Raw genomic sequence first — 72,089 nt, 5'->3', positions numbered from 1 at the left:
ATCTGGTAAAGAAGGGGGTAATAGTTTTGAGTTTTAGGATATTCATATTATTTCTCATTTTATTATAGATAATTTTTAAAATTTTGATTTAATTCTTCTATAGGGTCAGATTCTGTTAAGAACATTAATATTTGATTTAGAGGATGATAATTCACTAATTTTTTTACTATATTTTCTAAATAGTGTTGTAATTATTGAATTAACAATTTCTTCTTTTCAAATGTCAAGGGTTCAAAAATGGTTTAACATTTTTTGTGAATAAAGGGTGTGTGAATTAAATGTTAAAGTTGTTGTTGAATTTCCTAAAGTTGATGTTGAATTTCTACTTATCCTTTGACTGAGTCGTCACAAGACTCTGATGATTGTGATTGCATGGGTTCTTGCTACTGTGCAAGAATCAATAAATATTATATCAACATCTAGACCTAATCAACAAGTATTATCAAATCAAAAGAATTTCTATTAGATATATTGACAAAATTCAAGATGAAGACATTAAAGAAATATTTATTAAAACTTAAGAATTAATTATATCTGAAGAAACAACAAAAGATGTAGATCTTATAACTTAAAGACTATAAAAAGATTTGACAAACTCACACAAGTTACTTTAAGTGATTTACAAGAAGAAATCAATATTTTGAAAAATCAAGTTAAAAATTACAAAAAGTAATTTTGAAATCAAGAAGGTTTATTATGTCTAAAAGCTTCTAAAGAAACTTTAAGATAACCATCAACCTCAAAATACAGATTAAAATTATAGAAGAAACGGAGGAAGCGAATCTCTATAATTCAATTTCAAAAATGACATGTATACATTAGGATCAATATCAATCATGAATTAGATATTATTACACAAGTCTTAGTAGACATTGCACCAGATCAAAATTGCATAAGAGAATGATTAATTTCGACAAAATTTATGAAAAAACAAAAGAAAGATTATATAGAGCTAACGGTCAACAATTAAATATTAATTATAAATTATTTTGCACATGTTTTATACAAAATTTTGTATTAAAACACTTGTATTCTAGCAAAAGATTTAGATTAAGATGCTATTTAGGTGCTCCTTTTTCACTCAAATTTACCCTTTAACGTAATCAATAAAGGAATTACACCATTTTTAGGACAAGATGTAACATTTGAATTTGTTAATCCTCCATTATAAAAGATATTAGTAATTTAAATTATTTCAATATCTAAGATAAATACTATTACCAAATTAGAGAGTCTAGAAATTGTCTCTACCAAAGAATGGCTGATTACCACAAAATTTGGATGCTTGCATTCAAAAACTGTTTTCAACTTTTTGAATTAAGATTTAAAAAGTTTCAATTATGTTTTCAACAAATGCAAGAGTAAAAATTTTTTTACTCTATAGTCTCTCGTAATACTTTCAAGACAGGACTTTTTTGGAGAGTGAGGAAAAGATGGGCACTCCCATCAAATCCCAATAAATCCAAAATCAAAGCATCGTATGCGATGCTACCACCTCAACAACCGATTATCTCACAAACAAAACATTCACAATCAAAATCTTCAAAACCCATAAACAAAAAAACATTATCACCCAACCAAACCAATTCACTCTTCTAGATGAAGAATCGGTTTCTTCATCTCCACCAAGAAATTACCAACAAGCCCTTACAATACCACCACCTACACCTTCTCCATCAAACCTATACATTAATCCCACTTCTCAATACATTGAGAAAGATATAACCCAATCAATTTGCATTGTTGAACCCGATATTGGAGACACTATGCAAGAAACCTTATAAAAAAATTTCCTCCAGATTTTTTATTTTATTCCTGATGATTTATTAAAACAAGAACATTTTATATTTTTTAGTTATACTGATTTAATAGAATTACCCATAATCCTGATAGAAATGATCCAAATATAATTGCTTTTTCAAAATGCAAATCAAAAATGGTCAATTTTTTTTAAAGAGCATTAAATGTCTCTTTTTGTAGGGAATCTCTAACTCTTCAATATTATGCCAGATATTCTCTTAATCGGATGTCGGTTCTTTGGCCAGTCTTCTTTTTGGGAGAAGAGATAATTTTGAACTGTTTGGAATAACTTAGATGATTTCATAACAGTCATCTTCATTGCTTTGGGCGAGATTGACCAAGGCACTGGAGCTTCGATAAGATTCTTCTTCTTCATCTTGGAGTTGTGAAAGAATAATCTTGAGGTGGTCTTTAAGTTCTTGTTTGTCTTGGCTCCTGCTAAGGATACTGATGTCATAGTCTTTTTCTATAAAAAAAATTGGTGATTTCAGGGGTAATTGCCTGAGTTTGATGAGGTGAACTTGAGAGGCACAGTTGAATTTTTTCTATGGACATGTGGGATGCATCAAATTTATCCCACCACTTGACTTTAAATTTCTAGATCAAATTAGGGAGATTGCTAATATTTTGGACAATTTTATATTCCCATTGTAAAATCCATGAGATGTGGAACTTTGCTGAGAAATGAAGTCATGGAGGGAAGTTTGAATCTGCTTCGGAAACTTTGAACTTGAGCTTGAACTCATTGAATCCTTCATGGACAGTTGGGGGTAGGATTTCGAGAATTAATCCAAAATGATCCCACCATTGGGAAAACCAATTGGGAAATTTGAATAAAGTATTCCTTTTGAAGTAAATCATCCAAGAGTGCCTGTGATGACTATTTTGGAGAAAGAGTGATCTGTTACAAGCCCTTTCATAGTCCCAATAATTATATCCAGGCGAAATAAAATTTTGGGAAATTTTTTTGAATCGGTTTGGGTTGGATCTCCAATCAGAAGGACTAAAGATTTTCAGGATATGAAAAGTTGAATGAGTGATAAATCATGGTTTGTTTTTATCCTAACAGTGTTTAAACTCACAAGAGTCAGAATCAACAAGAATAAATTCATAAAAATTTTAGAGTTTTCCTTAAATCTTCAGGGATAAAATGAATTTTTTTTGGAAAAATTTGTTGAACTAATTGTTTAGGGTTTTCAAATCATATCCTTCTTTGAAAACCAAAAGATTCATAGCAATTCATTTTTTGAATTATATTTTGTCCTAGTTTAAGGGCTTTTAATGATATAGCTGCAAGAACAAGTTCTTTGTTTTTTGAAAGAGCGATTAAGCTGCCTTTTGCAGTTTGCTTAGTGAGATTTTTTCACATTGGGAAAATCTTAGGAACTTTTGGGCTTAGTGAGATTTTTTCACATTGGGAAATTCTTAGGAACTTTTTGGAAGAGTTTGAGGGTTCTTAAATTTCAAAATCTCATTTTTTGGCAATTTGGTGTTAAGGTTGCTTTGGATTTTTCTGAAAAGAGCTAATCCAATTCTGGATTTGCTTTATATTTTGGGCTCTAAGAAGAGCTTGTTGAGGCTATGCCTTTTCCTTTTGATTATTGGGTCTTTTCTTGGGTTTTTTCACATACGAGTTATACCATGATGGGTGTTGTGGGCTTTTGGGCATAAGAAGCCTTTGATTGTTTTTGAGTGATTGGAGGGTTGGTCTTTTGGGGAGGCATGATGGTTATCCCCTGAAGGAATTCCTGGTAAGGAAGTCAGGCAAGGAATTAGCTTCTCCTTAATGATTCAATGTCAAAATCAAACACACATAAAATTTGTTTGATGCAATATTTTGAACATCCTTTTGTAAAACATGTTTAGCAGTTTTGCAATCAATACGAAGTAGAAATTTTTAATTAAGTAAATCACTTGAAATTAGAAATGCATAAGACAATGAATAAAATCTCTTTTTTGATAGTGGAGTATTTTGTTGAGTTTCATTCCAAAATTTGGAAGTAAATTGGAAACTTGTTCTTGTATCTTGTACTTGTTTGAGAATACCTCCAATCCCAAATTTGAGGCATCTGTTTCAACTATTTTGGAGGCTAATGGGTCTGCTAAATGCAAACATGGCAAATGGGTGATTTGGGCTTTAATTTGTCGGATTGTATTAGTGGTGTTGGCTTGTCCACGGTGTTGGATTCTTCTTCAACCTTTCATATAAAGGTTTGCAAATTGACTAAGTTTAGGATAAAAATCATTATATAATTAAGACTTCCTACGAATCTTTGTAACTGGGTTTATCAGTGATGACGTCAGGGAATTTTTTACAATTCAATGGCTTTGAATAGGTATAATTGTACCATTGTAGATTATTGTCCTAAAAATCGGTTCCTTGTTTGGAAAAGTTTATTTTTGTTTGATACAACTAAACCATTTGTTTTGACAATATGAATAAATGTTTTTAAACGTTTAAAGTGTTGATCTATACTAGATGAAAATATAAGAACATCATCAATTAGACAATAAGGAATTGAGGTATGGATTGAATATATCATCATATTCTTGGAATTTGATGGGAGATTTTTTAACCCAAAGGGCATTAACATCCATTCATATTAACCAAATGGTACAGTAAATGCGGTTTTATACAGTCTTTTGGTTGAATTTGGATTTGCCAAAATCAGATTTCATGTTGAATTGGAAAAGATTTCAATTGGATAGTTTTTGTAATAATCTTTTTTGTTTGGGATTGAGTATCTATCCCTTTAAGGTTGTTTCGAGGTTTATAATTTATGACAGTCTTAGAAACTCCTCTTTCAAGTTCAACATTTTTCTGAACATAGAAGGTCGAGCAACTCCAAGGAGACTTGCTTTTCATATTAATTTTTTGTAGAAGATCATTGATTTCCTTTTACAATGTTCTTCTAATTCTTTATGCATTTGTTTGGTCTGGCTTTTATAGATATTTCTTTTTCATCAAAATATTTTTCATAAAGGGACTGACCATTGTTTTTTTTTCTATCCCAAAAAGCATTAGGTAGGTCAGAACAAATTTGAGTTTAAATAGTTTTGGATTTTTTTTTTATCTTGTACGGATATCATTATGTTGGAGTTGAGATCGATTATTTAGTTTTAACTTCTTCTTGAGGAAGTGGTATATGTTTTGTTTACGTAGGATAAGGTGATTAATTTCTTTCTTGACGTTAAGTATTCTGGAGAATATTAAGGTTTTTTGGAGATTTTGTGTATAATTTGAAGACAAGACTCACATATTTTTGTGGATATCCCCTAATATCAACACTAAAGGTTTGTATTAAATTATGAAGGGTGTTCCTAATATCATACTTCTTCTCAAATTTTTTACTAATAAAAAGAGGTGTTTAAACAAATATTTTGATTACAAACTTTAACATCTGATAATTTGTAATGATAAAAAGTGTTGAGCGATTGGCTGACTTAGAAGATTCTAGTGTTTTTATAATATTTGTAGGAACTAATCCTTCTTGGATACAATTGAAGTCTACTCCAGAATCAAATAGAGCAATTGTTTATAGGATAAATTCATCGTGATAAGAGTTTTATCTTAATATGCCATTTTTTATAAGTTATTTGGGTTAGCATATTTATGAAATCTTCATTATGATCTTCATCATCTTCAGATTTATCTATTTCTTTGGCAACAAGTAATTTCAAATGTGTTTTTGTTGTTCTTTTAAACTTTAACTTCAATTTTTAGTTGTTGGATTTCTTTTGTTAAATCAGGAAGTGTATTTTTTTTTCCTGTTTTTCGAATTTGTCAATAATATTTGAAAACTATAAGCCTTATGGGTTTCTATTTTCCTATCGTTTTTTCAAAGGTATTCTTGGAGGCCTACTAAACTTAATCCGAACACTTTCATCAGAATTTTCAGTTATATTTCAATCTCTGTATTTTGGATTGGCTAGGTTAAAGGTTTAGAATTCTCATTTTTAAAGGTGTGACGCGTTAGCTAATCCCCAATCCTCTGGTAAGTTTTTGGTCCCAATTGATTGTTTTTGGAACTATTATGTTTGATCTTGTTAAATCAGTTTGAAATAATATTGTGTGACCTTTTTGGTCATGATTAATGACTCTAGTTTTAAAAGCAGATTGCATACTTTATATTGGATCTTATAAATGATTGTTAGGGATGGTTCCTGGTTTTAAGTCAATTAAAAAGTTTTAATATTTACAGTTAAAACATTAGTAATTTTGGTTATTTAAACAGACTGTGGAATCAGGATACATGTGAGCTATAGTAGGATAAGATTCTATAAATTGGAAAGACTCGTGCAAGTGTAACCAAGCTTGGAAAGCCGATTCTAAAACTTTCTCCTTCCTCACTCTTTTTTCATGTAACCTCTGAAAGCTCTCCAAAAAGAAGGCTTTTATTGTAAGTCAATTTCCTTAAATCTTCAATAATCTTTGAGACAATTTCAAACATTATATATTAGGTCACGAGAGATTAATATATAATTATATATATAATATATATATAATATATTATATATATATATCAGAGTCTTGTGACGACTCACTCATTATTCAGAAGATTTTCTTGAATTTGTAAATCATATCTTATTATCTATGTTGTAACTAGATTCTTTTTCAGAGTCTGTTTGAATTTTTAATAATTGTTGTTTAAATTCTGAATTTATTTCTAATTTTTGATTTGATTTCAAAGAAACTTAGTTGCATAATGACCTTGTTGTTTACATTTCCAACATATGATAGGTTTTTTGGATATTTTTTATTAGAGGATTTTTTCTTTTTATAAGGTTTATCATAAGATTTTTGTTTGTATTTATAATCTCTTTGTAATAAGGTTTTTCTATATTGTTTTGTTTTTTTATCTTTTTTGTACCTAACAGAGGGAGGTGATATTTTTTCATAACCATATGACTACAAAATCCACTTAATTCTATTTTCTTATGTTTTAATCATTTTTAATTTAGCTTTTAATTTTAAATCAGTGCATATTATAAAACTTGTTGTAAAAACTAATTAAATCTCCATATGTTAATTCTTCATAGTATATTTCATCATATTTTATATAATGCATTCTTGACAGTTTGACTAAATAATCTAGGTAGACCGTTAAGAACCTTTCTTTCAATAGGGTTTCCTACAGTCGTTCTTGTGAATAATTTTTGTAAAACATATCCTTATACCATCTAAAACTGTCATGGTTGGACATCTAAGTTTGATAATATTCTTGTGATTTTTTCTGAAAGCTGTTGGGTCTCCTACAAAGTTTTTGGTTATCACATAAATTAATGTAGTACAACGTCTCCTTCGTGTTCATATTCTATTTGACTAGTCCTTCTATTTTGACTTTCCTAGTCTTTTTTGTTGCGTGTATATGTGATATTTATGTGATTCTGGTAAATCATTATCTCACCAATTTTTTAACATTCCCGTAAATCCTGAAACTAATATTTTTGCATTTGATGATCAATGTGTCATGTGATTTATGAGCTAGTGCTGACATAGCATTTCTTGTAAAATATTTTATATTTGGTGTTCAACTAATCCATCTATATTCCATTCATCTATTCCTGTTACAGTATAGGAAGATATTCCATTCATCATTTATATTTGGTGTTCAACTAATTCATCTATATTCCATTCATCTATCCTGTTCCAGTATAGGAAGATCTATCATTTATGGACATCCTCAATTGCATATCTGGTAAAAAGAGGGGTAATAGTTTTGAGTTTAGGATATTTCATATTTCTCATTTTATATAGATAAGTTTTAAAATTTTGATTTAATTCTTCTATAGGGTCAGATTCTGTAAGAACATTAATATTTGATTTAGAGGATGATAATTCACTAAGTTTTTTTACTAATATTTTCTAAATAGTGTTGTAATTATGAATTTAACAATTTCTTCTTTTCAAATGTCAAAGGGTTCAAAAATGGTTTAACATTTTTTGTGAATAAAGGGGTGTGTTGAATTAAATGTTAAAGTTGTTGTTGAATTTCCTAAAGTTGATGTTGAATTTTTCTACTATCCTTGACTGAGTCGTCACAAGACTCTGATGATTGTGATTGCATGGGGTCTTGCTACTGTGCAATGAAATCAATAAATATTATATCAACATCTAGACCTAAGTCAACAAGTATTACAAATCAAAAGAATTTCTATAGATATTATTGACAAAATTCAAGAGAAGAATTAAAGAGAATATTTATTAAAACTTAAAGAATTAATATATCTGAAGAAAAACAAAAAGATGTAGATTCTTATAACTTAAAAGACATATTAAAAAGATTTGACAAACTCACACAAGTTACTTTAAGTGATTTACAAGAAGAAATCAATATTTGAAAAAACAAGTTAAAGAATTACAAAAAGATAATTTTGAAATCAAGAAGGATTTATTATGTCTGTCTACTTCTAAAGAAACTTAAGATAACCATCAACCTCAAAATCAGAATTAAAATTATAGAAGAAACGGAGGAAGCGAAATCTTTATAATTCAATTTCAAAAATGACGTATACATTAGGATCAATATCAATCATGAATTAGATATATTTACACAAGTCTAGTAGACATTGCAGAGATCAAATTGCAAAGAGAATGATTAATTCGACAAAATATTATGAAAAAACAAAAGAAAGATTATTAGAGCTAACGGTCAACAATTAAATATTAATTATAAATTATTTAATGCCTGTTGTATACAAAATTTTGTATTAAAAACTGTATTCTAGCAAAAGATTGTAGTTAAGATGCTATATTAGTGCTCCTTTTATCACTCAAATTTACCCTTTTAACGTAATCAATAAAGGAATACAACCAATATTTTAGGACAAGATGTAACATTTGAATTGTTAATCCTCCCTTAATAAAGATATTAGTAATTTAAATAATATTTCAATATCAAGATAAATACTATTACCAAATTAGAGAGTCTAGAAATTGTCTCTACAAAGAATGGCTTGATTACCACAAAATTTGGATGTTGGATTCAAAAAACTTGTTTTCAACTTTTTATTAAGATTTAAAAAGTTTCATTATGTTTTCAACAAAATGCAAGAGTAAAATATTTTTACTCTAATAGTCTCTCGTAATAACTTTCAAGACAGGACTTTTGAGAGAGTGAGGAAAAGATGGGCACCACAAATCCCAAAATAATCCAAATCAAAGCATCGTATGCGATGCTACCACCTCAACAACCGATTATCTCACAAACAAAACATTCACAATCAAAACTTCAAAACCCAATAAACAAAAAAACCTTATACCACCCAAACCAATTCACTCTTCGGAAGAATCTGTTTCTTCATCCACCAAGAAAATTACCAACAGCCCTTACAATAAACATCCTATTCACCTTCTCCATCAAACCATATAACATAATCACTTCTCAAACATGAAAGATATAACCCAATCATTTGCATGTTGAACCGAATATTGGAGACAAACTATGCAAGAAACCTTATAAAAAAATTTCCTCCAGATTTTTTTATTCCTGATGATTTATAAAACAAGAACATTTTATGAATTATTTTAGTTGATACTGATTTAATAGAAATTACCCATAATCCTGATAGAAAAGATCCAAATATAATTGCTTTTTCAAAATGCAAAATCAAAAGCTTAAGACCTCAAGATTGGCGCATGGAATTTCAAAAACGCCAATTTCTCAAAACTTTATTCCAAGATTTTTCTTATAAAGATTATCAAAAACCCAGGTTTTATACTTTCTGTTAATACATACAACACACTCTTTGTTTTATATGACAAAACTTGTCCCAAAACTTTCCAAATAGCTTCAACATGGTTTAATTTTTTCGATTTAAATGAAAAAAAAATCCTCTCACCTTTGGTTGGAAGGATACCAATTATTTGTCAAAATTTTAACAACAATGAAATCCTTTGTTGCATTTTCCACAATTTCTTAATTGCTTGGATAATGAGTTGGCAATTTCTAACTACATATCCTCCTCCAAAATTCAGAGAATTATAAAGAAATTTCCTTATTAAATGATGGCCTAGTTTTTCCATCCAAAATGTTTGTCCACCAACTATGCAGATATGGATTTCTCAACACACACTCAGTTATGTCAGCTCAACAATAAATCAACATTTCTAACAAAAAAATCAAACTTCAGGCCGAGCTGGCTCAATGCCAAACCCCTCAAGATAGGACAAAATTATTATGGCATGGACCTTCCTCTTCTCAAAGGCAGATTCGAACAACACCAAATCACTAAGTGATCAAGATGAGGATGATTATTTTGTAATGTTCCAAAACCAAATCAATTATGATTTTATAAAGGACAATGATCAACACACATTATTCGATTTTCAAAGTTTGCAGTTAATGATTAAGACTTTTCAAAGTCTCTTCATCAACAACACTTTTCAGAGAGAAGATTTTCCGTGACCTCTTTTATCATGTGCCTGCAACAATGAAGACTTTTCAAAGATCTCTTTCAAGACTGTCAAGTTTCTCTGCAAGATTTGAAGATTTTCAAGATATCAAGTCTTTTAATATGTTGCTTTAGACTTTTCGAGATATCCTTTTAGGTCCATATCTTTTTTGTCGATCAAATCAGAACAGTCCTATAATTCAAGACACGTTTCAAAGACAGCTCATCACCTTATCAACAACTTTTCTTTTATTTTGTATGTAATAATGTTACGGATTCAAATATTTTGAAACGCGTCTTTGTAGTGTAATCTGTATCACATCCTTTGTAAATGGTAGAATTTAGAATAGAGTTGAGAAAAAAAGAGTTTAGAGTTTTAAAGGCTCGTTTGGTTTATTATTCTAATAGTTTTAGAATAATCTTTTGAAAAAAATTAAATTGGGCGGGTATTACAATGTAGATTTGAAAATTACACAAAATATCCCTATGTTTGTTTATATTAAACCCCCTTAATAAAATATTAAAAGTTAACAAAAACACCCCCAACCCAACCATTAAATACGGACAGAGGCCCCACCATCGCCGGAGGGTGACGGAGTGTTTTTGTAATTTCTAAAAATATTATTTAGAGGTGTGTTTAGTAATAATAAATTTAAGAGGTTTAAAAGGAACTGAAAAATATAGAATAATATTTTAAAAATAATGACATTTTACTGTTTAGCTTTTTTAGAATACTATAATGTATTCCCAAAGCGAAACAAACAAAGCCAAAGAGTTTAGAATTAGAGTCTTAGAAAGAAAGTTTCAAAAGTTTAATACTTTGAGAGAAAAATTTAGTGTCATTTGTAAAGTCCTCAAGCAATAAACGATTACTTCAAACTTGTAAGTTTTCTTTATCACATTAATTATACTATTTGACTTTGATTTTTACATTGAATAATTTACAATATTTTTGCTTTAATTTCCAATATTGACTTGATCTTATTTTATTATTTACTATTTACTCGATTTTTAACTTATATTACTCGATTTTTAACGATCCACATTATAGAATCTAAAGTTGATGTTGAATTTTACTATCTCCTTCCCAGGGGCTTGAAATCTTAGTGATTATGTGGAGTAGTCTTATCTTCTATCCTATTCATTTGTTGACTAATAAGTGGAGAATTTGATTAGAGTAATTTTTGATGTTGAATATTTTAATATCTCGTAAAGTTGGTTGCCTTTGATCATAATCTATTTTCTTAATTTTTTTAAATGGTGTGATGTTATATTCTGCTTGTTGATGTTCTATTTAATTTTCTAAAGGTGGATGGACAGATGTAATGTTTATTTGTTGATGTTTGCCAATTTTGTGCATTAGTAATTACAAAAAATGTTTATTTTCGATTAAATTTAGTAATGTTTTCTGTTTTCTAACTAATAAATAAATAAATATATTTGTTTTAATTTTTCGTGTGTATTGTACATTCAGACCTAGGGATTGTTGTTCTGGATAAATTTTGTAAAGAAATATTATCGTTTTTCTTTATATAGTTTGTAAGAATTCTTGTTTAATAAATCTTTGTTAATTCAAAGGATTTTGTTATTGTGTTAATTTGCTTTAATTTCCTAATACTTCTGATTGTGTTGGTGAACATGTGGATTTGATGTGTTTTCATTTGCAGGTTTGGTCAAGGAGGGAATAATTTACCCCTACTAATTTACTTGTTGAAGTGATGATGAAGGCCTGGGTGTAGTAATTTCTTCAATCCTAGAGTTATTATGTTTTTGTAGTAATAATGGGTTGATTTTGTTCTAAGGGAGTTCTCTAAATTTTAATTTATTGTACCATCTGGTTCTTGTATTATTTGTAGTATTTCAGATTCATTTTGATCCTGTAAAGGTTTAGAGAGCTAATTTTTCTAATTTCCAATCTGTTTGTTAATAATTTATCCCAAACTAATCTTTTTGGTGTAAAGGTTATGTTTTGTTTTATCGGCTTCCATAAAAACTGTAGTCCTGGTGGGACATCCTAATGGCTCTTGGACTAATTATTCGTATTCATAACTTTGTAATAATCCTATATATTAATGCTACTGGTTGGGCTTTATCTGATAAGTAAGATTAGAAGCTTTTAAATTAATAGTTAATACAGATAGTATTACTGGATCATGTAAACCTACTGTAAAGTTTGTGATAACAATCAAAATACTGGACCGCTTTCTAAATTAGAATGTATATTGCTAATAAGAGTTATTGAAGTTTAAATTTCTTGCATCTTAACATCACTATATTGGATGTTTTGTCCTAATCTATATAACGGTTTTACTGCGACTTGAAATACTCATATGTGTAAAAATTTAAATTGTTTTGGTGTGTCTGTGTATTGCTCCTTCAAAAAGAAGTGAATTTCTTCAACCCTTTCTTCGGTTATCATATTGTGTCTTCTGTTGTTTATACAGTAATATGACATAAATTCAAAACTACCTATTGATATATTGTCTTTTTTAACGGTGGTATGTTCCAATTATGTAAGTGTGAGCGATTTTTATATATTAATTCTTGAGTATTAAAGATTAATTCTTGATTATTGTTTGTACTTTGTGTTGATTATTAATTCTAACAGTGTTACTGCTATATTATCACGTCGCCTACTACTACTTCTTATTTCCTTAGAAATTAGAATCTTAAAATAATTAACCTAAAAGTTCCAGTTTCTCCTAGTCACAGGACCACCAAGGTACAGGACCACCTAACACGATGACTAACGATTACAGGCTGACCAACGCACCCTCCGAAGACAAATGGTAAACCTGAACAATTCTAGAGTTCTTCTAGATTAAAACTTTCTAGATGTGATAACCCTTAATTCAATCAAGGAATGAGCAGTGCTACGGATGAACAATATCTACAGTAAACCGCTTACAGAAATAAACAGTAACATGTACAATAATTGCTACAGTACTACGGTAATGGACGTTAATTGTGTAGTTTTTTATTGCTAATCCTTTACTTCTATTGACACTACTGGCTCTGATATCATATAATGCACGGATCGTAAAAATCAAGTAAATAGTAAATAAATAAAAATAAAAGTCAAGTCAATATTGGAAAAAATTAAAAAACAAAAAATATTGTAAATTAATCAAGTGTAAAAGAAGTCAAATAGTAGAATGAAGTGAGGAAGAAAACTACAAGTGATAAAGTAATTGGTTTATGCTGATAAACAATGTACACGAAAGTTTTGCTCTCATAAGTTTCGACTTTTGAAACTCCTTTCTAAATTCAAACTCTTTAAAACTCTAACTTTTTTTCTCAACTCTTTAAAACTATAAACTCTTTTTTCGAACTCTAATTCTAAATTCTACCGCTTACAAAGGAGTAATACAAATTTATACTACAATAAACAGGATTTCAAAAACATTGAATTCGTACATTATACAATACAGAATAAAAGATAAAAGTTGTTGATGAGTGATGAGCTGTATTGAAACGGTGTCTGAATATTGAGGATCTGTTTGATATTGACCGACAAAAGATAATGGACCTAAAAGGTATCTCGAAAAGTCTAAGCAAATCTTGAAATACTTGATGTCTTGAAAATCTTCAAATCTTGCAGAGAAACTCGGTAGTTGAAAAGAGATCTTTGAAAAATATTTATGTTGCTGCATGTTGATAAAAGAGGTCGTGAAAAATCTTCTTTGAAAAGTTGTATGTATAGGAGAAGCTTGAAAAGTCTTGATCATTAATCGCAAACTTTGAAAATCGGGATAAAGGTGATCTGAGTCATTGTCCTTTATTGAAATCATAATTGATTAGTTTTGGAACATTACAAAAAATCATCCTCATCTTGATCACTTAGTGATTGTGTGTTGTCCGAATTCTATCTTTTGAAAAGAAGAATATCCCATGACCATATAATTTTGGCCATATCTTAAGGGGTTGGCATTGAGACAGCTGGCTAGAAGTTTTAATTTTGTGTTAGAAATATTGATTGTTGTTGATTGCTGACATAACTGAGGGTGTTGAGAAATTCATATCTGAATGTTGGGGACAAACATTTAGATGGGAAAACTAGGCTACATTAATAAGATTTTCTTTGTAATTATTCGGAATTTTGAGAAGGAGAAGGTTATAGTGATATGAAATTGCCAACATTATCCAACATTAAAAACAAAAAATTGCTGAAAAATGCCAGCAAAAGATCTTCATTGTTGTTGAAATTTTTGGCAAATAATTGGTATCTTCCCAACCGAAGGTGAGAGGATTTTTCATTTAAACCAAAAATTAAACCATTATTGAAACCATTTTAAAAAGTTTTGGGACAAGTTTTGTTCAATATAAAAACCAAGAGTGTGTTGTATGTGTTAACAGAAGCATAAAACCAGGCTTTTTAACAACATCAAATCACCAAGTGATCAAGATAATGATGATTATTTTGTAATGTTCCCAAAACCAAATCATTTGATTTCAATAAGGACAATGACTCAACATCACCTCATTATGTTTCAAGGTTTGCGGTAATGACAAAACTTTTCAAGCTTCTCCTTATAAATACCACACTTTCAAGAGACAGATTTTCCCTGACCTTTTATCATAATCTGCTACAATGAGATTTCAAACGATCTCTTTTCAAGAACTGCAAGTTTCTCTGTAAGATTTGAAGATTTTCAAGAAATCAAGTCCTTTCAAGATTTGCTTTAGACTTTCAAGATATTTTTAAGTCCATTATCTTTCGTCAGTCAATATCAAACAAGTCCTCAATAATTCAAGACACGTTTTCAACGATAGCTCATCACTTATCAACAACTATTTACACCCACATAATATTTGTAATACCTAGTCTTACAAATATATTACAATTAATTACTAAACACCCAGTAAATTAATTGGAGGAAAAATCATAGATTAGTTTCAACAGATAATTCATACCTGGAATAGTCGATCGTCTGAATGGATCCTTTTTTGTTCAAGTAACAATCAAAAGTAAACAGAGATCGAGAGAATTTTTCAAAACTGAAAAAATATATAATTTTTTTGAAATAAATGTTCACGCATTTTCTCTTATATAGAGAAGTTTGGATTTACAAATTTTTGAATTGTGAAAAAGATAAACTTTACAAAAACAATGTCAAAACATAACACATGTGATTTGACTTTAGCTAAATAAAAATTAACATAACAAAAGAAAATAAAGAACATAAAGAAAATGACATGGTCCCATATGTCTCACATGTTTAACAAAAGTTATATAGTTTATATAGTTTTTACATGTGAACCAAAGTCAAGGATGCTTTAAATATCCTTCGTTAATTGTTGTCAGAAATCTGACGGTCCATGGAGTATTCCCGCTTTTTTGGATACACGTCAGCGTATTACGGTTGGACGTTTCTGGGTGTCCCAAACTCCATCCTCTAGATTGTTATCAATCATCGATCTATCAATAGAAAGTGATGCATCTCACTTGTATTGGGGAGCTGTGCTTAGGAAGTGTACAGATAATATTGAACGAATTGTTTCGATATGGTCAGGAAATTCTCTCCTGATGAAATAAACTATTCCGTCCATGAGAAGGAAGTTTTAGCAGGAAAGATATATTGACCGATTTTCGATATTCGTAATCGAGGAATTACTTAAGGACAGACTCTAAATATTTTAAAAACTTTTATGAATCTTGTGTAAATGATGACAAAAACTAGACTAATCAGATGAGATTTGTTGCAAATTATAGAATCAATTGAATATTTCTGACAAATAATTTGTTGCTGACTTGTCTAGACATTTTGCCGAGGAATTGCAGGATAATGGCGGCAAGAAGGAAACTGGGAAATCACTTCTCATGCTCCAAGTTTAAGCACGGGGACATTTGAGAAGGAATGTCCTTGAAGGTTACTTCTACTTCAAAGGTTACTATAAAAAGGAGGGAGAAAACTGCCGATAAGCAGGTGGTTCTTCTTCTAAGCAGGTTACTGCGGTTAAAACAGGTTGAAGGAGGAATCGGGACTATGATTTTGATACTTCGGATAGAAGAAAACCCGAATTTCAACGATTGCCGGGTGAAACTTCTACTAAGGAAATACTTCTGAAAAGAGGTTACTCTTAAGAAGGAAACAAACTCAGAAAAAAAGCAAAGTTTGTGGTCTTGTAAACAGGAGACATGAACGAGTAATGTCACTGTCAAAGATAAAAAATTTCTGAGGAATCGTCTGGTGCTACAAGCGTGGTGACTCCACTACTCCCAAAACAAAGCGGTTAATTGACGCATATATTGTGACGAGGTTTAGCGTTCCAGAAGGCTTAGATTAACTCAGCTAGTCAAACATCTGGGAGAAATGCTGGAAACCCAAATTAGAATCGCAATGGCGACAGGACAAGGGGAAGTACAGCTGCGAGTTGTTAGAGAAGCTAACACAGAAGGGTAGCATGGCGGTGGAAGCTGACCAAACTGTTTTATGAAGATGAGGAGTTCAAGGGAACTGCCTTACTCTATGAAGCAGGAATCAAAACCTTGAGGTAATGAGAAAATGTCATTGTTTGACAGTCAAACTCAAAACTCGAGGAATTTGAATGAATAATAGTGAAATTGGAAACAACTGACTTGACGGATGCGGGTCAAAGATTAGCAGTTCATCCTAATGGGAGCATGGAAATGTTCGTTCCATGGAAAATCTTTAGAAAAAGTTTCGTTAGAGACTGACTAAAGGATGGATCGATACAATGCAAATTGACATACAGGACGCAGATGCGGTTTAAACAAACGCTTGTGTATTGAATCGGAAAGTTGACACTTGACACTTGCATGATTACTTCCTCATTGCAAGAGAGCTATGATGTGTTCAGCCTGTATAGATATAAGAATTTCTGGTAGGAGAACCATGATACCGAATTATACTCGATGGTGAGGTAAAGATGGGGTCTTATGCACTAGGAGAAAATTCAGAAGAAAGAAGAGGAAGATTGGACCAGGTTACACATTTTCCAAAAATGTTATGGTTAAATCTAAAGGGGAAGAGCTCGTGAGAGTGAATGTACTGTCCACATTCAGAATGGAATTGTGGTAGTTTACCAAACATGTATGCATTGATCCAGGATACTCTTTTCCATAATAAGGCGCGAGTTGAGAACGCTACTAGAAGGGTCGATTTAGCCTATCTACCGAAGCAGGCCTTAATGGAAGGAACTATTAATCTTTTACGGTTGGTCTAGCACGCCGACCAGGAAAAGCCAAGAAGATGCGACTATAAAGATTTTATTGATTATCGAAGTGAGAACTTCAAGGATTGAATAAAAATCTAGAGGATGGAGATTTGGACAACCAGAAACGTCAACACGTAATACGCTGAGGATCCAAAAAACGGGAATATACATGGACCATCAAGATTTTGCCGAAAACAAAACGAAAGATATTTAAAAGCATTCTTCACTTTTGCGTCACATGTAATAAACCTAGTAAAATATAGTCATTGTGTAAAATGGGAGACATATGGGACCCATGTCATATTTCTTTAGTTCTTATTCTTATGGTATGTGTTAGTTTTTATTTGCTAAAGTCAAATCACATGTGTGTATGTGTTGAACATTGTGGTTTTGTAAAGTTTATCTTTTTTCACGGATTCAAAATATGTTGAAATCCAAACTTCTCTAATAAAGAAAGTTGTGTACATTATATTCGAGAAAAAATTAATAATATTTCAGTTTTGAAAAATTCTCTCGATCTCTTGTTTACTTTTGATTTTATACTCGAAACAGAAAAATGATCCATTCAAGACGATCGATATCCAAGTATGACATTAATCTGTTAAACTGAATCTATGAATTTTCTCTTCAATTAATTTACTAGGGTGTTTAGTAATAATTGGAATAATATTGTAAGACTGGGTATTACAAAAATATTATGTGGGGTATATATATATATCCCTATTGCCAGCAGTGCATTCGTCCGCTTGTATACAATCCAATCAGTTCACCAGGTAAAAAAAACATTAGACGTCCTATCTTCTGAAACCAACACTTTGATGTTATACTATATATATAATATATTATATCATAATATAATAATATATATATAACTCGAAACATATCCCTATTGCCAAAGCGCGTGTTCGTTCCGCTTGTAACAATCCAATCCGTTCACCAGGTAAAAAAAAAATTAGACGTTCCATCTCTGAAACCAACACTTGATATAATCTATATATATATAATATATATACAAAGTGTTGGTTTCAGAAGATGGAACGTCTTAATTTTTTTTTACCTGGTGAACGAGTGGATGTTACAAGCGGAACGAATGGACACGCGCTTTGGAATAGGATATCTATATTATATACAAAGGTGGTGTTCAGAAGATGGGAACGCTAATGTTTTTTTACCTGGTGAACTGATGGATTGTTACAAGCAGAGAAATGACGCGCTTTGGCAATAGGGATAGTTATCGAGCTATCTTATTGGGAATATGAGGAATCTCTAAATACTCAAAAATTTTATATCTGAAGCAGTTTTCAAGAAACAACTCAAGTTTTAGCAAAAATAGCTCTCCGGGTCGTTCGATTGGTTGAAAGGCCTGAAGAGGACGATTGTTATGAGGGTATGATCCCGTCGGTACCAGATTCAAAGGATTAGTATATATAATCACACTCATAAATTAATTCAATTCTTCCAAATTAGCAAACTCTCATACAAACATTCAGTTCACTAACCTACTTCAATGAATAATTCTAACCATCATTCACATCTTTCATCAACAATTCTACATATATAAGCACATACTTGCATAAAAGAAATTATCTACAAAAATATTCCAATAAACTAGGGTTGTTACTTACATTAGATGTGAGCAATCCACACTTTAGTAGTCTTCCTTGAACCAACTCTCCTTTTGTTAATCTATGAACACAAATCATAAGAAACAAACACTTTAAAAATTAAAATCATTTCTTAGTGCAAGGATTTACCTAAGGATTGCTGGGATTAAATCTACTAAAAATAACACCAAGACTATGATTTCCTCGAAAAAAAGGATTGCGAAATTAGAAAAGAGGGGGGTTGGGAAGGTGCATGAATGAGGAGAAGAAATGACTAGGATTTCATTCTTCAACTTTTGATAAACAAAATATTATTTATAGTTTCCATTTTACCCTGCACTTTTTATAAAATTCCATATATACCTTAATCAATTATCAAAAATGCCCTTATTTTTATAACTGTTTCATGTTATTTACTTCTTTCACTCTTCACTTTTTATCTAATATGACGAGAAAAGACCATTTTACCCCAAGGAATTTTAAGGAATTTTCTTCACACTTGGTTCAAGATAACTTTAACACAAATTAAACTAAGGAATTAGGGTGAAAGATTAAGGGCTTCGAAACAACAGTATTCATTAGTAAAGTCCTAGGAGGAATCATAAAATAAAGCTACATGAGAAGTAAAACAAATATGTGGAGCAGCATCCCCAAATTGTTCATTTGAACTTCAGGGAAAAAATTCTTTGTTTTTTTTTTTTTGGGGGGGGGGGGGGGGGGGGGGGGGGGCGAGAGAGCAGCAGAGAGAATTGTGACACCCACAAAAGGTATGTAATGTTACTTATGCCTAATACCCTTAGTTGAATTTCTTTGAAATTACCTTAGACAAATGTGAAGAAAATTCTTTCTTTTTTTTTGGGGGGGGGGGGGGGGGGGGGGTGGGAGAGGGAGAGAGAGAGAGAGAGAGAGAGAGAATTGTAACCTAACATCAAGTATGTACTGTTACTTGGCCCTAATCCCTAGTTGGATTTCTTTGAAATTACCTTAGACAAATGTTAAGACAAATTCTTAAAAGTTCATAGGCATAAAAGGGTCTTTTCACTCATAATTGTTGAAAAAATGGAGAGTGAAAGAAGTAGAATACATGAAAAAATAATAAATATAAAGACATTTGTATAATACTAAGGGACATAGATGAAATTCATAAAAAGTACAAGAGTAAATAGGAAACTATAATATATATTTGTATATCAAGAGTTGAAGAAGATGAAACCTAGCAATTTCTTCTCCTCCATTCAACGCCACCTTCACCCAAGCTCTCTCAAATGTCTTCAATCCTTTTTCCAAGAAATTCATAGATTTGGTTTATTTTTAGGAGAATTTCAATCTCAAACATCCTTAAAGTAAGATCATTACACTAAAATGAGATTTAATTTTTAAAGTGTGATTCTTATAGATTTGTGTTCATAAGATTTAATGATGAAAAAAAAGTTAGATCAATAAAGACTACTAAAGTGTGGATTGCTCACCTTTAAGGTAAGTAAATCAAACCCTAGTATGATTGGAGTAATATGTGCAGAGAATTTTTTTAGGCATGTATGTGCTTATATATGAAGAATTGTTGATGGAATTGATGTGACTGATGGGTTAGAATTTATACATGTGAAATGTATTTGTATACTGATGTTTGATGAGAGTTTGATGCTTAAGGAAGACTTTAGAGTAAAATTTATTGTGTGAATCTCGACAGGTTTGACGTTAATCTTTGGTGTGTTTTATTCAAAATTTGGTGGCTTAGAAGAGAGTGAAGTATAACTCAATAGAGGTGTGTGCATATAAATGTTTGCTGAAATGCCAAGAGAAGGCATGTCTGAGTAGATTATTATCTTGAGAGAGTTTGTAAAATTAGTATGAGAATTACAGGTGTCACATTCTAATTGTATTATGCATCCACAAACATGTGTAATTTAGAAAAAATTAATAAGCATGTGAACCCATCTACATGCATACATACTCATAAGGCATTAAATAGCATTAACAGACAAATAGAAAGAAATAAAAACTATTAAGAAGTTCAACTAAATTTTATTTAAAGTGTAAAAAAGATAAAAGAAGAGAGATTTGGCGATGGGGAACTCTGACGTGACATAACCCCTGCCCCGCATGCACGCCGCCTTTAGTGAACGGCCTCAAATTAGAAAAAAGAATTTATAGTCCGTTAGAAGTGCATGTGGATGAAAACTGTACCCAGAATTAGAGAATATACTCACACGGCCAGGGTTCTAAATCCATGCCTTAACCGAGTCTAATCGACAAGAAAGAATAGAAAGAAAGAAAGACTAGAAAAGAAAAAAAGAAAGAAAAGAATACAGAAAAAAGAAACAGAAAACATAATAAGAAAACAGAAAAATAGAAAAGAAAATGCACTGCATAAAAAAAGTTTATGCATTTGTTCATATGCATCATGTCATTTCTACTATCCCGAGTTAGTTTCTTTATTTGTGTTAAGTGAGAAACTAGAATTTTATAAAGGGTAGAAAAGAATTGAAAAGTTTAGTGTAAGAAAAGAAAATCCAGGATCTGAGTAACAGAAGAAGAGTAAAAGTATTGTGGATTTACTTACTGAGCAATCAATGCTCACCCCGTTGATTTCACTGTTTTTGTAGGTAGTAAATGAGATACAGTCGGATCGGACGTCAAGTAGCAGAGGAGAAAGGCAACACTGCCTGACTATATTTTGAGTTTATTTTTGTGACTATGGTACTTGATGTAAAGATTTATATATCAAAGTAATGCTATTTTTTAGCCCACTATCTTATATTTATGTGTTTTCTACAACATATTTAGTGATTTCATGATATATTTTCCCAAAGTATACTAACTAGAGAGAGTTATTACATTTTATATATATATATATATATATGCACCTAGAGCCCCCAAAAAATAGGGCCAAAAAGGGACCAAAATTTGTTATAAGTTTTTTAAATATATTTTCAAATTTGTTGTAGAACAAATGACCTTCTTTTGGAGCCCCTCGGGCCAACCTGGATGACAAATTATACAGTAATGATATTTTTGTAAATATATTAAAAAAAAATACCTAAAACAAATTTGGACTCTTTTTTTACCCTATTTTTTAAGGGCCTTAGGCAATTGTTTCACCTGCCTAATGCTTAAGCCGACCCTGCTTTATATTATATATATAACTCTATTTCTAGAAATTTTATATCTTACCAATTATGTATTTACAAAGTAAAGTGCCCTATTTATAGGCAAATCATTTCAAATGAAATGTCTATGTACATTGAATATTTCATGTCTAAGTTTTCTAGTTGGCAATTTTGAAATGAGTAAAGCTTAACAATGAAGTCTCTTAGTCATGAAGTTTGCTTGGCCATGAAACTCTATAACCATGAAGTTTTCTTAACCATGAAACTCTTTGATTATGAAGTTCCTTAACCTTAAAGGTTCTTAGCCTTGAAAACCATTCCACTAACCCAATAAAATTTAACTCATCGACCTATGAAAACTCATCAAATCAAACTCTAAATATCAAGCAATTAACCAAAATTAAACCAAATCCCCAAATCTGTGCAACTTAAGGTTTNCCTAGTAAATTAATTGGAGAGAAAATTCATAGATTCAGTTTAACAGATTAATTCATACCTGGATATCGATCGTCTTGAATGGATCCTTTTTCTTGTTTCAAGTATACAATCAAAAGTAAACAAGAGATCGAGAGAATTTTTCAAAACTGAAAATATTATTAATTTTTCTCTGAATATAAATGTACACAGCTTCTCTTTATATAGAGAAGTTTGGATTTCAAAATTTTTGAATCTGTGAAAAAGATAAACTTTACAAAACACAATGTCAAACACATAACACATGTGATTTGACTTTAGCTAAATAAAAATTAACACATAACATAAAGAAAATAAAGAACATAAAGAAAATATGACATGGGTCCCATATGTCTCCCATGTTTAACACAAATTACTATATTTTATATATGTTTATTACATGTGACACAAAAGTCAAGACTGCTTTTAAATATCCTTCGTTAATTGTTGTCAGCAAAATCTTGACGGTCCATGTATTATTCCCGCTTTTTGGATACACGTCAGCGTATTACGTGTTGGACGTTTCTGGTTGTCCAAATCTCCATCCTCTAGATTTTTATCAATCATCGATCTTATCAATAGAAAGTGATGCATCTCACTTGTATTGGGGAGCTGTGCTTAAGGCTAAGTGTACTGATAATATTGAACGAATTGTTCGATATGCGTCAGGAAAATTCTCTCCTGCTGAAATAAACTATCCTGTCCATGAGAAGGAAGTTTTAGCAGCGAAAGAATATATTGACCGATTTCGATTATTCGTAATCAGTCAGGAATTTACTTTAAGGACAGACTCTAAATATTTAAAAACTTTTATGAATCTGTCGTTAAATGATGACAAAACTAGACTAATCAGATGGCAGATTTGGTTTGCAAATTATAGAATCAAATTTGAATATATTTCTGACAAATCTAACTTTGTTGCTGACTTTTTGTCTAGACATTTTGCAGAGGAATTGCAGGATAATGGCGGACAAGAAGGAAACTGGAAATCACTTCTCATGCTCCAAGTGTAAGCAACGGGGACATTTGAGAAGGAATTGTCCTTTGAAGGTTACTTCTACTTCAAAGGTTACTACTAAAAAGGAGAAAACTGCAGATAAGCAGGTGGTCTCTTCTTCTAAGCAGGTTACTGCGGTAAAACAGGTTGAAGGGAGGAATCGTGACTATGATTTTGATACTTCGGATAGAAGAAACCCGAAATTTCAACGATTGCAGGGTGAAACTTCTACTAAGGAAAATACTTCTGAAAAGAGGGTTACTCTTAAGAAGGAAACAACTCAGAAAAAAAGCAAAGATTTGCTGGTCTTGTAAACAGGAAGGACATGAACGAGCTAATTGTCCACTGTCAAAGATAAAAATTTCTGAGGAATCGTCTGGTGCTACAAGCGTGGTGACTCCACATACTCCACAAACAAAGCGGTTAATTGACGCATATATTTGTGAGAGGTTTAGCTTTCCAGAAGGCTTAAGATTAACTTCAGCTAGTCAAACACTCTGGGAGGATCTGGAAACCCAAATTAGGATCGCAATGGCGACAGGACAAGGGGAAGTACAGCTGCAGAGTTGTTTAGAGAAGCTAACAAGAAGGTTAGCATGGCTGGAAGCTGACAAACTGTTTTATGAATCATAATTGATTTAGTTTTGGAACATTACAAAATAATCATCCTCATCTTGATCACTTAGTGTTGGTGTTGTCCGAATCTATCTTTTGAAAAGAAAATATCCAATGACCATAATAATTTTGTCCATATCTTAGGTTTGGCATTGAGCCAGCTCGGCTAGAATTTTAATTTTTGTGTTAGAAATATTGATTGTTGTTGAGCTGACATAACTAGGGTGTTGAGAAATTCATATCTGCATAGTGGTGGACAAACATTTTAGATGGGAAAACTAGGCTACAATTTAATAAGGAATTTCTTGTAATTCTCTGAATTTTGAAGGAGAAGGTATAGTGATATGAAATTGCCAACTCATTATCCGACAATTAAAAAATTGCTGAAAAATGCCAGCAAAAGATCTTCATTGTTGTTGAAATTTTTGGCAAATAATTGGTATCCTTCCCAACCCGAAGGTGAGAGGATTTTTTCATTTAAACCAAAAAATTAAACCATTATTGAAACCTTTTTAGAAAATTTGGGACAATTTTTTGTCAAATAAAAAACCAAGAGTGTTGTGGTATGTGTTAACAGAAAGCATAAAACCAGGCTTTTTAACAACATCAAATCACCAAGTGATCAGATAAGGATGAATTATTTTGTAATGTTCCAAAACCAAATCAATTATATTTCAATAAAGGACAATGACTCAACATCACCTCTTCGATTTTCAAGGTTTGCGGTTTGATCAAACTTTTCAAGCTTCTCCTTATAAAACACACTTTTCAAGAGAAGATTCCATGACCTCTTTTATCACATATCTGCTACAATGAAATTCAAAGATCTCTTTTCAAGACGTGTCAAGTTTCTCTGTAAGATTTGAAGATTTTCAAGACATCAAGTCCTTTCAATTTGCTTTAGACTTTTCAAGATATCTTTTTAAGTCCTTATCTTTTCGTCAGTCAATATCAAAACAAGTCCTCAATAATTCAAGCACGTTTCAAAGATAGCTCATCACCTTATCAACAACTATTTACACCCACTAAATTTGTAATACCTAGTCTTACATATTTATACATTTATTACTAACACCCTAGTCAATTACTTTTGATAATGTTTTCTGTTTTCTAACTAATTAAATAAATAAATATTTTGTTTTAATTTTTCTTGTGTATTGTACCATTCAGACCTAAGGGCATTTTGTTCTTCTGGATTAAATTTTGTAAAGAATATTTATCGTTTTTCTTTATTATAGTTTTGTAAGAATTCTTGTTTTAATAAATCTTTGTTAATTTCAAAGGATTTTGTTATTGTGTTAATTTGACTTTAATTTCCTAATACTTCTGATTGTGTTGGTGAACTATGTGGATTTGATGTGTTTTCATTTGCAGGTTTTGGTACAGGAGGGGAATAATTTACCCCTACTAATTTACTTGTTGAAGTTGATGATGAAGGCCTGGGTGTAGTAATTTCTTCAATCCTAGAGTTATTATGATTTTTGTTAGTAATAATGGGTTGATTTTGTTCTAAGGGAGTTTCTCTAAATTTTAATCTTATTGTACCATCTGGTTCTTGTATTATTTGTAGTATTTCAGATTCATTTTGATCATGTAAAGGTTTTAGAGAGCATAATTTTTCTAATTTCCAATCTGTTTGTTTAATAATTTCATCCCAAACTAATCTTTTTGGTGTAAAAGGTTTATGTTTTGTTTTATCGGCTTCCATAATAACTGTATGTCCTGGTGGGGACATCCTAATGGCTCTTGGACTAATTATCGTATTCATAACTTTGTAATAAATCCTATATATTAATGCTACTGGTTGGGCTTTATCTTGATAAGTAAGATTAGAAGCTTTTAAATTAATAGTTAATACAGATAGTATTACTGGATCATGTAAACCTACTGTAAAGTTTGGATAACAATCAAAATATACTGGACCGCTTTCTAAATTAGAATTTAATATTGCTAATAAAGAGTTATTGAAGTTTAAATTTCTTGCATCTCTTAACATCACTAATATTGGAATGTTTTGTCCTAATCTATATAACGGTTTTACTGCGACTTGAACTAATCCTATGTGTAAAAATTTATAATTGTTTTGTTTGTGTCTGTGTATTGCTCCTTCAAAAAGAAGTTGAATTTCTTCAACCCTTTCTTCGGTTATCATTATTGTGTCTTCTGTTGTTTTAATACAGTAATATGACATAAATTCAAAACTACCTATTTGATATATTGTCTTTTTTAACTGGTGGTATGTTCCAATTATGTAAGTGTTGATCGATTTTTATCATATTAATTTCTTGAGTATTAATAGATTAATTCTTGATTATTGTTTGTACTTTGTTGTTGATTATTAATTCTAACAGTGTTACTGCTACTATTATCACGTCGCCTACTACTACTTCTTAATTTCCTTAAGAAATTAGACATCTCTAAAATAATTCTAACCTAAAAGTTCCAGTTTTTCTCCTAGATCACAGGACCACCAAGGTACAGGACCACCTAACACGACTGACTAACGATTACAGGCTGACCAACGCACCCTCCAGAATGACCAAATGTAACCTAGAATCAATTCTAGAGTTCTTCTAGATTAAAACTTTCTAGATTGATCTAACCCTTAATTCAATCAAGGAATGAGCAGTGCTACGGATGAACAATAATCTACAGTAAACCGCTACAGTACATAAACAGTAACATGTACAATAATTTGCTACAGTACTACGGTAATGGACGTTAATTTGTGTAGTTTTTAATTGCTAATCCTTTACTTCTATTGACACTACTTGGCTCTGATATCATATAATGCAGGATCGTTAAAAATCAAAGTAAATAGTAAATAAATAAAAATAAAAGTCAAGTCATATATTGGAAAAATTAAAAACAAAAAATATTGTAAATTAATTCAATGTAAAAAGAAGTCAAATAGTATAATGAATGTGATGAAGAAAACTTACAAGTGATAAAGTAATTGTCTTATTGCTTGATAACAATTTGTACACGAAAGTTTTGCTCTCAAAGTTTCGAGCTTTTGAAACTCTCTTTCTAAAATTCTAAACTCTTTAAAACTCTAAACTCTTTTTTCTCAACTCTTTAAAACTCTAAACTCTTTTTTCTCAACTCTTAATTCTAAATTCTATCGCTTACAAAGGATGTAATACAAATTTATACTACAATAAACCGGATTTCAAAAACATTTGAATTCGTTACATTATTACAATACAGAATAAAAGATAAAGTTGTTGATGAGGTGATGAGCTGTATTTGAAACGTGTCTTGAATTATTGAGGATCTGTTCTGATATTGACCGACAAAAAGATAATGGACCTAAAAGGATATCTCGAAAAGTCTAAAGCAAATCTTGAAAATACTTGATGTCTTGAAAATCTTCAAATCTTGCAGAGAAACTCGGTAGTCTTGAAAAGAGATCTTTGAAAAATCTTTATTGTTGCATGCATGTGATAAAAGAGGTCGTGAAAAATCTTCTCTTGAAAAGTTTTGTATTGATAAGGAGAAGCTTGAAAAGTCTTGATCATTAATCGCAAACTTTGAAAATCGGATAAAGGTGATGCTGAGTCATTGTCCTTTATTGAAATCATAATTGATTTAGTTTTGGAACATTACAAAATAATCATCCTCATCTTGATCACTTAGTGATTTGGTGTTGTCCGAATCTATCTTTTGAAAAGAAGAATATCCAATGACCATAATAATTTTGTCCATATCTTAAGGGGTTTGGCATTGAGCCAGCTCGGCTAGAAGTTTTAATTTTTGTGTTAGAAATATTGATTGTTGTTGAGGCTGACATAACTGAGGGTGTTGAGAAATTCATATCTGCATAGTGGTGGACAAACATTTTAGATGGGAAAACTAGGCTACAATTTAATAAGGAATTTTCTTTGTAATTCTCTGAATTTTGAAGGAGAAGGTATAGTGATATGAAATTGCCAACTCATTATCCAGACAATTAAAAAATTGCTGAAAAATGCCAGCAAAAGATCTTCATTGTTGTTGAAATTTTTGGCAAATAATTGGTATCCTTCCCAACCCGAAGGTGAGAGGATTTTTTCATTTAAACCAAAAAAATTAAACCATTATTGAAACCATTTTAGAAAAGTTTTGGGACAAGTTTTGTCAAATATAAAAAACCAAGAGTGTGTTGTATGTGTTAAACAGAAAGCATAAAACCAGGCTTTTTAACAACATCAAATCACCAAGTGATCAAGATAAGGATGATTATTTTGTAATGTTCCAAAACCAAATCAATTATGATTTCAATAAAGGACAATGACTCAACATCACCTTCATTCGATTTTCAAGGTTTGCGGTTAATGATCAAAACTTTTCAAGCTTCTCCTTATAAATACAACACTTTTCAAGAGAAGATTTTCCATGACCTCTTTTATCACATATCTGCTACAATGAAGATTTCAAAGATCTCTTTTCAAGACTGTCAAGTTTCTCTGTAAGTTTGAGAGATTTTCAAGACATCAAGTCCTTTCAATTTGCTTTAGACTTTTCAAGATATCTTTTTAAGTCCTTATCTTTTCGTCAGTCAATATCAAAACAGTCCTCAATAATTCAAGAACGTTTCAAAGATAGCTCATCACCTTATCAACAACTATTTACACCCACATAAATTTGTAATACCTAGTCTTACAATTTATTACATTTATTACTAACACCCTAGTAATTATTGGAGAGAAAATTCATAGATTCAGTTTAAGATTAATTCATACCTGGATATCGATCGTCTTGAATGGATCCTTTTTCTTGTTTCAAGTATACAATCAAAAGTAAACAAGATCGGAGAATTTTTCAAACTGAAAAATTATTAATTTTTCTCTGAATATAAATGTACAAGCTTCTTTATATAGAGAAGTTTGGATTCAAAATTTGAATCCGTGAAAAAGATAAACTTTACAAACAACAATGTCAAACACATAACACATGTGATTTGACTTTAGCTAAATAAAATTAACACATAACATAAAGAAAATAAAGAACATAAAATATGACATGGGTCCCATATGTCTCCCATGTTTAACACAATTACTATATTTTACATATGTTTATTACATGTGACACAAAAGTCAAGACTGCTTTTAAATATCCTTCTTAATTGTTGTCAGCAAATCTTGACGGTCCATGTATTATCCCCTTTTTGGATACACGTCACGTATTACGTGTTGGACGTTTCTGGTTTGTCCAAATCTCCATCCTCTAATTTTTATCAATCTCGATCTTATCAATAGAAAGTGATGCATCTCACTTGTATTGGGGAGTGCTTAAGGCTAAGTACTGATAATATTGACGAATTGTTCGATATGCGTCAGGAAAATTCTCTCCTGCTGAAATAAACTATCTTGTCCATGAGAAGGAAGTTTTAGCGCGAAAGAAATATTGACCGATTTCGATTATTCGTAATCAGTCAGAATTTACTTTAAGGACGACTCTAATATTTAAAAACTTTTATGAATCTGTCGTTATGATGACAAAACTAGACTAACTCGATGGCAGATTTGGTTTGCAAATTATAGAATCAAATTTGAATATATTTCTGACAAATCTAACTTTGTTGCTGACTTTTTGTCTACATTTTGCAGAGGAATTGCAGGATAATGGCGGACAGAAGGAACTGGAAATCACTCTCATGCTCCAAGTGTAAGCAACGGGGACATTTGAGAAGGAATTGTCCTTTGAAGGTTACTTCTACTTCAAAGTTACTACTAAAAGGAGAAAACTGCAGATACAGGTGGTCTCTTCTTCTAAGCAGTTACTGCGGTAAAAGCAGTTGAAGGGAGGAATCGTGACTATGATTTGATACTTCGGATAGAAAACCCGAAATTTCAACGATTGCAGGGTGAAACTTCTACTAAGGAAAATACTTCTGAAAAGAGGGTTCTCTTAAGAAGGAACAACTCAAAAAAAAGCAAGATTTGCTGGTCTTGTAAACAGAGGACATGAACAGCTAATTGTCCACTGTCAAAGATAAAATTTCGAGGAATCGTCTGGTGCTACAAGCGTGGTGACTCCACATACTCCACAAACAAAGCGGTTAATTGACGCATATATTTGTGAGAGGTTTAGCTTTCCAGAAGGCTTAAGATTAACTTCAGCTAGTAAACACTCTGGAGAATCTGGAAACCCAAATTAGAATCGCAATGGCGACAGGACAAGGGAAGTACAGCTGCAGAGTTTTAAGAAGCTAACAAGAAGGTTAGCATGGCTGGAAGCTGACAAACTGTTTTATGAAGATGAGGATTTCAAGGGAACTGCCTTACTCTATGAACAGGAATTCAAAAACTTGAGGTAATGAGAAAATGTCATTTGTTTGACATGTCAAACTCAAACTCGAGAATTTGAATGAATTAATAGTGAAATTGGGAAAAACTGACTTGACGGATGCGGTTCAAAGATTAGCAGTTTCATCCTAATGGAGCTATGGAATTGTTCGTTCCATGGAAAATCTTTAGAAAGGTTTCTGTAGAGATCTTTTGACTAAAGGATGGATCGATACAATGCAAATTGACATACAGAAGCCAGATGCGGTTAAACAAACGCTCTGTGTATTGAATCGGAAAGTTGACACTTTCACTTGCATGATTACTTCCTCATTGCAAGAGAGCTATGATGTTCAGCCTGTATAGATATAGAAATTTCTTGTAGGAGAACCATGATACCGAATTATACTCGTGGTGAGGTAAAGATGGGTTCTTATGCACTAGGAGAATTCAGAAGAAAGAAGAGGAAGATTGGACCAGTTACACATTTCCAAAATGTTACTGGTTAAATCTAAACTGGAAGAGCTCGTAGAGTGAATGCTACTGTCCACATTCAGAATGGATTGTGGTAGTTATACCAAACATGTTGCATTGATCCAGGATACTCTTTTTCATCATAATCAGGCGCAGTTGAGAACGCTACTAGAAGGTTCGATTTAGCCTATCTACCGAAGCAGGCCTTAATGGAAGGAACTATTAATCTTCTAAGGTTGGTCTTAGCCCACGACCAGAAGCCCAAGAAGATGCGACTCAAAAGATTTTATTGATCTTATCGAAAGTAGATAACTTCAAGGATTGATAAAATCTAGAGGATGGAGATTGGACAACCGAAACTCTAACACGTAATACGCTGACGTGTATCCAAAAAACGGGAATAATACATGGACCATCAAGATTTTGCCGACAACATTAACGAAAAGTTTAAAAGCAGTCTTCACTTTTGCGTCACATGTAATAACATATGTAATATAGTCATTTGTGTTAACATGGGAACATATGGGACCCATGTCATTTTTCTTTATGTTCTTTATTTTCTTTATGTTACGTGTTAGTTTTTATTTAGCTAAAGTCAAATCACATGTGTTTATGTGTTTGACATTGTGTTTTGTAAAGTTTATCTTTTTCACGGATTCAAAATTTTGAAATCCAACTTCTCTATATAAGAGAAGTTGTGTACATTTATATTCAAGAAATTAATAATATTTCTCAGTTTTGAAAATTCTCTCGATCTCTTGTTTACTTTTGATTTTAATACTCGAAACAGAAAAAATGATCCATTCAAGACGATCGATATCCAAGTATGAATTAATCTGTTAAACTGAATCTATGAATTTTCTCTTCAATTAATTACTAGGGTGTTTAGTAATTAATTGTAATAATATTTGTAAGACTGGGTATTACAAATATATGTGGTATATATTATTATCCATTGCCAAAGCACGTGTCATTCGTTCCGCTTGTAACAATCCAATCAGTTCACCAGGTAAAAAAAACATTAGACGTTCCATCTTCTGAAACCAACACTTTTGATGTTATATATATATATTAATATATATATATATTATATTATATATATATAACTCGATAACATATCCCTATTGCCAAAGCGCGTGTCATTCGTTCCGCTTGTAACAATCCAATCATGTTCACCAGGTAAAAAAACATTAGACGTTCCATCTTCTGAAACCAACACTTTGTATATTAATATATAATATATATATATACAAAGTGTTGGTTTCAGAAGATGAACGTCTAATGTTTTTTTTACCTGGTGAACTGATTGGATTGTTACAAGCGGAACGAATGACACGCGCTTTGGCAATAGGGATAATTATATATATAAATATAAAGTGTTGGTTTCGAAGATGAACTCTAATGTTTTTTTTACCTGGTGAACTGATTGGATTGTTACAAGCAGAACGAATGACACGCGCTTTGGCAATAGGGATATGTTATCGAGCTATCTTATTGGAATAATGAAGCACTCTAAATACTCAAAATTTTATATCTGAAGCAAGTTTCAAGAAACAACCAAGTTTTAGCAAAAGTAGCTCTCCGGGGTCGTATCGATTGGTTGAAAGGCCTGAAAGAGGACGTTGTTATAGGGTATGATCCCCGTCGGTACCAGATTCAAAGGATTGTATATAATCACACTCCATAATATACTTCAATTCTTCCATAATTCAGCCAAACTCTCATCAAACATCAAGTTCACTACACTACTTCCCATAGATAATTCTAACCATCATTCACATCTATTTCATCAACAATTCTTCATATATAGCCCATACTTGCAAAAAGAAATTATCTACAAAATATTACTTCAATCATAACTAGGGTTGGATTTACTTACCTTAGAGTGAGCAATCCAACACTTTAGTAGTCTTCCTTGAACCAACTCTCCTTTTTAAATCCTATGAACACAAATCATAAGAATTCAACACTTTAAAAAATTCATTCTTTTCTTAGTGCAGGATTTTACCTAAGGTGCTTGAGATTAATTCTACTAAAAATAACACCGATCTATGAATTTCCTCGAAAATGATTGAAGAAATTAAAAAGAGCTGGGTGGAAGGTGGCATGATGAAGAGAAGAAATGACTAGGATTTCATTCTTCAACTTTTGATATAAACAATATTATTATAGTTTCCTATTTTAACCCTTGCACTTTTTATAAATTCCATCTATATCCCTTAATCAATATCAAAATGCCCTTATTTTTATTAACTTTTTCATGTTATTTTACTTCTTTTCACTCTCCACTTTTTCATCTAATTAGGAGAGAAAAGACCATTTTACCCCTAATGAAATTTTAAGGAATTTTCTTCCACTTGTTCAAGATAACTTTAACACAATTAAACTAAGGATATTTAGGTGGATTAAGGAGCTTCGAAACAACAGTATTTCATTAGTAAAGTCCTATGGGATCATAAAATAAAGCTACATGAAAAGTAAAACAAATATGTGGAGCAGCTATCCCAAATTGTTCATTTAACTTCAGGAAAAAATTCTTTTGTTTTTTTTTTTTTGGGGGGGGGGTGGGGGGGGGGGGGGGGGGGGGGGGAGAGAGAGAGAGAATGAATTGTGACACCCACATCAAGGTATGTATGTTACTTATGCCTAATACCCTTAGTTGAATTTCTTTGAAATTACCTTAGACAAATGTGAAGAAAATTCTTTTCTTTTTTTTTTGGGGGGGGGGGGGGGGGGTGGGAGAGTGAGAGGAGAGAGAGAGAGAGAGAGGATTGTAACACTCACATCAAGTTTATGTTACTGTTACTTATGCCCTAATACCTTAGTTGGATTTCTTTGAAAGTTACCTTAGACAAATGTTAAGAAAATTCCTTAAAAGTTCATTAGGCATAAAATGGTCTTTTCACTCATAATTAGTTGAAAAAATGGAGAGTGAAAAGAAGTAGAATAACATGAAAAAATTAATAAATATAAAGACATTTTGATAATTAACTAAGGGACATAGATGAAATTTCATAAAAAGTACAAGAGTAAAATAGGAAACTATAAATAATATTTTGTTATATCAAGAGTTGAAGAATGAAACCCTAGCAATTTCTTCTCCTCCATTCACGCCACCTTCCACCCAAGCTCTCTCAAATTTCTTCAATCCTTTTTCCAAGAAATTCATAGATCTTGGTTTATTTTTAGTAGAATTTCAATCTCAAACATCCTTAAGTAAGATCATTACACTAAAATATGAGATTTAATTTTTAAAGTGTTGAATTCTTATGATTTGTGTTCATAAGATTTAAGAGAAAAAAAGTTAGATCAATAAAGACTACTAAAGTGTTGGATTGCTCACCTTTAAGGTAAGTAAATCAAACCCTAGTTATGATTGGAGTAATATTGTGCAGAGAATTTTTTTTATGCATGTATGTGCTTATATATGAAGAATTGTTGATGGAATTGATGTTGACTGATGGTTAGAATTTATACATGTGAAATAGTATTTGTATACTTGATGTTTGATGAGAGTTTAGATGACTTAAGGAAGAATTAGAGTAAAATTTATTGTGTGAATCCTCGACAGGTTTGACGTTAATCTTTGTGTGTTTTATTCCAAATTTTGGTGGCTTAGAAGAGAGGTAGAAGTATAACTAAATTAGAGTTGATGTGTGCATATAAATTGTTTGATGAAATGCCAAAGAGAACTGCATGTCTGAGTATGATTATTTATCTTGAGATGAGTTTGTAAATAGTAGAGAATTACATGTTCACATTCTATATTGTATTATTGCATCCAAACATGTGAATTTAGAAAAAATAATAAGCATGAACCCATCTACATGCATACATACTCATAAGAGCATTAAATAGCATTAAAGAACAAATAGAAAGAAATAAAAAATATTAAAGAAGTTCAAATCTAAAATTTTATTTAAAGTGTAAAAAGATANCACATAATATTTGTAATACCCAGTCTTACAAATATTATTACAATTAATTACTAAACACCCTAGTAAATTAATTGGAGAGAAAATTCATAGATTCAGTTTAACAGATTAATTCATACCTGGATATCGATCGTCTTGAATGGATCATTTTTCTTGTTTCGAGTATACAATCAAAAGTAAACAAGAGATCGAGAGAATTTTTCAAAACTGAAAATATTATTAATTTTTCTCTGAATACAAATGTACACAGCTATATAGAGAAGTTCGGATTTCAAAAATTTTTAATCCGTGAAAAAGATAAACTTTACAAAACACAATGTCAAACACATAACACATGTGATTTGACTTTAGCTAAATAAAAACTAACACATAACATAAAGAAAATAAAGAACATAAAGAAAATATGACATGGGTCCCATATGTCTCCCATGTTTAACACAAATTACTATATTTTACATATGTTTATTACATGTGACACAAAAGTCAAGACTGCTATTAAATATCCTTCGTTAATTGTTGTCGGCAAAATCTTGACGATCCATGTATTATTCCCATTTTTTGGATACACGTCAGCGTATTATGTGTTAGACGTTTCTGGTTGTCCAAATCTCCGTCCTCTAGATTTTTATCAATCCTTGATCTTATCGATAGAAAGTGATGCATCTCACTTGTATTGGGGAGGTGTGCTTAAGGCTAAGGGTACTGATAATATTGAACGAATTGTTCGATATGCGTCAGGAAAATTATCTCCTGCTGAAATAAACTATCATGTCCATGAGAAGGAAGTTTTAGCAGCAAAAGAATGTATTGACCGATTTCGATTGTTCGTAATCAGTCAGGAATTTACTTTAAGGACAGACTCTAAATATTTAAAAACTTTTATGAATCTGTCTTTAAAGGATGACAAAGCTAGACTAATCAGATGGCAGATTTGGTTTGCAAATTATAGAATCAAATTTGAATATATTTCTGACAAATCTAACTTTGTTGCTGACTTTTTGTCTAGACATTTTGCAGAGGAATTACAGGATAATGGCGGACAAGAAGGAAACTGGAAATCACTTCTCATGCTCCAAGTGTAAGCAACGGGGACATTTGAGAAGGAATTGTCCTTTGAAGGTTACTTCTATTTCAAAAGTTATTGCTAAAAAGGAGAAAACTGCGGGTAAGCAGGTAGTCTCTTCTTCTAAGCAGGTTACTGCAGTAAAGCAGGTTGAAGGGAGGAATCGTGACTATGATTCTGATACTTCGGATAGAAGAAACCCGCAATTTCAACGATTGCAGGGTGAAACTTCTACGAAGGAAAATACTTCTGAAAAGAGGGTTGCTCTTAAGAAGGAAACAATTCAGAAAAAAGCAAAGATTTGCTGGTCTTGTAAACAAGAAGGACATGAACGGGCTAATTGTCCACTGTCAAAGATAAAAATTTCAGAGGAATCGTCCGGCGCTACAAGCGTGGTGACTCCACATACTCCACAAACAAAGCGGTTAATTGACGCATATATTTGTGAGAGGTTTAGCTTTCCAGAAGGCTTAAGATTAACTTCAGCTAGTCAAACACTCTGGGAGATCTGGAAACCCAAATTAGAATCGCAATGGCGACAGGACAAGGGAAAGTACAACTGCAGAGTTGTTTAGAAAAGCTAGCAAGAAGGTTAGCATGGCTGAAAGCTGACAAATTGTTTTATGAAGATGAGGAGTTCAAGGGAACTGCCTTACTCTATGAAACAGGAATTCACAAAACTTGAGGTAATGAGAAAATGTCATTTGTTTGACATGTCAAAACTCAAACTCGAGAATTTGAATGAATTAATAGTGAAATTGGGAAAAACTAACTTGACGGATGTGGTTCAAGATTAGCAGTTATCCTAATGGAGCTATGGAATTGTTCGTTCCATGGAAAATCTTTAGAAAAGGTTTGTAGAGATCTTTTGACTAAAGGATGGATCGATACAATGCAAATTGATGTACAGGAAGCGATGGTGGATCCGAATATGCCAGATGCGATTAAACAAACGCTCTGTGTATTGAATCGGAAAGTTGACACTTTCACTTGCATGATTACTTCCTCATTGCAAGAGAGCTATGATGTTCAGTCTGTACAGATATAGAATTTCTTGTAGGAGAACCATGATACCGAATTATGCTCGATAATGAGGTAAGTGGGTTCTTATGCACTAGGAGAAATTCAGAAGAAAGAAGAGGAAGATTGGACAGGTTACACATTTCCAAAATGTTACTGGTTAATCTAAACGGAAGAGCTCGTGAGAGTGAATGCTACTGTCCACATTCAGAATGGAATTGTGGAAGTTATACCAGACAGGTATGCATTGATCAGGATACTCTTTTTCATCATATATGGACCAGTTGAGAACGCTACTAGAAGGATTCGATTTAGCCTATCTACCAAAGAGGCCTTAATGGAAGGAACTATTGATATTCTAAGGTTGGTCTTAGCCCACGACCAGGAAGCCCAAGAAGATGCGACTCTAAAAGTTTTATTGATCTATCGAAGTAGATAACTTCAAGGATTGATAAAATCTAGAGGATGGAGATTTGGACAACAAGAAACGTCCAACACGTAATACGCTGACGTGTATCCAAAACGGGAATATACATGGACGTCCAGATTTTGCCGACAACAATTAACGAAGGATATTTAAAAGCAGTCTGACTTTGTGCACAGTAATAAACATATGTAAATATAGTAATTTGTGTTAAACATGGGAGACATATGGGACTCATGTCATATTTTCTTTATGTTCTTTATTTTCTTTATGTTACGTGTTAGTTTTATTTAGCTAAAGTTAACACAGTGTTATGTGTTTGACATTGTGTTTTGTAAAGTTTATCTTTTTCACGGATTCAAAAATTTTGAAATCCGAAACTTCTATATAAGAGAAGCGTGTGACATTTGTATTCAGAGAAAAATTAATAATATTTTCAGTTTTGAAAATTCTCCTCGATCTGTTACTTTTGATTGTTACTCGAAACAAGAAAAATGATCCTTCAAGACGATCGATATCCAGTATGAATTAATCTGTAAACTGATATCTATGAATTTCTCTCCAATTAATTACTAGAGTATTTAGTAATTAATTGTAATAATTTTGTAAAGTTGGTATTAAAATATTATGTGGGTGTAAATGGTATATATATATATATAACCATCAAAAGTTGGTTTCAGAAGAGAAGTCTAATGTTTTTTACCTGGTGAACTGATTGGATGTTACGAGCGGAACGAATGACACGCGCTTTGCAATAGGGATCTGTTATCGAGCTATCTTATTGGGAATAACGAGAGCATCTCTAAATACTCAAAGTTTTATATCTGAAGCAAGTTTTCAAGAAACAACTCAAGTTTTAGCAAAAGTAGCTTTCCGAGGTCGTATCGATTGGTTGAAAGGCCTGAAAGAGGACGTTGTATGAGGTATGATCCCCGTCGGTACCAGATTCAAAGGATTAGTTATAGTCACACTCCATAAATTTACTTCAATTCTTCCATAATTCAACCAAACTCTCATCAAACATCAAGTCCACTAACACTACTTCCCATAGATAATCTAACATATTCAATAATTCTATTTCATCAACAATTCTTCATATATAAGCATATACTTGCATAAAAGAAAATATCTAAAAATATTACTCCATCAAACTAGGGTTGGATTTACTTACCTTAGATGTGAGCAATCCAACATTTAGTAGTCTTCCTTGAACCAACTCTCCTTTTTAATCATATGAACACAAATCATAGAATTCAACACTTTAAAAATTAAAATTCATTTCTTAGTGCAAGGATTTTACTAAGGATGCTTGAGATGAATTACTAAAAAAACCAAGATCTATGAATTCCTCGAAAAATGATTGAAGAAATTAGAAAAGCGCTGGGTGGAAGGTGGCGTGAATGAAGGAGAAGAAATGACTAGGGTTTCACTCTTCAACTTTTGATATACAAAATATATTTATAGTTTTTTCTTTTACCCTTGCACTTTTTATAAAATTCCATCTTATCCCTTAATCAATTACCAAAATGCCCTTATTTTTATTAACTTTTTCATGTTATTTACTTCTTTTCACTCTCCACTTTTCATCTAATTATGAGAGAAAAGACCATTTTACCCCTAATAGAATTTTAAGGAATTTTCTCACACTTGTTCAAGATATTTAACACAAATAAACTAAGGATATTAGGGTGAAAGATTAAGGAGCTTCGAACAACAGTATTTCATTAGTAAAAGTCTATGGAGGAATCATAAAATAAAGCTAATGAGAAGAAAACAAATATGTGGAGCAGCTATCCCAATTGTTCATTGATTTCAGGGACAAAATTTTTTGTTTTTTTTTTTTTTGGGGGGGGGGGGGGGGGGGGGGGGGGGGGCGAGAGAGAGAGAGAGAATTGTGGACACTCACATCAAGGTATGTAATGCTTACTAATACCCTTAGTGTAATTTCTTGAATTACCTAAGCAAATGTGAAGAAAATTCTTTTTTTTTTTTTTTTTTTTTTGGGGGGGGGGGGGGGGGGGGGTGGGAAGTGGAGTGAGAGAGAGAGAGAGAGAGAATTGTAACACTTACATCAAGTTATGTACTGTTACTTATGCCCTAATACCCTTATTGGATTTTTTGAAATTACCTTAGACAAATGTTAAGAAAATTCCTTAAAGTTCATTAGGCATAAAATGGTATTTTCACTCATAATTAGTTGAAAAAAATGGGAGTGAAAAGAAGTAGAATAACATGGAAAAATTAATAAATATAAAGACATTTGTATTAACTAAGGGACATAGATGAAATTTCATAAAAAGTACAAGAGTAAAATAGGAAACTATAAATATATTTTGTTATATCAAGAGTGAAGAATGAAACCCTAGCAATTTCTCTCTCTCCATTCACGCCACCTTCACACCAAGCTCTCTCAAATTTCTTCAATCCTTTTCCAGAATTCATAGATCTTGGTTTATTTTTAGTAGAATTTCAATCTCAAACACCTTAAGTAAGATCATTACACTAAAGATATGAGATTTAATTTTTATAGTGTTGAATTCTTATGATTTGTTCATAGGATTAAGAGAAAAAAGATTAGATCATAAAGACTACTAAAGTGTTGGATTGCTCACCTAAGGTAAGTAAATCCAACCCTAGTTATGATTGGAGTAATATTGCGTAGAGAATTTTTTATGCATGTATGTGTTTATATATGAAGAATTGTTATGGAATTGATGTTGACTGATGGTTAGAATTTTCCATGTGAAATAGTATTTGTGACCTGATGTTGATGAGAGTTTAGATGACTTAAGGAAGAATAGAGTAGTAAAATTAGTGGTGTGAATCCTCAAACAGGTTTTGACATTAATCTTTGTGTTTTTATTCCAATTTTGGTGGCTTAGAAGAGAGGTAGAAGTATAACCAAATTAGGTTGATATGTGCATATAATTGTTTGATGAAATGCCAAAGAGAACTACATGTCTGAGTATGATATTTATCTTGAGATGAGTTTGTAAATAGTAGAGAATTAATGTTCACATTCATATTGTATTATGCATCCAAACATGTGAATTTAGAAAAATAAAAGCATGAACCCATCTACATGCATACATACTCATAAAAGCATTAAATAGCATTAAAGAAAAAATAGAAGAAATAAAAATATTAAGAAGTTCAAATCTAAAATTTTTTTAAAGTGTAAAAGATAAAAGAAGAGAAGATGTTGCGATGGGAAACTTCTAAGTGACATAATCGCCCCCGCATGCACGCCGACTTTAGTGAGCGGCCTCAAAATCAGAAAAAAGAATTGTATAGTCCGTTAGAAGTGCATGTGGATGAAAACTGTACCCAGAATTAGAGAATATACTCACACGGCCAGGATTCCAATCCATGCCTTAACCGAGTCTAATCGACAAGAAAGAATAAAAAGAAAGAAATACTAGAAAAGAAAGAATAGAAAAGAAGAATACTAGAAAGAAAAAAAAAGAAAGAAAAAATACGAAAAAAGAAAACAGAAAATATAAGAAACAGAAAAATAGAAAAGAAAAAGCACTGCATAAAAAAAGTTATGCATTTGTTCATATGCATCATGGCATTTCTACTATCCGAGTTAGTTTTCTTTTGTATTAAGTGAGAAACTAGAATTTTATAAAGGGTAGAAAAGAATTGAAAAGTTTAGTGTAAGAAAAGAAAATCCAGGATCTGAGCAACAGAAGAAGAGTAAAAGTATTGTGGTTTACTTACTGAGCAATCAATGCTCACCCCAGGTTTCACTGTTTTTGCAGGTAGTAAATGAGATACGGTCGGATCGAACGTCAAGTAGCAGAGGAGAAAGGCAACACTGCCTGACTATTTTGAGTTTATTTGTGACTATGGTAATTGATGTAAAGATTTATATACAAAGTAATGCTATTTTGAGCCCACTATTATTATGTGTGTTTTCTACAACATATTTATGATTTCATGATATATTTTCCCAAAGTATACTAACTAGAGAGAGTTATTACATTTATATTATATATATATATGCACCTAGAGCCCCCAAAAAATAGGGCCAAAAAGGGACCAAAATTGTGATAAGTTTTTAAATTATTTTCAAATTTGTTGTAGAACAAATGACCTTCTTTTGGAGCCCCTCGGGCCAACCTGGATGACAAATTATACAGTAATGATATTTTTGTAAATATATTAAAAAAAAATACCTATACAAAATTGGACTCTTTTTTACCTATTTTTTGAGGGCCTTAGGCAATTGTTTCACCTGCCTAATGCTTAAGCCGACCCTGCTTTATATTATATATAACTCTATTTCTAGAAATTTTATATCTTACAATTATGTATTTACAAAGTAAGGCCCTATTTATAGGCAAATCATTTCAAATGAAATGTCTATGTACATTGAATATTTCATGTCTAAGTTTTCTAGTGGCAATTTTGAAATGAGTAAAGCTAACAATGAAGTCTCTAGTCATGAAGTTTGCTTGGCATGAAACTCCTATACCATGAAGTTTTCTTAACCATGAAACTCTTTGATTATGAAGTTCCTTAACCTTAAAGGTTCTTAGCCTTGAAAACCATTCGCTAACCAATAAAATTTAACTCATCGACCTATGAAAATCATCAAATCAAACTCTAAATATCAAGCAATTAACCAAATTAAACCAAATCCCCAAATCTGTGCAACTTAAGGGTTCATCAATTCTTTAAACCGATTCAAAATTAACTCAATAACTAACCAAAATTATCAAACTCAACTTAAAACAATAACTAATAATCCACACCTAGCATAAATAATATTAAATTAAAACTCACATCAAAATCTAGAATTTAACTTCCAATTTCAAAGGGTTAGTTATGTAAACTCAATAAAAACTCATAGCTCATAAATCATGATCTTTCATCAATTAAGAAACTAAAAGAAAACATTTAAAAAAAAAAAAAAATCATCTTACCTTCTAACCTCCAAAAGAATAGTCTCTAGAGTAATCCAACCAAAGAAAGAAGAAAATATGAGAGTAAATGAAAAGAAATAAAGAAGAGAGAAGAGGTGAAAAATTGTTAATTTAAACAAATTTTTGTAAGGTCAATATAAATTTAAGTGGGTCAAAATTATCAATAATATAAAATATAAAGCTTTTTTTTATTTTTTTTTTTTCTAAAAGTTTGAGTAGGTTAAGTTATTTTATATACTAGCTACAATAGTGTAAGTACGACAATCGCTAACCCTCTTCATGTCACGTGTATACTTTTAATAAAATAAAATAGAGCTTAAATAAATGTTAAGAACACTATTTTTTAACTCTCTTCCTCACTCTCCCACTTAGTATTTGACACACGTACAAAAAGATAAAGGAAAAAAAAGAGGTAATAATTTATTCTCATCTTTTTTATTTCTAATCTTTTTTATCTCCTATAAAGATATCGCAATGAGAGTGAGAGAGTAAGAAAGAAAGTGTAAAATAAAGTGTTAGGTGTTCCTAGCACTCCTAAATAAAAAAGTATATAAAATTTATTTTGAGCACGTGGTACAAGGAAGCTGGTGATTTTCAAATGAGCAACTCTGGCTAACACTAGGGATGTAGCCACCTAATAGAATATGGGTTCACTTGAACCCACTCAAAGTTTGAAAAAAATTAAAATATGTTTATATTTTATAGTAATTGACAATTTTGACTCTACTTAAATTTATATTGACCCCACAAAAATTTATATTAATTAACAATGTTTCACCTCTTCTCTCTTCTTTATTTCCTTTCCTCTTCTCTCATACTTTCTTCTTCCTTTCGTTGGATTAATCAAGAAAGACTACTCCTTTAGAGGTCACAAGGTAAAATGATGCCCATTTTTTATTATTTTACTTAAAAATCTATTCTTTTATATTTCTTAACTGATCTTTGTGAAAAATCATGATTCATAAGCTATGGGTTTCTGTTAAATTTAATAAATGATTTTGAAATTAGATGATAAAATTTCTAGATTTTGAGGTGAGTTTTGATTTAATCTTGTTTATGTTAAAGTATGAGTTAATTAGTTATTGTTTTAAATTGGGTTTAACACATTTTTGTTAGTTATTGAGTTAATTTTAAATAGATTCAAAGAATTGATGAAACCCTAAGTTGTAGAGATTTGAGGATTTGATTCAATTTTGATATATTGGTTAGTTATTTGATATTTAAAGTTGAATTTGATGAATTTTTATGGATTTATAAATTGAATTTTATTGGGTTAGTAAAAATTGTTTGAAAAACCTAAGTTATAAGATTTGGGGCTTCGGCTTATAGTTGATGTTTTGATCTTGGCTACGTCCCTGGCTAACACTCATATATATATATATATATATATATATATAATGAGGCTCTTAGGTAAATTCTTATAACAAGAACTTGTAACTAACATGCTTATAAAGCTTTCCAAACTATTTATAATGTTATTTCCTTAACAAACATTACAGACCAAAGGTGCTTTATATAGAATTTTCAACCGCGCTTCAAGACAATCAAGACTACTAAGCCAAAGGATACTGATAGTAAAATACAATTCAACAAGCCACCTCATGTATGACTTCTTTTAAATGGTGGATATCTAAAGGGAACTATTCTAAATGAGTGGTTATCCACCATTTAAAGGAAGCCACACATGTCATTAGATGGCATGTTGAATTGTATTTTATCGTCTTTGATTAGCTCAAGAGGCTGCCGGAGATCCTATATAAAGCCCCTCCAAATCTGTAATATCGTACAATTGTAAGGATTGGTAAAGAGAAGAGAAATTACATTTAGTCCACTTACTTTATCTTGTGTACATTTATTTTACAACACTTCCCTTATTATATCATAGATATTTCTTTTGAAGAATATTCTTCTTAATAAAATACTATTAAACAGCGAGCATTTACTGCCCCTTGCAATTAATCATTATTGCTGAAAGCTTTTGCTATCCATAAACCCCTATTTAAAGAATAAAGTAATAAACGCTATTAACCGTTGGATAAATCCCATGATAGTCTAAGAGGACAGGATTTTGTATTATTTTTCAGGAGTCTGCATAAGTGCATATACATATGTATATAAACTTTTACTTAAGTTTGTAACAGAAATTTTTTTTGATTGATCAAATGCAAACCAATAGATTAGAACTTGCCTAATTGGAATTAGAAGTAGTTAATCTTCATGTCAACTCATCAAATTCTACCATTGGATTGCAATAAATGAATGATTATGAAATAATATTACAAGTTTATATTAACAATTTATGGTGAATTAACCTAAAACTAACTTAAAAATAGAGGAATGGGAAATCGTTGAAGTTGGAAAACGTACCTTTTTTCAGGACAATGTTGTCTATTGGTGACATAATTTCTGGCTGCACATAGTTATTCCCTCATTAAGATATAATGGTATCATCTCCAATTACTTGAATCAGGATCCCACCACTCAATCTGGCAATTTTCTGGGCACACCATGCACTTGTCCAGCTTTAAAAAGCTTGCAAAAGACCTTAACAGTTTCATGTTTCTTCCAATACATATGCATATTCTGAATAACACCACAAAATATTCCTCTTCAGCTAATTGGCACATAGTTATACCTTTTTCGTGCCATCTTCGTGAAATAGAAGCATTCCTCAGCGGTCAAATCATGTGGTTTATCCATAGGACCCTGAACTTTTGGAGCTTCATACTGTTAAAGTCTTTCAATCAGCAAAGCTTCCTTAATTTCGGCCTGCAATAAGAAAAAGAATAAAGATAAACAATCAAATAGCACAAGAATAAGGCTTCAGCTTCTTACCAACTACCAAGAAATTGAAAACAAGTTCGCAGTCCTCTAATCAAAAGCCTATAACAAGTATAAAAAACATGTCACTCAGGAAAATTTGAGAAGTTTCGGAGAAAATTGATTTTTCCGTAGTCATCATATTCAACACCAATTAACACCTGAATTTCCATTAAATAAACAGGTTTTGCAAAGAAGGAATCAAAGAGTTCTAATAAGTCATACTCTGGATAATTCTTAATAATCAACAATCATAGCTATCCAGCATCAAATTTGTCATATCGCACCTCTATTTCCAATAAGGGTCATTCCACAATATAGGAGGTACGTGCACCAAACACCGTATTCATAACAGTATTTTACAGGTCTTACATTCCCATATTACAAATTCCCCATTCGAAGTCATATCTGTTTATTATGACAAGTTTCATGTTTTATCCATATCAAAACCTTTCAATAAACAGCACTTATTAAGTCAAATTATTATCAAACAAAGAATTATTTGCAATAACAAGCACTACTTCAAACCAAAGGCAGTAACAGAAACAACCACACTGACCTTCTCAAGCTTGTACTTGAGTCTCTCCTCCGCATTTGCAAACCTCTGCTTCTCTTCTTCCCTTTAACAGTAAGCCAATGCAGGCCCTTCATAATCCCTGCTCTCGCTTCTGCTTTTCTCTCTTTCTCTTTCTCTTCTCCTCTTGGGAGCCAAGTTCATGAGTTTCAACTTTAAGTTTTCCCTCCAAAATCACAAGACTCACTCACACTTCCATGACTCAAATTTCTCAAAACCCCCCTAGGGTTTGTGTGTTCCAGTAAAATTAACATAGTATTTGAACTCAAAATTGGATCTTTAGCTCGCAAAATGACCTGGTAGACGAATAAAATTAACTTAACAAAGCTAATGTGTGATAAACAACAACCTCTAAAAATTAAAACCCACAAATTTTTCCACAAAATGAACGCATTGGAGTGGTAAATGGACAGTGAAACACACTCAACTGTGACCTTCAGAAACTAAAAGAAATAGTAAAAAGAGTAAAATGAAAATGCATCAAATTTCAACAAAATTTTAGAGAGAGAGAGAAGTTATACCTGAGGGAGAAAGGGCCCGATGAGAAGGGTTTGAGAATTGAGTTGTGAGAAAGAACTTTTGCCATTGACGCGAAAAAGAAGTACACAGAGTTATTAATGGTTTTGTGACTTTCCTGGTAACATTAGGTTTGTAGGGTTTTGAATGGCCCGATAATTAGTCTAACTGAGGGCAAGTTGTTCGAACACCCCGTCAATAAAATTAAAAAAAACAGAACAGAGAGTTATGGCCTAGCGAGAGGGCCGGTTTGACCCGAATCGTAAATGGGGTAACCATTGTTTTAAACATTAGTAAATATAACTTTTATATATTTTATTTACTATTTCGGGCCCAATTACTTGAACATATGGGGTCTATTTGTTTTATTATTTTGGATAAGATTTTAGGAATAATATTAGATAATTGAATAGGAGAGTATTACGAGGAAAAATTTAAAAATTTATAAAAAACCCCTTAGGTTTGCTAATTTAACTAAACACCTTAATATATAAAATTTTGTAAAATGACAAAAACACCGCCACTACCCGCAGTGCCAGATTCCGACCACCACTGTCGGATCTGACCAAAAAATTGCGTTACACCACAAACTGGTTGAATCTAGCGGGTAGAGCGTTTATATGGCTTTTTTGGGCCAAATCAACCACGGATCTAGCCGAAAAATGGCAGATCTACTATTAAATCTGGTCGTCGAGGACCGCAAAAGTCTATCTTTGGCCGTCGTTGTCTGTCAACTCTTGGCCATCGTTGATGACCATTTCTTTAACCATTGCTGACGGCTAGATCTAGTTTTTTTCGGCCAGATCCACAGTGGATCTGGCTGAAAAAGGTCAGAACGGTAAATTACAGGCCATTTTCGGTGGTGGTATAGACCGTTGTGACAGATTCTAGCTACCACCGGTTGTGGTTGCCGGAATCTGGCAAGTATGGGTGAGTGGAAGTGTTTTTGTTAATTACTAAAATTTTTTTCTGGGGGTATTTAATGAAAGAATAATGTTATGGGTACTAACGGATTTTACTAACCAGTGTACTAACTTAAAGCATAGTACGGGTACCATACGTATAGTACGGGTACTATATGTGATTTTAACAAAGGTTAGTACACTGGTTAGTAAAATTCGTTAGTACGCAAAGTATTATTCTTAATGAAATTAATAAACTTAAGAAGTCTAAAAATAATTAAAAAAAATAGACTGATATTTCTCAAATAATATGCTAAATAATATTTGGGGAATATTATTGAGAATATGGGTAGAAATAGAGAACCAAACGCAATTATTTCAATCCATTTTCTTATGTCATGAATGTATGATAAGTTCATTTTCTTATTGAGGTTTTTATTTTTTTATTTAATTTTGATTTATCTACTCTAACTTTTAGGTGGGAGAAAGGTTTAATTTCGTCCGCACTCCTCTAAACAATTATTTGAAACTATTAAAAACTTCCAAACATTAGCAAAAAACTCTATTAGAAAAAAAAAAAAAAAAACATAAAAGATCATAATATATGAGAAACCCCTTGCACATACAAATACCCCGTTAAATAGAAAAGTATTGATAGTTTCTAATAATTGCCAAAGTCAAAACAATTAAAATAATCTTCTATCTTCATTACCACTTATCACTAGAGGTGGAAAAGCAAACCGCCCGCCCCGTCTGGACCCGACCGGCCGCGGCGGGTTGCTGGTTAATGGCGGGTCGACCATGGACCGCCCGGTGACATTTGCAGGTCGGGTTAGGACCACCAATATAAGGAATTAGTGGCCCAACCCGGATGCCAACCTAACCCGTCGGGGGTGGGTGGGTTAACCCGCTTTTTGAACTTTTTTTTTTTATTTAATTTGTTTAAATTAATGTTTAATTAACTTTTCAAATGAATAATTAACAATTATAAATGAATAAATGTATTGTTTTTAGTTAATTGTTATTCTTTTCAAATATCAATAATTAAACTAAATTAATTTTTTTTGTTAACATTCCAAATATTAATTCAATTTAATACATTAAAATTGTATATAAGAATAATTAATTTATTCATTTATTTAAAAAATAAAATAAGAAATTCACAATATTGTCTCGTTTAAAAACCTCACCAAAAAAAACCCAATAGGACAAAACTTGGTAGGAAAAAAAGAGTGCAACAATTGACAATTAATTTGTCAAGTTACAATTTACAAAACAACTAATTCTGGGGTTCACTAGGGACTCCCTCATCGTATATTATATTACAAAATTGAAATGATTCTATTAAAGTATGTCGGCAACTCGTATTGACCTTGATGGCGCGACGTTCCCAATCTCGAAGACATGTGAGGAATTCAATCATTTGTGGTGAAAGTTTAGTCCTCCTTTCATTTAAAATTCTTCCACTTGCATAAATGTTGTTCGGATGAGACGGTTGAGAAAGGAACAGCGAAAACATCCAAGGCAAGTCTTGAAAACCGAAAAAAATACATTTTCTGGATCTCCAATAGTCTAAGAGATCAATGTGACTCTCGTTTGTGGATCTACTAGTAACATTTCAGGGGTTGCCAAAATTGTTGAAGCTCATTATCTGCGACTGCATGGAAGACAGTATTAGTTGTTATGTTGGGGAGCTTTGAAGAGGAGGTTCGCTTCGGATCGGGCTCTTCGGCCTATTAGTGCCCACCAAAAGTAGAAGTCTTCATTTGGTTCTTCTGATCAGCTTCCTGGATGTTTCGCCTCTTGCGGATTCCCATACCTGTTTTCATACTGGAAATATACTTCAAAAAGTGTATTTTTACTCTCCTATTTGATTGGCATATGCTTCGGTTTGTAAATTTCACATAAAATGTCAAAACCATTTTCTAAACTGCTAATTTAATTTTAGGATCAAATATAGACCTAAACAATAAGAAAAATGAATGGGTTCCCAATATTTTAAAAAAAAATTTCATTGCCTTTATTGGTGCATTTAAAATTACATTGTCTTTGTTTTTATAAATAACTCGAAAATTTTATAATTGTATGGATTACCAATGGACTAGTAGAATAATACACACTAGAAAGTTATAAAGTGGATTGGTAAAAAGTTTTAAGAAAAGAATGAATACTTTAACTATTGACCATCATTTCTACCAAATAATGAGGACCTCTATTATTTGCTACAAAATAACTAATTATATTAGTATAAAGTAAACATGAATCAAGCATAATAAGTACTATTCCATCTAACGACATGTCTAATGCAAAGTTCTAGGAGACATTTGATTTATATAAGCATCTTGAATTCAACATTTCTTTTATAATACTAGTAATCCAAGCTAAACAATTGCTAATTCATTAATATTTTCTTTAATGTTTTTATACCACTTTTCACAATAAATTAATACATGGCATGCACAACGTTGATGAAAAAACTTCAAATTGTTATATAAAGGATAATACTTTGAAAATAATCTATAGCTTTACTATTGAACTTGCATTCTAAAGTTAAACTCATCACTTTACTAACAACATCATAATCTTCTAAAACTTTAACAATTATTAAAAATTTGTCACCATATGATCAATATCCATTAATCTAAATCATAATAAAGATATTATTAATTACATTCATTATCAAAAATATGACTAGTCACACAAATATAATCTTGTTTAGTTCTACCACTCCCAAATATCGGCAGTTAGAGCCACATTAACATGACAAGTATGTATTTTATTTTTTAATTCTAATTTCATTTTTTAAACAATTTTATAAATCATTTCTAGTTGCAGTTTTAGAAAACTTTAATCCTGGAAAAAATGAATTTTGAACAAATCTTTCAAAATATTTACTTCAGCCATATTAATAGGTTGATCAGTTGCAGCAATATATAAGTTAATTGTCCCTATATCATCAGAAATTATAAACGCCAATTAGTACCCATATTAGTTATTTGAGTTTGATTGCTTTCTCTATTTCCATGTTGTTAATATGTTTATTAGCATGCCTTTTTTAAAGTACTAGTACCATTACCTGAATCAGCTTTATAAATATTCCACAGTATTTGCATCTCGCTTTAACTGAATGCAATTTTTGTCTCGTAAAAACTTGTCGAAAGAGCCCAAACGTTGATGGTGTGGTCTGCTTTCGACGGCAGTTGATGATCCCGCCTCAGCTGAGATGAAGTGGACGAGCACGACGATACGAGGTCGATTCTAGAACCACTGGAAGCTGTTGGAATCGGGGGTATATTTTAAGGTGTATCGGATTCTGAGAAGGGGGAAAGCGGGTATTTGAATTCCTCCGCATTTATGTAGTAAAATCAGCGGGATAGGGACTAGGATAGTAGTTTCGTCAGTCATGTAATTGATGGGAGAGAAATATCTATCCGTTGTAGTTGAAAAAAAAAAATTGATGTACAAGAAATAAAAAACTAAGAAAAGAAGAATGGAATATGGAAATGGATATTTGAATGGAAAATGGAAATATGAATTAAAAATTGCAAAAACTAATAAAAATTAAAATACTAGCAAATTGATAACAAAGAGATTAAGAGAATAAATGAATAATTGAGAGATTAGAGATTAGAGAATATGAGAGAATGAGAGAATTTGAGTTGTGAGAAAAATGTGAGAGTTTAGGGCCAATTTATAGGAAAAAATGGGAAAGAAAAATGACGAAAAAACCTCTCAAACGGCTATAAAACAGCTATATATCAAGGGTAAAGGGGTAATTTAAAAAATGAAATAAAAGTTTTTATTTTTTTTATTTTTTTTGGCCAACCCGCCGGGTTGGCAGGTCTCTTCCAAAAGAGACAAATCAGCAACCCGCCGGGTTGCGGGTTGCCATTGTGCAACCCGGCCCGCCCGGGGGTTGTTGCCGGGTTTAACCCGCATCTTTACGGGCCGGGTTAGGGTTGACCCGCCTAACCCAACCCAAATGTTCCACCTCTACTTATCACAACATATCAAAATTATTATAGGGTTAAAACAAATATCCCCTTAACACCATTTAGGGATAATAAAATGTTGATGCAAGAATTATATCAATTAGAGTAATCTAATCGATCGTGACAGAATCAGAACTGATGTATTTACTATTACAAATAACTTGTAATGGATAAATGATAAATATAGTAATTCTTGCTTAGAGTTGGCCTTGGATCATATAGATACAGATAGATCTACAGGTCATCCGTCTTAACTAAAAATAAACACAAATCAAACACAAACCCACGATCGATCTCAAAATCAATCAATTGAAGCTAAAACTGTATACGGATTTGTAGGAGCTATTTTGAACGATGGAGTGATCGGAGGTGATGAACTTGGTGGTAGAGGCAGTGTGAGAGCAGGCCTCGCGTTATAATCCACCTTCAGGAGCAACTTACTGCGTAAACTCTCAACTGTAAAAAGAGAAAACCAGGTGATTAAATTCAACTAATTAAGATATATGGGCTAGAACAGGAAAAAGTTTTGACAATTTGTGGTACGTGTTGTAAAACTAAAAACCCTTAGAAAATGGGTGACATGAAGCAGGGTGCGAGAGCTCATTACCTTGAAAACTTGTGGCTTCGACTATAGAAGGAGTAAAAGACATTCCTAGCAAAACGATTAGCGAAACATGAAAGATGGGGCGGCTCACTCAGCTTTCAAAAACCACACTCAAAGTTTGCGCCTTGAATGAATGTATAAACACTGCGAAGACAAAAATAACATAAAGAACACAAATTTATCAAGAAAAGTATAAAAAAAAAGAACAAAAAACGCATGCCACACAAACCTAGAAAATAAAAAATATTAAAAAAAATACAAACTTTAAGGAGAAACGAGTATAGGCTTTTAAGGGGTGTTTGTCTAAGCTTATAAACTGGTCAAACTTGTTTATAAGCTCTAAAATTAAACTGACCTGTTTGTTTATAATTTTTTTGAGTTTATAAGTTGAGCTTATAAGTTAAAAAAAATAAGTCGGGGGGAGATACTTTTTTTTTTTTACTTATAAGTACTTTGTTTATAAGCTAATTTGACCAAGTATATTACCACATTATCCTTGTTTAATTTTAAAATTCCATATTATGCCCTTGTTTAATGTAGTATATTTTTTAGTAATTTTATAATAAAATGTACTTATAAGCCACATTTTACCAAACACGTCAATTACTTATCAATCATTTATAAATACTTTAACCAAACACGTAATTGCTTAAAATTTCAAATGCTTATAAATTAATTTTAGCTTATAAGCAATTGTTGCTTATAAGCTAATTTCATAAGCTTAGACAAACATCCCCTAAGAAGAAGAAAGTTGTAATTAAAATGAGTAATACTACACTTACAAAGATCTCCATACAAAGTGATGTGGCAAAAAATGAATGGAAGAGTAAATTTAATGAGTTTGACTTTTTATTTCACTTTTTTATTTATATTTTGTCACCTCATTTTAGATAGATAGAAATTTTTGTAAGATTTTTTTATAAGTATAGTTTTATTGAATTAAGATACCGAGAAAAAGAGATTTGGTACTTCTGTTTTCCTTGTTTTCAGTTTCTCTTTTTTTGTTCTCTTTTGGGTTTATTTCAGTACCCGTTTTTGTTTTTGTTTCTGTTTTCCTAGTTTCCGTTTTTGTTTTCGCTGTTTCTAGATTGTATTGAAGCTAGAAGCTACTAGAGTGTGTATTGCTCAAGTGGGTTTTGTAAAGAATACCAGAGAAACTGAGAAAGACAAAAGAACTGTGTTTTGTGTTTAGATTTGGATCAAATTAAAATTACACTTAATTTTTATTTTATTTTTTTTAAATTTTTAGCAGCTACCCTCCGGTAACACCAGTAAAAAAAACATGTGGACTGGGTATGGATACTGTTCATACGGGCTTTCAACATACTAATTTTATTCGGGTATAATACCTGTTTTATTAAATCTAACTGTAAATATAGTATTATTCAAATAATAAATGTATTTTGAAAACTTGAAGAACAATGTACGTAGAGAAGGCAATGGGCCTAATATTTTCAGATACTTAGCCCAACCCGTTCCAAAAAGGTCGGGCTTTATTTGATGTTCGAGGGCTTGAGCTTGAGCTTGAGCCTAATTTTAAGGTCTGACCTTAGGTACGGATCGGGTTTGGGCATATCTTTAGGCCTGACAATTTTAGTATTAATTATACTAAATTACTCTTATACTATATATTTAATCACAAGATTATCCTATATATATATATATATACACTTATTTTTTCCAAACACTACATGGATGGATGAATGTAGTTTGTAGAAAGTTATTTATATATTTAGTGAGTATTAAAAAATAAATTAATATTTAAAAATTGTTTATAGAATTAAAAATATAAAAAAATTTGAAATTTATTAATATTTAAATATTTATATTATAAAAATGAGCGGATTTGAGCCGAGTCCGAAATTACAAAAAACCCATCAAACTGAGCTTAAACTTTATTTGTCATACCCATGATGGGCATGGCCTAGACTTGAGCATGAACCAAGGGATACCTGATCCCGATCCGACCCATTGCCATCACTAGATGGACGCAACCTTTTGACAATCTTTTGGGAATCTCAAAAGTCAAATCAAATCAACTTGCTCCATTCCGACATTTTAAACTTCCTCTTTTGTGATATAAAACCAACAAAAACACAAACCCCAAAACGATTCGTTTTAAGCGAAAGAAGAAAAAAGAAAACATGAAATCTCTTCACTGCGGGACCCGCCACGTGGGGCCCTCTCATGCTACGCCACGCATTCTTCTCGTGCCCTTTTAAAGTAACGCAACGCGACTCCATCATAAAGTCGTGATTTAACCTGCATTCGCCACGTGGAATCAATCCATTAGCTCAACAGAAAAGTTGACTTTTACTGTTACATGGACCAATCACATCTTTCCATGTCACCCCTACCCCGCGTCCCTATAATTATTTGCCCTGAACCCTCACCTCATCTCCCCGCCCCCCTCTCTCTCTCTCTCTCTTCGAAACCTAAATTTCGATCATCGAACCAGTGTCGTCTTGATAAATCAACTTGATTTCAAGTAAGTTTTTTTATATTTAAAATTTTTTATTTGATGGAATTAAAATTTAATAAATATTGATTATGTTGTTTGATTATCACTGTTTTATTTTTAAACTGGATTTAATGTATTAGAGTGCATGCCAAAAAATATTAAAAAAAATACAAACTTTAAGGAGAAATGAGTACCTGGAGTAAAGGGGTTTTAAGAAGTAGAAAGATATAGTAAAATTAACATAGTATTTGAACTCAAAATTGGATCTTTAGCTAGCAAAATGACCTGGTAGACGAATAAAATTAACTTAAAAAAGCTAATGTGTGATAAACAACAACCTCTAAAAATTAAAACCCACAAATTTTTCCACAAAATGAACGCATTGGAGTGGTAAATGGACAGTGAAACACACTCAACTCTGACCTTCAGAAGCTAAAAGAAATCGTAAAAACAGTAAAATGAAAATGCATCAAATTTCAACAAAATTTTAGAGAGAGAGATAGAAGTTATACCTGAGGGAGAAAGGGCCCGATGAGAAGGGTTTGAGAATTGAGTTGTGAAAAAGAATTTTTGCCATTGACGCGAAAAAGTACACAGAGTTATTAAGGGATTTGTGACTTTCCTGGTAACAATAGGTTTGTAGGGTTTTAAATGGCCCGATAATTAGACTAACTGAGGGCAACTTGTTCGAACACCCGTCATTAAAATTTTAAAAAACAGAACAGAGAGTTATGGGCTAGCGAGAGGGCCGGTTTGACCCGAATCGTAAATGGGGCAACCATTGTTTTAAACATTAGTAAATATAACTTCTATATATTTTATTTACTATTTCGGCCCCAATTACTTGAACATATGGGTCTGTTTGTTTTATTATTTTGGTTTGTTTTATTATTTTGGATAGGATTTTAGGAATAATATTGGATAGTTGAATAAGAGAATATTACGAGGTAAAATTTAAAAGTTTATAAAAAACCCCTTAGGTTTGCTAATTTAACTAAACACCCTAATATATAAAATTTTGTAAAATGACAAAAACACCGCCACTACCCCAATGCCAGATTTCGGCCACCACCACCGAATCTGATCGAAAATTATGTTACACCATAGACTGGTCGGATCTGGTGGGTAAGGCGTTGATATGGCCTTTTCCGACCCAATCCACCACCAAATCTGGCCATCGACGACCGTAAAAGTCCAAAAATATGGTCGTCGTTGACGACCATTTCTTTAGTCGTTGTTGACGGCTAGATTTAGTTTTTTTGGGCCAGATCCACAATAGATCTAGTCGAAAAAACCCAGATCGGTGAATTACCGACCATTTCCGATGGTGGTATAGACCGTTGTGATAGATTCTGGCTACCACCGGCGGTGGTTGTCGGAATCTGAAAAGTATGGGTGGATGGGAGTATTTTTGTTAATCTTTAAACTTTTTTCTGGGTGTATTTAATGAAATTAATAAATTTAAGGGATCTAAAAATAATTAAAAAATAGACTAATATTTCTTAAATAATGTGCCAAACAATATTTAGGGAATATTATTGAGAATATGGATAGAAATAGAGAACCAAATACAATTATTTCGATCCATTTTCTTATGTCATGAATGTATGATAAGTTAGTTTTCTTATTGAGGTTTTTATTTTTTTATTTAATTTTGATTTCTCTACTCTAATTTTTAGGTGGGAGAAAGGTTTAATTTCGTCCGTACTCCTCTAAACAATTATTTGAAACTATTAAAAACTTCCAAAAATTATCAAAAAACTCTATTAAAAAAAAAAAAAAAACATAAAATGCATCATAATATATGAGAAACCCCTTGCACATATCAAATACCCCGTTAAATAGAAAAGTATTTGATAGTTTCTAATAATTGTCAAAGTCAAAACAATTAAAATAATCTTCTATCTTCATTATCCACTTATCACAACATATCAAAATTATTATAGGGTTAAAACAAATATCCCTTAACACCTTTTAAGGATAATAAAATGTTGATGCAATAATTATATCAATTAGAGTAATCTGATCGATCATGACAAAATCAGAACTGATGTATGTATGGTTACGAATAACTTGTAATGAATAAATGATAAATATAATAATTCTTGCTTAGAGTCGGCCTTGGATCATATAGTTTTGGAATCCCACATCGACTAGGCACGCTCAAGCTTATTGGGTTATAAGAGGGGATAATCCTCTCATTCAATAAGGCCTTATTAGGTGAGGAGTCAAACCCACCTCAAATTCTAACATGGTATCAGAGCCCAAGTTTAGTTGAGCTGAGTGCTTAATTAATGGGTGAGGAGTTAAAGCCAGCAACTACCTCCAATAGTAGGCATGAGCAAATATATGGGTTTGACCGTGAGGGGGAGTATTGGAGTCCCATATCGACTAGGCACGCTCAAGCTTATTGGGTTATAAGAGGAGGTAATCCTTCCATTCAATAAGATCTTATTGGGTGAGAAGTCAGACCCACCTCAAATTCTATCATTTAAATATACATAGATATGCAGGTCATCCGTCTTAACTAAAAACAAACCAAAATCAAACACAAACCCACGATCAATCTCAAAATCAATCTTGACCGCTCATTGGCGAGCAAACCACTCAGTTTTCAAAAACCACACTCAAAGTTTGCGCCTTGAATGAATCTATAAACACTGCAAAGACAAAAATAACATAAAGAACACAAATTTATCAAGAAAAGTTAAAAAAAAGAACAAAAAACGCATGCCAAAAAATATTAAAAAAAATACAAACTTTAAGGAGAAATGAGTACCTGGAGTAAAGGGGTTTTAAGAAGTAGAAAGATATAATTAAAATACCAAGAAAAAGAGATCTGGTACTTCTGTTTTCCTTGTTTTCAGTTTTTATTTTTATTTTTATTTTTGGTTCTCTTTTGGGTTTATTTCAGTACCCGTTTTTGTTTTTGTTTTTGTTCTGTTTTCCTAGTTTCTGTTTTTGTTTTCGCTGTTTCTAGATTGTATTGAAGCTACAAGCTACTAGAGTGTGTATTGCTCAAGTGGGTTTTGTAAAGAATACCAGAGAAACTGAGAAAGACAAAGAACTGTGTTTTGTGTTTAGATTTGGATCAAATTAAAATTACACTTTTTTTTTATTTTTTATTTTTTATTTTTAGCAGCTACCCTCCGGTAACACCCGTAAAAAAAGCATGTCGACTGCATATGGATACTGTTCATACGGGCTTTCAACATAGTAATTTTATTCGGGTATAATACCTGTTTTATTAAATCTAATTGTGAATATAGTATTACTCAAATAATAAATTTGTTTTGAAAACTTGAAGAACAATGTACGTCGAGATAGGGCCTAATATTTTTGGATACTTGGCTTGGCCTGTCCCAATAAGGTCGAGCTTTACTTGATGTTCACGGGCTTGAGCTTAGACTTGAGCTTGATTTTAAGGTTTGACCTCGGGTACAGGCCGGGTCTGGGAATATCTTCAAGATCGAATCGGTCTGACAATTTTAGTATTAATTATACTAAATTACTATTATACTATATATTTAATTATAAGATTATCCCATATATATATATATATATATACTCATTTTTCCCAAACTCTAATCTTATCCTATTTGATGAGTATTAAAAAATAAATAAATATTTAAAAACTATTTTTAGAATTAAAAATATAAAAAAATTTAAAATTTATTAATATTTAAAAGATCACATTATAAAATAGACGGACTTGGGCCAAACCTGGTGTTATAAAAAGCTCATCAAACTGGACTTAGACTTTACTTATCATATTCATGATAGGCCCGAGCCAGGCTTGGGCTGAACCAAGGGATACCTGATCCCGACTTGGGCCTGAACCAAGGGATACCTGATCCCGACTTGACCATTGCCATCCTTTTGACAATCTTTTGGAATCTCAAACGTCAAATCAAATCAACTTGCTCCATTTCGAATTTTAAACTTCCTCTTTTGTGATATAAAACCAACAAAAAACACAAACCCCAAAACGATTCGTTTAAGCTAAAGAATAAAAAAGAAAACATGAAATCTCTTCACTGCGGGACCCGCCAGGTGGGGCCCTCTCATGCCACGCCACGCATTTTCTCGTGCCCTTTTAAAGTAAGCAACGCGACTCCATCATAAAGTCGTGATTAACCTGATTCGCCAGTGGAATATCAGCCATTAGGCTGAACAGAAAAGTTGACTTTTACTGTTACATGGACCAATCACATCTTTCCATGTCACCCCTACCCCGCGTCCCTATAATTATTTGCCCTGAACCCTCACCTCATCTCCCCGCCCCTCTCTCTCTCTCTCTTCGAAACCTAAATTTCGATCATCGAACCAGTGTCGTCTTGATAAATCAACTTGATTTCAAGTAAGTTTTTTTATATTTAAAATTTGTTATTTGATGGAATTAAAATTTAATAAATATTGATTATGTTGTTTGATTATCACTGTTTTATTTTTAAACTGGATTTAATGTATTAGAGTGAAAATTGTGAAAGATTGATTAGTTTTTGGTTTGAATATGTGAATTTGAGCTGTGTTTTGTTTAAAGTTTGAGTCTTTATGTCGTTTTTCGATTTCTTTTTGGGTTTTAGGATATGGGAGGTTTTAATTTGTTGGCTCTTGTTTGAAAAATTTTAGGTGGGTATTAAGGGAATTTGAGTTTGGACTTGTTTGGTTGCTGAGAAAATGTGGGAAAGGGAGGTGGGAATTTTTCATTTCTTTGCTCTGTTTTAGAAGAAAAGTAGAATTTCATGTGGATATGAAGGGAAATTTAGTTTAAGGCTTGTTTGGAAGCTGTAAATATGAAAAAATAGCTACTGAAATTTGGGTTGGTTGAGTTAGTATTATGTTTATCGTTTTATAGTAATTGATGATGAAAATATTACTTAAAAGTTCATATTATTGCTTTAATTTCGTTTGGTTTCCTGGTAATTCAGCGATGAGTTGAGTTGTTTGAGAGCAGTTTGTTGGAGTTAACAGATATGCTTTATTTGAGTGATGATAAACTATTGGGGTATATCAATAGTACTGAGACTTTGACAAATATATTGTCTTGTTAAGTTAAGTCCTTTATTTTCTTCTTTTGGACTTGGAAACTGAAAGCTGAAAGCTGAAAATAGAAGTTAGAATTTGATTATCTGTCCTTGTTTTTTTTTGTTTTAGCAATGAAGAGGGGAATGCTAGTTTTGTGTTTTAGCTGGTGTTTACCATGCGGTATGGAAAATCATTGTAATTTTTCTTGTTATACAGTGGATTACGGGGTTGATGGCAATGATAATGGTGATATGGTGGGAATTTCTGTTGAGGCGCATAGTCGAGTCGGTGATGGAGATGACATGGGTGGAAGTTCTGTTGAAGTAGCTTTTCACCAGGATCAAGACAATAAAATGGATCCTGATTCTGTGGAACTGGATGCAATTCCAGAGGGAGTACCAACTGTGTCATTGGCTTTGTCAGATGAGCCCTATGTGGGACAGGAATTTGACTCTGAAGCAGCTGCACATGCATTTTATAATACCTATGCTACGCGTGTAGGATTCATCATCCGTGTAAGCAAACTTTCTCGATCAAGGCGTGATGGATCAGCTATTGGTCGCGCACTTGTGTGTAATAAAGAAGGCTACAGAATGCCTGACAAGCGTGAAAAAATTGTAAGGCAAAGAGCGGAGACCAGGGTTGGTTGCAGGGCAATGATTTTGGTGAGGAAAGTAAGTTCAGGTAAATGGGTTGTTACAAAGTTTGTGAAGGAGCACACTCATCCCTTGACACCTGGGAAAGGTCGAAAAGATTGCATTTACGACCAATACCCGGTCAGTTCTAGCACTCTTCTTATTTTTTATTCTTAGGAACTAGATATTATCAAGTTTGTTTGTCCATAATCTTTCATTTGAATGTGTTGGAGACCAAGTCAATCATTAGTATAGCTGTAATAATTTCTGAGAATCATTATAATGGAAGTACCATTGATGGAATTTGGTGTTTTTATGGCATGCAAATGAATTTTCCTGAGATTTGTCTGTGCACACCTGGTTTTGGTTTGCACTCACTATTTCCTGAAACAAACAATAGTTTAAGCCTAACTTTTGCTGAGATATGTGTCATGAAGCCTGGTCTAGATTTGCACTTCCTTTTTCTGAAACAATCCCAATACTAAAATGAAATAAGCCTAAATTCTTCCAAGATATGGGCCAGTGTCACAACCAGTATAGGTTCATATTCCTTTTTCCCTGAAACCGACAATTGGAAAGTAGAATAAGCCTTAGTATCTATACTTTTCCTTCAGCATTAGTTATTTATTTGACCTGTGTGCAAGAGCTTATGTTACCCTCAGCATTTCTATGTTTGATATAAACACTTATCATGCCGTTCCCTTTATCTGCAGTAGAAATGTTTGTCCTTAGTGGGAAGTGTATGTTGTGAGTCTCAGCCTGTTGAAAGCATAACAAACATTTTGAATGACATAAGGCATTTACTTCTGGCAGTTTACTGACCACTGAGGCTACTCTTGCTATAAAACTGGTCTCTGCCCTTTGCTTTGGTTAGAGAATTTATGATGATGACACAATAAAGAAACAATATTATATTGTTAGATAAATATAAGTCCATTCCACTAATTTAGAGACATCTTCTGTTTTGTATTTAATTGCGTTCAGGACTTCATAATTCAGTTTAACTAATTTTGTGAAAATACAGTTATATAGATACTTTAATAATTTTAGTTTATATTAAATATGAAAAGGCTTACTTTAAAAGTTTGTGTAAGTCCTCATATTTGTTCTGTTCAGTGGAGCTTAATTTGACATCCTTTATATTGGTTGTGACAAATTTATCAAGAGCTCCTTTTTGGGACTGAACTAATTTCTTTAGTTTACTTTTCTCTCTTTATAAAGTTTTTAAGAACTAGATTCATTTTTTTTCTAGTGAACATATTATTAATTCTGTTGGGGCATTTTATAAATGATTAACAATCGTTTTGTTGTTTGGGTTGTCTTCAAAACCCAGACCTCTCTTATGAGTGTTAGTAAGCATTGATGATATGTCACATGCACGGCTGTACTGAGTTCTTTGATGTGTTAGATTAGTTTTGTGGTAGTGCTTAAGGAATTTGGAAATACTAAATAATGCTAGCAAATCTACATTAGCATTTAGGATATTCAATCCTGCAAAAGTGCCGTAGGTTCATTTTGTTGGGGTAGAATCTGAAACAATTCTTTTGAGTTTCTGGTAGCATTTAAGTGAATTAATTAGGACTCTCTTGATTTTAGTGTTCTTATACCTTTTGGTATTGAACTTTTTTAGATTGGCTTTTCTATTGTGTTCTTAGTTCTTTTTATGCAACAATTATTTATATTTCTTACATTTTAAAGGAGCCTTTGGGATTTCAATGGGAATTGAAACAATTACTGTTTTCTGCACGATATGTTATTTCATCCAATGGGTTTTTTGCTGGTGCATCGCGAAGTTTCCCTTCACATACATGGGGTTGTGGTCAGGTTAATGGCATTTTTAAATATTACATCATTTTTTATGACGAATTTTCAACCTTTGGTAGCAGCCATAAACAGTACCAACAGATTGTAGTAGTTGATATGGCTTCCCCTATTCTATTTCTCTCCCCCCTCACTCTCTTCCATGATTAAATCTTGGTTGTTTATTCTAGCATGAATTGAAATGGTAGAATTTTATTAGTATAAAATTGTAATTTAATGGACATAGATTTTCAGGTATGAATTTAGGGCATGTATTAATACTTAGATAGTTATCATTTTGTTAGAAGTTGAGTTTGTCTCACATTGTCAAGTTGCTTGACTGTTATAGTGTATATCTGTGGTTGAAACCTTCCTTATTTGGTCATGCTTTTGGGAGTGAGTTCAACCCGATCCTATTTATTACATTTGTCTCACAACACTTGAAATGTTAGGGTCACAAAGTTGGCCGTACTCGGAAACATCAATCAGTGCAATCTTGAGTGCAAAATGGCCAACGGTATCTGAAAATGGACTTGTATTAAAAGCAACATCTTACTGCTATAAGTGATTATATGGACTTACCTTTTGTCTTGAAGTCATGTTGTTGCTTGCTATTTCTCTATTGTGATTGACTTTTTATTACTCGTATTTGTAGAATGAACACGATAAAATTCGGGAACTATCACAGCAGCTAGCAATTGAGAAAAAGAGGGCGGCAACCTATAAAAGGCATCTGGAATTGATTTTTGAGCAAATTGAGGAGCACAACGAGAGTTTGTCGAAGAAAATCCAACACATAGTTGACAGTGTGAAGGAGATAGAAGACAAAGAGCAGAAGAGTTGTATATAGTTCCAGTGATTCTTATATAATTACACTCCAATTGTTGGGAGCTCATCATTTGTAGAAAAAATTAGGGCGTCGATGTACAGGCCTTTCGAGCCCATCAAAGACTCTTGGGCATCAGGATGTTTGCAGAAGGTTAAAATTATTCTATTGCTCTCTCATCCCCATTTAGTCAGGGTTTGATATGTTCTGTATAGCATTCAGAGTATTGTATCTCAGTTTATTTTTTGTTCTTTTTCTTGTAAGTTTCTTTAAAGAACAATTTTAGATTTGAGTAAATAACTAGGCCAAGATTTTGTCTTTGATCATTTGAGTAATGAGGGTTTTGTAGTCTTTCAAATTGATGGGCATCGGTTAGTAACTTCCTTTCTATGAAACTTGGGTCAAGGATTTTGATAATTTTAGGAGATGTCCATAATGATCTTTCTAATGGGAACGATGATTTTAACGAGTTTTAATCAATAGAACTAAATTCTTCATATAAATGTAAAGATTCTTGCAAGTTGCAACAATAGTTTATTATTGATGTCAAGGAGCAAACATATTACATACCTAGATCATGTCTATTGAAATGTAATCCAGCCCAAAATTTCTTGCATACGTCAGTGAAACCTCCTCCCTGTAAGAGAAAAACCTAGAAATTAATAAGAATTTTTTAGAAAGAAAAGTTTATATCATATATTATAGGATAAAATCATATTATTTTAACAAACGTACATTTTAGAAGAATTTTGTAGATTTTAAAGATCAGTTTTCAAGGCTCCATGTGCTCGACATGTTTGTTATTATCTCTCATTATCGGGTATAACATGAAAATAACTTGTTTAATGAACTAACACGGGAATGTGTGATTAAGATGCACGGTCTCAGGTTTGAATCCTTTTAATTTTTAAGATTTAAATAGGTGATTAATGGGGTGGGATGTTATACTAATTACTTACAAGGATTAGTCAATGTGTGTGTAAATTGATTCGGACACCGTATTTCAAAAAAAGAAAAAAACTTATTTAGTGGATACTTATAAAAACCATTAAAAAGAGTATACGTGGAGATGAGGATACACATGTACGTGTATCATATCCTCATCTCCACATACATGTGATAGAGCAGCCAAAAAAAAAAAAAAAAAAAAAAAAAAGGCAATTTCATATATTACACTCAATTTTTCAAAAATTTAAAATATATTTGAAAGTATATGAGTAAAGTGGTCATATAATATTAAATATTGGAAATACTTTTAAGGGGCAATTGGTTGGGGGTTATATGAGATTATTGGGGTTAAGTCATCTTATATTATTTGATTGCTATGTTTGATTGTCAAATAATATAAAATATCAATAATCTTCAAATATCAATAGTGATTACTATTGGTAATATGTTAGAGGTAATCTGATTATCTCTATTTTCTTAGGTATTTTAAGATTACTAAGGTTATTTTTTTTTTGTTACAATTCTATTCCTTATTAATAAAATTTTAGGATAATAATACCCTTATTTTTAAATTTATTTACATGAATATAAATTTTACTATTTCACCCAAATTAATTAACTTTGTGGACACAATTACCCTTGAATTCAAAACAAATTACAACTCACCCAAGCCACCACCCCCAACCACGCTGACAACCACCGTCGTTGTTAGAATGGCGCACGGAAGGTCGAAAATGGTCGTCGTACGCCGATATGGTCGTCAAAGGCTAGATCTGTCACGTCTAGCCATTTCTAGCCAGAGATGAACATACGGCGCACGGACTCCATTTCCTGCCTTACGTGCGCCGTTAGGTTGCCAACACCCTACGGTGGTTGCCGATAGTGGCTAGGTTGGTGAGAATGCTTTGTTGATTTTTCAAACTTTTATTATGGGGTTGTTTTTGCTAAGTTTTTAAATGCAAGGGTTATAATAATCCATATAAAAAAATAATATAATAATAATATTTAATTAACAGACAATTCAGTAATTTAAATAACATACTCATCAATTTATTCCTCCCAACCAAACATATTAATATAACATATCTACCAATTATTCAAACACATTTTCTTAAGGATTCTTAGTAATCTTCAAGGTAATCTAACTTTTCAGTAATCCAACATTCCCAATAATCCAACACTCCCGGAACCAAACACCCCCTTAGAAAATTATGAGAAGGTTTTCAAAAGCCCCTAAAATCATAGTTATTTACACTTATGCCCCTTTTATACTGTTGGGTACTTTCCCACAAGCCTGGAGGCAAATTGCAGAAGGAGATAACTTTTGAAGGCTTTAAAACCCTAGTAGTTCTGACAGTTATCTACTGTCAGTTACCGTTACGTTTCTCTCTGCTCAACTCAACCACTCGGCCGCCGCAGGTATTCTTCCGCTTTCTTTTACTATTAAAAAGTCCTCTTTCTCTTAATTATGTATTTGTTTGTCAGATTAAACTCCTTTTATGAACTTGTATGCACTAATTCTCAATGGGCTTTTGAAAGATTGAACTTCAGTTTTGGTTTGCTTTTTTTTTTTTTTTTTTTCTCCTTTTCTTAATTTTCTATTTGGAGTGGTCTTGTGATTTAGGGAGAAGAAAGAGGTTTCATTTTTGACATCTTTTGATGGGGGTTTTGGTTAAATTTTGAAGGTTTGCAGTTTTAGGTTGTTAATGGGCCTGTTTTTCTATGAAGAGTAGATGTATGCATTTTAGAAGGGCTTTGTAAGCTATAAAAAAATTTTAAAATGGGCAAAAGTGCTTTTATATCTATTTTTTGCAGTCTTGGATGGACATATATAAGAGTAGTTTTTCATTCAAAGAGAAACTTGTGTGCTTTTTGGATAACCACTTAATAAGTGCTTTAAAAAAAGTAGATTTTGAGTTCAAAATATTTGAAGTGCTTTGTGGAAATAGCTTCACAAGATTGCAATTTTTGTTCACCAAATTATGTGAGTAATCTCTTTTGATAGGCATTGCATTCCTCAGTGGGTTTATACATGTAGAGGGATGTGTCTATGAAAGTGTATATAGATTTCACTTCTTACCCAGTTTGAGGTTCCAAATACAGACTATGGTTGTAGTTTGTTTTGAGAGTGGATTGTTCCAATTTTAGGATATTTTTGTCTATTAATTCATAGTTAATATGGAGATTAGTTGGGTTGCTTCTTACAGGTGAACTCTCTCTCATATACAAATGGGATGTTCATGTTATGAAGCATAGATTAATGGGTTTATTTCACCTTTGCCAGTTTTAAACAGCGCTGTGTATTCTTTTGTTGCACTGTGCTACCTGTCTCCTGGTATATTTGCCTTGTTAGTCTTATGACTTGGATGTTTTGCTTGCAATTCTCCAACTCTTTTGATTGATGTTCTAACTTTTGTATTTGGGTACTGTTTGTTTAATGTTATCTGGTTTCGTAGAAAAAAGAAAAAAGAGCAAGATTGTTCAGTCGCAAGTTCTGCAACAATTTTCTGAAAAGAAAGAGAAGGAAAGTTTAGTTTTATTTTTTTTTGCTTTCTGACATCTAATAACAACATTTATCAGTTTCAACTTGAGTTACTTGAGAGAGTAACATAGCTTGAGTTCTATTAGGAGCAAAGTAGCAAAGCTTTAAAAACAATTTAAATATCTTGAGATTTGTTCACATTAATAACTTTTTCATAAGCCTGATTTCCATGTCTTTTTAATATTAGCAAATATCATTGTTGTATTTATTCTTAAATTGTGGAGTAAAATAATATATTTTTTTGTCTCTTAATTGTCAACATTTTTGGTTGAAGCTTATCAAGTTTGTGTAAATATAGCAGGGCTTGGTTTTACGATGAAGAAAATGATAGCTCTTGGTTTTGAGGGTTCTGCAAACAAGATTGGTGTTGGGGTTGTAACGTTAGATGGAACCATTCTATCAAATCCACGCCATACCTACATTACGCCCCCTGGCCATGGATTCCTCCCTCGAGAAACCGCCCAACACCATCTCCAACACATTCTTCCTCTTATAAAATCTGCTTTGGAAACTGCTGGAATAAACCCTGATGAAATTGATTGCCTTTGTTACACCAAGGGTCCAGGCATGGGGGCACCTTTGCAAGTTTCTGCTATTGTTGTTCGGGTTCTTTCACAACTGTGGAAGAAGCCCATTGTTGCTGTCAATCACTGTGTGGCACATATTGAGATGGGGAGGATTGTGACTGGAGCAGATGATCCTGTTGTCCTGTATGTCAGCGGAGGGAATACACAGGTAATTGCGTACAGTGAAGGGCGATATCGGATCTTTGGGGAGACTATTGATATTGCTGTGGGAAACTGCTTGGATCGCTTTGCTCGGGTTTTAACTCTCTCCAATGATCCAAGCCCTGGATATAACATTGAGCAGGTTCGTTAAGGTTGAATTTGTATTATATACTGTTTGGACTCTGTTTTAAACTTGTTATTTGTATTGGTTTTTTAAAATCCATGTCTTTGAATTATACTTGGGTTTTGATTGCAATAATATCCTTAAGTGCAAGAGAACTAATGTTATAGAACTCAGTTTGGATCTTATTTTTATTTTCCCAAAACCTTTTGCGCTTTAGAAACTCATGCATTTGAAATAGTTAAGTTCTGGCTTATAATGTGTGAACTGCAGCTACTCTGCATAGTATTTACTCAATTTGAAGAAGAATTGAGATCAAGGTCGATCTTGATTGTTACACCAAGCTATATATATTGCGTCATTTATTTGATGAGCATATTTCCCTTCCATTTCTCATTGAAGTTCTTTTTCTTTATTTGATCCTGGACTGTAACCATTTTCAATGAGTACAAGATGCATCTATCTTGTGATATCTTTAAATTTTTTGCCGTGGTGAGTTTGACATGCAAATTGATTGTTTGGTCCAAACTTGCCTGTTGCACTCAAAATATCTTGACCAAACCTTCCGAAAAGTGAGAGTCTCCTGGCTTAAATGAAATAACTTCTGAGTTTGGGCTGAACATAAAACTTGTTTCCATCTCTTCTTCTTATCATGATAAAATTTAGTACCAGACTTTTTGTTTTGTGAATCATTTCAGTTGTCTTCATCTCCCTTAATCTTGAGTTGGATCTCTGAATTGAATATAGAGTTGTTCAATTCAGTCTTTCTGTTTGGAGCGTGCATGTGACAGTGGTGTAAGTCTATCTCACAATGCTTGGAAAAATAAGATTGGTGTTGCTAATACTTTGAATATCATACAACATTTTTTATGCTTGAGGTTGTTTATAAAATTTTACTATTATTCTAATCTACAAATGAAAATGTTGATTTTATTTTCATATTTAATATTGCCTTGTATGTTTTGTTTCCTCAGCTAGCGAAGAAAGGAGAAAAGTTCATAGACCTTCCTTATGTTGTCAAAGGGATGGATGTCTCTTTTAGCGGGATTTTGAGTTATATTGAAGCCACCGCCGAGGAGAAGCTCAAAAATAACGAGTGTACACCTGCAGACTTGTGCTATTCCCTGCAGGTAAGCTGCATTTTTCATCCACTGCTTACGTTAACATAACCTTTTTAGTCTAAGGCTGCATGTGTTATGTCATTGAACAAATTGTATTTATGTCTTTCTTATGTACGTTTTGCTTACTTATATGTTGCAGGAAACCTTGTTTGCAATGCTTGTGGAGATTACGGAACGGGCAATGGCGCATTGTGACAAAAAAGATATACTTATTGTTGGTGGTGTGGGTTGTAACGAGCGTTTGCAAGAGATGATGAGAACAATGTGCTCTGAGCGAGGTGGAAAGTTGTTTGCAACCGATGACAGGTACTGCATTGACAATGGAGCGATGATTGCATACACCGGTCTTCTTGAATTCGCTCATGGCTCATCAACTCCACTAGAGGAATCTACATTTACGCAAAGGTTCAGGACCGATGAAGTGAAAGCAATCTGGAGAATAAAAAAGGAGTCAGTTAGCAAGAATGGTCTTATGGACCAAAGCAACTAAGTTAAGAAGATTCCGATGTATTGTCATATTGACTTTGCCAGAAGCAGTTTAACTACAATGTCAGATTAAAAATGTTGTAAATTCATATTAGAAAGCAAATTATTATGGGTTGGAGCATTATAAGATTTCTGTATTTAATTCTATGTAATTTAAATTTTCCAAGTTCAGTTTATCAAATTGAACTTCAGTAAGTAATATTTGGCTCCTTAGTTCTTAATAAGAGTTTGGATTCATCAAGTTTAGTCAATCGCTTTTGCATACGTCCGTATTTTTGTTATATTCACACTCCAATTCTCCAGAAACAGAGTTGATAGGAGTTCATAAATATTTTTGGATTTTTTGAAATAATGCAGAAACCTGAACCTGAGAATATTTGACTTCAACATTCAAACAATTTATTTGCTTGCTCCCACCATTCCTCTCTTGAACTTTCAGAATAGTGCTATGTATATGTACAAGTTTAGTAAAGGACTCAATTCGATGCAAGAGTTTCAAATTTCAACTGGGCAAATGTCCTTGGATTCCTGCAGAGTTTTCTGTTTCTTTTTTGTTCCAAATTACAAGGAACTGATTGGTGAGCAGAAGCTGCCAAAAAAATGTCAGTTGCCAACTCAAAAATACAATAATTTATGAGGCTGGATATATATACCATTTCAAACAGTGGGAAAGTCATTTTATAATTTGATTATCACTTAACACCCTCAGAGATGATAAATTTTAAACTGTATTTGATTCCTGACATGACCAGAAGTCATCCATAACATTAGTTTATCATATTCATTGTACAATGAACGATGTATAAGACTTATACTTATCCCAAAAAAAAAAAAAAAAAAAAAAAAAAAAAGAGACGTATAAGACTTTTAGAAGAAAACTTACTTTCTTTAACATTAGGTACACATGCTTTCTGGCAATAGAGTTATGACGCAAAAGATTCTTAAAATTTGAGATAAAAATTATAATATTATCTTTTCGTATGAACCATAAAATTGTCTTCTAAAAAAATAATAGCATAATATGACGATTCATATATTAGAAAGTAATATTACCTTTTCATATGAATCATAATGAGATTAATTTTTTTGGGATAACGTTTATCTTAATACTTTCAATTAACCCCTATAATTATAAATTATAATTGCCATAAGCCCCTTTCTTCACCACAATATCCTACCAACATGCAGCCCCAATTTCCTCTCCAAATCCTCTCCAAAAAGTTCATAAAACCAGCAACTCCAACTCCCCAAAATAGCAAATTGAAAATATCATCCCTTGATCAATATGAACTTCCAATATATGTGCCCTACCTTTTCTGCTACCCTCTCAATGACAAAACCAAAAATTCTGAAAGAAGTAAGCAGCTGCAAACATCATTGTCCCAAATTTTAACACTCTTCTACCCTCTAGCTGGAAGATATATTGAAGACAAGCTCTTAATCGATTGTAATGACTACGGAGTTGAATATGTCGAAGCCGAAATAGCCAGCCATATTGCTCCAATTCTTGAGAAATTTTTTGATAGCAAACATGTTCATCATTTGATTCGACATCAATATGAATCCCCCACGAGTCCTTTAGTAGCTGTTCAATGTAACATGTTTGAGTGTGGTGGAATAGCCCTTGGCTTGTGCATTTCACATAGAATAGTTGATGGATTTGTGTACTCAAAATTCATTGATGCATGGAGTACTTCTTGCAAATTAGGTTTTGATAAAGTGGAAAACAAACCAAGCTTTGATTTGGGTTTCCTTTTACCCGCAAGAGAAGCAATGCCTGAGATCAAGCATGTGTTTCCAAATCTTCCCGACTTAAAGATTGCATCGGCTAAGTTTGTTTTCGATAATCTTTCCATATCAAATCTGAGATCAATGCTTGACAAAGGGGATTCAAGCTCCAGGGTAAAATTGGTGGCAGCGCTTATTTGGAAAGCACTTATTAGAATGGCTGAAACAAAACATGGGAAATTGAGGCCTTCTGTTATGACCCTTTTGATAAACATGAGAGGAAGAACAACAAAAGCTCTACCGATTTCAGAAGACTCTTGTGGGAACTTCACAAGGCCTGTTATGGTGAAGTTCAAGCCAGAAAAGAAGAGAAACAAAGTGGAGTTTCATGATTTAGTGAGTCTAATTTTTGATGCAATTGCAAATGCTGTAAAAGACTCTGCAAAACCTCAAAATGGAGATGAGATTTTCTTGATGGTGGATAGGGCTTGGAGTGAGGCAGCTGAAGAATGCAATGGAGAGGAAGTGGAGTCTTATTTCTTTACAAGCACTTGCAGGATGCCATTTTATCCAGATTTTGGATGGGGAAAGCCTGTTAGAGTGATGAGGGTACAATCTTTTCCTGAAGAAATTATTTTGTTGATGGACACCAAGGATGGTGATGGAGTTGAAGTATGGATATCCTTGGATGAAAATGATATGCCAATTTTTCAACAAGATCCTGACATTCTAGCTTTCACGTCCCAGGTAGAGCAGCTTGATGATAATCATTCAATATTGTTGCGTTCTAGATGCTGAGTTTAACATTATTTCACTGTAATTTTTATCTCCATACTTATCGTATCATCGTGTTTTCTGTTTTTTATCTTTTCAATTAACTATCGATCACAATTTTATATTTTGTTCTATAAATATCAGATTAAAAGAGGATTCTAATTGAACATTAACAATAACTTAAAAAAATTATGTGTATCAAAATAATATGATTGAATTGAAAAAAGTGGCTCTGATTAAAGCCTATAAAAGAAATTTGTCCAAAAAATTTACCCTGAAACAAAGAATGAGAATGGGAAAATGGGAAAAGAAGTAAGTTAATTTATGGAATTTGAGTCGTTAAGGAAGCATACTGAGGATATGTTGCTAGTTAATTTAATAAATGTCTCTTGATTGATAAAAAAGGTATCCCACTAACTAGGGGTGAGCGGTTTCGGGTACCCTGCATTTTTCGGGGGAACCGGAACTGCACAGTGCAGGTTCCCAAAAAAAGGAACCGGAACCGGAACCGCACAGTACATGTTCTTCAATTCAAGAAACCGGAACCTAAAATGCAAGTTCCGGTTCCTTTCCAGGGTACCCTATAAAAAAAATTACCCCCCTATTAGTTTAAAAAATAACAAAAACACCTTATAAGTTTACAAATACACCCCTAACAAATTTTCATTATTCATTCATTTGTGTCCAATGTAACTCATAACCTGTAATCTCTAAGCAACACTTGAATTCAATCAATTCATCACAATTCACATAAAATTCGTCAATCAAAAACAACAACATTTTCATCATAATTCACATAAATAATTATTATATTTATTAATTTATTAATTTAATGTTATAATTGGTCAATTGGGTATTTAAAATACCAAATTAATTTAGTAAATTTAATATTAGAAACTAGTAATGTTATAATTAAATAAGTGATCATACTACAATGTAAATTGTAATGTTATAATTAATTAAGTGATCATACTACAATGTAAATTGTAATGTTATAATTAATTAAGTAATATACTATTTAATTATAATGTAATATTATAATTAATTAATTGTTAATCATTTAATTAGTATTGAATATTATTTATAAGAATGTTATAATTAATTAAAATCATACCATAAATTTATAATATAATGTTATAATCAATAAATATAATAATTTGATTAATTATTGTGTAAATTAGTAAATTACTAATGTTTATAATATATGTTAATCAA

The 72,089-nt window shown here is 32.2% G+C and overlaps 3 protein-coding genes, 1 non-coding gene and 1 pseudogene across 6 annotated transcripts; 4 read left to right on the top strand and 1 right to left on the bottom strand.

The window, feature by feature from the left end:
- Positions 1–44,241: 44,241 nt before the first annotated feature.
- On the bottom strand, positions 44,242–46,248 carry LOC116135421 (annotated as a pseudogene).
- Positions 46,249–58,413: 12,165 nt separating this feature from the next.
- On the top strand, positions 58,414–62,868 carry LOC116135426 (protein FAR1-RELATED SEQUENCE 5). The gene is made up of 3 exons (XM_031421129.1): positions 58,414–58,497; positions 59,382–59,941; positions 62,256–62,868. Coding segments are annotated over exons 1-3 (756 nt in total). The 5' UTR covers positions 58,414–58,496; the 3' UTR covers positions 62,451–62,868.
- A 1,783-nt stretch (positions 62,869–64,651) lies between these two features.
- LOC116135409 (probable tRNA N6-adenosine threonylcarbamoyltransferase) lies at positions 64,652–68,595 on the top strand. 3 transcript variants are annotated; one of them, XM_031421118.1, is made up of 5 exons: positions 64,667–64,793; positions 65,831–65,898; positions 66,218–66,786; positions 67,740–67,895; positions 68,026–68,595. In XM_031421118.1, exons 3-5 carry the CDS (start codon positions 66,232–66,234, stop codon positions 68,374–68,376), a joined length of 1,062 nt encoding a protein of 353 aa, XP_031276978.1. In that variant the 5' UTR covers positions 64,667–64,793; positions 65,831–65,898; positions 66,218–66,231; the 3' UTR covers positions 68,377–68,595. The 3 variants fall into 3 exon arrangements, with proteins under 3 accessions (XP_031276977.1, XP_031276976.1, XP_031276978.1); XM_031421117.1 differs by lacking the exon at positions 65,831–65,898 and having other exon boundaries at positions 64,652–64,793; positions 68,026–68,594; XM_031421116.1 differs by lacking the exon at positions 65,831–65,898 and having other exon boundaries at positions 64,652–64,793; positions 66,215–66,786; positions 68,026–68,594.
- On the top strand, positions 65,568–65,717 carry LOC116135429. Its single transcript, XR_004128894.1, has one exon. It is a non-coding gene; the product is annotated as a small nucleolar RNA snoR137 (small nucleolar RNA).
- Positions 68,596–69,554: 959 nt separating the features above from the next.
- LOC116135420 (stemmadenine O-acetyltransferase-like) lies at positions 69,555–70,944 on the top strand. The gene has a single exon (XM_031421124.1). The coding sequence runs from the start codon at positions 69,555–69,557 to the stop codon at positions 70,896–70,898; it is 1,344 nt and encodes a 447-aa protein (XP_031276984.1). The 3' UTR covers positions 70,899–70,944.
- Positions 70,945–72,089: the final 1,145 nt, after the last annotated feature.

The sequence above is a fragment of the Pistacia vera genome, unplaced genomic scaffold, assembly GCF_008641045.1.
Source record: "Pistacia vera cultivar Batoury unplaced genomic scaffold, PisVer_v2 Contig3, whole genome shotgun sequence".
In the NCBI taxonomy this organism is placed as follows: Eukaryota; Viridiplantae; Streptophyta; class Magnoliopsida; order Sapindales; family Anacardiaceae; genus Pistacia; species Pistacia vera.
The sequence above is the reverse complement of the archived record's forward strand: the minus strand, read 5'-3'. Positions and strand labels throughout refer to the sequence as shown.

Coding starts and splice junctions, on each gene's coding strand:
- LOC116135426 (XM_031421129.1), top strand. Junction 59,942..62,255: donor GCATTTACGACCAATACCCG/GTCAGTTCTAGC, acceptor TCGTATTTGTAG/AATGAACACGATAAAATTCG.
- LOC116135409 (XM_031421118.1), top strand. CDS start 66,232: ATGAAGAAAATGATAGCTCTTGGTTTTGAGGGTTCTGCAAACAAGATT. Junction 66,787..67,739: donor CTGGATATAACATTGAGCAG/GTTCGTTAAGGT, acceptor TTGTTTCCTCAG/CTAGCGAAGAAAGGAGAAAA. Junction 67,896..68,025: donor ACTTGTGCTATTCCCTGCAG/GTAAGCTGCATT, acceptor TATATGTTGCAG/GAAACCTTGTTTGCAATGCT.
- LOC116135420 (XM_031421124.1), top strand. CDS start 69,555: ATGCAGCCCCAATTTCCTCTCCAAATCCTCTCCAAAAAGTTCATAAAA.